The sequence below is a fragment of the Physella acuta genome, unplaced genomic scaffold (assembly GCF_028476545.2).
Source record: "Physella acuta isolate Inbredline_101_S28 unplaced genomic scaffold, ASM2847654v3 ptg000602l, whole genome shotgun sequence".
NCBI lineage: Eukaryota > Metazoa > Mollusca > Gastropoda > Physidae > Physella > Physella acuta.
The window spans coordinates 1-59980 of record NW_026732121.1 but is presented as its reverse complement, the minus strand read 5'-3'; the positions used below and the strand labels follow the sequence as shown (position 1 = coordinate 59980).

Below are 59980 nucleotides of genomic sequence, written 5' to 3'. Positions count from 1 at the left end.
TGCAACAACAACTTTAGGAAACCGACTCCAGCTTTTTTTTTTTTTTAACTTTTTAAATCAGTCACAAGATTAGCGTGGTAGGCTAGGCCGCTACAGCATAACTTGTCTAGTTCAGCCGCTAAAAGTTTAGTCTCTAGTTCAGCCAACTCGAAAGATAAAGATTTTTTAAACCATTCCAACAAGAACGATCAAACCCTCTCCGTTCAACTAGGATGCCTGTAATCGCAGCTGTCCACATGGCCCCCACTGAGGTAACATGTAGGGTGTCTCTTATCCAGGGACCCATATGTTAAATATCCACAGCGGCCCCCACTGAGGTAGCATGTAGGGTGTCTCTTATCCTGGGACCCATATGTTAAATATCCACATGGCCCCCACTGAGGTAGCATGTAGGGTGTCTCTTATCCAGGGACCCATATGTTAAATATCCACAGCGGCCCCCACTGAGGTAGCATGTAGGGTGTCTCTTATCCTGGGACCCATATGTTAAATATCCACATGGCCCCCACTGAGGTAGCATGTAGGGTGTCTCTTATCCAGGGACCCATATGTTAAATATCCACAGCGGCCCCCACTGAGGTAGCATGTAGGGTGTCTCTTATCCTGGGACCCATATGTTAAATATCCACATGGCCCCCACTGAGGTAGCATGTAGGGTGTCTCTTATCCAGGGACCCATATGTTAAATATCCACAGCGGCCCCCACTGAGGTAGCATGTAGGGTGTCTCTTATCCAGGGACCCATATGTTAAATATCCACAGCGGCCCCCACTGAGGTAGCATGTAGGGTGTCTCTTATCCTGGGACCCATATGTTAAATATCCACTGCGGCCCCCACTGAGGTAACATGTAGGGTGTCTCTTATCCAGGGACCCATATGTTAAATATCCACAGCGGCCCCCACTGAGGTAGCATGTAGGGTGTGTCTGTTATCCTGGGACCCATATGTTAAATATCCACAGCGGCCCCCACTGAGGTAGCATGTAGGGTGTGTCTGTTATCCTGGGACCCATATGTTAAATATCCACAGCGGCCCCCACTGAGGTAGCATGTAGGGTGTGTCTGTTATCCTGGGACCCATATGTTAAATATCCACATGGCCCCCACTGAGGTAGCATGTAGGGTGTGTCTCTTATCCTGGGACCCATATGTTAAATATCCACTGCGGCCCCCACTGAGGTAACATGTAGGGTGTCTGTTATCCAGGGACCCATATGTTTACACACAAGTCTATACAATAAATCAAGGAAGGCAAGTGTTTAGAAATATTTTATTTGCAGGATTGGTTTTAAAATTACATCTGTTTATACATAAATAAATAAATATTGCTTTAAAAATAGCATCACAAAATTTTCAACACACGGACGTGTACAACCAACAGTAAACAAAAGTGACACAAGTCACCTTCCACCCTGGTCACCTTGGGAAGGTGATACATTACAAAAAATGATCAACGTGAAAGACAAAGAAGGAATGTCTGCCTACAGATAAGTTTCAGATAGAATGCCTGCCTACAGATAAGTTTCAGATAGAATGCCTGACTACAGATAGGTTTTTCTTCTCAAACAATCGCCATGTGGCACTAGAAGTTTACACAGACATAGCTATCCTTAATTGTGCTTGTATAAATCATCACGTCATGACCAAATTAAGGACACACCCCTTCGTATTTACTTTTAGACCTAAGCCAAAAGAACAAGATAGGTAACTCATTAAATACTTTGGATGTACTATTTAACTCTATTACCTCCCCTTGATTACTCGCGACATACTCTTCTACTTCTAACGGTCACACTGCAGTTCACAGCTAATTAACATATTCTGTCTTTCAGTGTACTTTGATTATTACAAAAATAAATTACATACATTTTAGCATCTATGTATTTTTTTTAAAAAAGACTTTTATTATAAACCCTGCTGAAATTTAGTGAGGGTTTTTCTAAGGTTTTTTAATTATATGTTAGATATAATTTTATTTTTGGTGCATATATTAAGGGGGGAGGCTCCGAAAAAAAAACACTTTTTTAATACTCTTTAGAAAACAGTTATTTCTTTACAGCTTTATTAAGATACATCCGCATATGCATTTCCACTAAAAAAAATTTGTGGAAAAATCTTGGTAACTATGACAACGGCGGCCATCTTGAAAACTAAACCCCCTCGTAGGTTTTCCACCATCCATAAAATATTATATTTTAAGCCCAATAAATAATCTTCTTCCATATTTTGGGGCACTCAGCTAAAAATTTTAAATGCATTCCTTCAAAAAAATTTATTATGAATTTTTAAAATTTGTGGTCGTTCAAAACACTAGTTTTAATGATTTAATGCCCCAAAATTCTCCAAAATTAAGTGTTTTAAACGGACAAAAATTGGAGAAAAATGTTACAAGTTGAATACACAGAATGTGCTTGTAGAAAGTGCAAATTGTTAACATTGAATTAGTGCAATCTTTTATCATTTTATTAAATTAATTAAAATCTCTAATGTTTTAATGTTCTTGTCTGACACTAAATGATAGCACAGTCCTAAAAGCTTGAGCTAAATTTTCAATTTTTCTCAGATAATTTTTTTATTTGGTGATTGATGAAAGGAACCCTGCATGTATCCATGACCTTTGATGAAAGGAACCCTGCATGTATCCATGACCTTTGCCCTACTTGACAACTCTGACCTCTGTTGGGTCAAGAATAAAGTTTCTATTTTTATACTCCATGACGTTGTCCAGCCTGAGCAGGTGTGTGGCCAGGTAGAGCTGCTTGTAGTGGCCAGACAAGGGCTGGGTGTTGGCCATCCTGGCAAGCTGGTCGTTGTACTCAAACTGTCTGTCCCCCATCAAGTGGGCGTGGCGCTGTGGAAGGCCGGAGGTCAGGCGGAGCTGGAAGTCCTGCTCTGTGTCAGCGTTCATGTCCGCCTCGCTGGGCAGCACACACGTCCCATCAAGCACTGACCTGGAAGGTAAGGCAGTCACACAGGGTACAGTCAGCCATATGTTGTTTTACAGTCACACAGGGTACAGTCAATCATGTTGCTTTACAGTCACACAGGGTACAGTCAGCCATATGTTGCTTTACAGTCACACAGTGTACAGTCAGCCATATGTTGTTTTACAGTCACACAGTGTACAGTCAGCTATGTTGTTTTACAGTCACACAGGGTACAGTCAGCCATGTTGTTTTACAGTCACACAGGGTACAGTCAGCCATGTTGCTTTACAGTCACACAGTGTACAGTCAGCTATGTTGTTTTACAGTCACACAGTGTACAGTCAGCCATATGTTGTTTTACAGTCACACAGTGTACAGTCAGCCATATGTTGTTTTACAGTCACACAGGGTACAGTCAGCCATATGTTGTTTTACAGTCACACAGGGTAAAACAGCCATATGTTGTTTTACAGTCACACAGTGTACAGTCAGCCATATGTTGTTTTACAGTCACACAGGGTACAGTCAGTCATGTTGCTTTACAGTCACACAGGGTACAGTCAGCCATGTTGTTTTACAGTCACACAGTGTACAGTCAGCCATATGTTGTTTTACAGTCACACAGTGTACAGTCAGCCTTATGTTGTTTTACAGTCACACAGTGTACAGTCAGCCATATGTTGTTTTACAGTCACAGTGTACAGTCAGCCATATGTTGTTTTACAGTCACACAGTGTACAGTCAGCCTTATGTTGTTTTACAGTCACACAGTGTACAGTCAGCCATATGTTGTTTTACAGTCACACAGGGTACAGTCAGCCTTATGTTGTTTTACAGTCACACAGTGTACAGACAGCCTTATGTTGTTTTACAGTCACACAGGGTACAGTCAGCCATATGTTGTTTTACAGTCACACAGGGTACAGTCAGCCATGTTTTACAGTCACAGTGTACAGTCAGCCATATGTTGTTTTACAGTCACACAGGGTACAGTCAGCCATATGTTGTTTTACAGTCACACAGTGTACAGTCAGCCATGTTTTACAGTCACACAGTGTACAGTCAGCCATGTTGTTTTACAGTCACACAGTGTACAGTCAGCCATATGTTGTTTTACAGTCACACAGGGTACAGTCAGCCATATGTTGTTTTACAGTCACAGTGTACAGTCAGCTATGTTGTTTTACAGTCACAGTGTACAGTCAGCCTTGTTGTTTTACAGTCACACAGGGTACAGTCAGCCATGTTGTTTTACAGTCACACAGGGTACAGTCAGCCATGTTTTACAGTCACAGTGTACAGTCAGCCATATGTTGTTTTACAGTCACACAGGGTACAGTCAGCCATATGTTGTTTTACAGTCACACAGGGTACAGTCAGCCATGTTTTACAGTCACACAGGGTACAGTCAGCCATATGTTGTTTTACAGTCACACAGGGTACAGTCAGCCATATGTTGTTTTACAGTCACATTCACAGTCAGCCATATGTTGCTTTACAGTCACACAGGGTACAGTCAACCATATGTTGTTTTACAGTCACACAGGGTACATTCAGCCATATGTTGTTTTACAGTCACACAGTGTACAGTCAGCCATATGTTGTTTTACAGTCACACAGTGTACAGTCAGCCATATGTTGTTTTACAGTCACACAGGGTACAGTCAGCCATATGTTGTTTTACAGTCACACAGTGTACAGTCAGCCATATGTTGTTTTACAGTCACAGTGTACAGTCAGCTATGTTGTTTTACAGTCACAGTGTACAGTCAGCCTTGTTGTTTTACAGTCACACAGTGTACAGTCAGCCATATGTTGTTTTACAGTCACACAGGGTACAGTCAGCCTTGTTGTTTTACAGTCACACAGGGTACAGTCAGCCATATGTTGTTTTACAGTCACACAGTGTACAGTCAGCCATATGTTGTTTTACAGTCACACAGGGTACAGTCAGCCATATGTTGTTTTACAGTCACACAGGGTAAAACAGCCATATGTTGTTTTACAGTCACACAGGGTAAAACAGCCATATGTTGTTTTACAGTCACACAGTGTACAGTCAGCCATGTTGTTTTACAGTCACACAGGGTACAGTCAGCCATATGTTGTTTTACAGTCACACAGTGTACAGTCAGCCTTATGTTGTTTTACAGTCACACAGTGTACAGTCAGCCATGTTTTACAGTCACAGTGTACAGTCAGCCATATGTTGTTTTACAGTCACACAGGGTACAGTCAGCCTTGTTGTTTTACAGTCACACAGGGTACAGTCAGCCATATGTTGTTTTACAGTCACACAGTGTACAGTCAGCCATATGTTGTTTTACAGTCACACAGGGTACAGTCAGCCATATGTTGTTTTACAGTCACACAGTGTACAGTCAGCCATATGTTGTTTTACAGTCACACAGTGTACAGTCAGCCATATGTTGTTTTACAGTCACACAGTGTACAGTCAGCCATATGTTGTTTTACAGTCACACAGGGTACAGTCAGCCTTATGTTGTTTTACAGTCACACAGGGTACAGTCAGCCATATGTTGTTTTACAGTCACACAGGGTACAGTCAGCCATGTTTTACAGTCACAGTGTACAGTCAGCCATATGTTGTTTTACAGTCACACAGGGTACAGTCAGCCATATGTTGTTTTACAGTCACACAGGGTACAGTCAGCCATGTTGTTTTACAGTCACAGTGTACAGTCAGCCATATGTTGTTTTACAGTCACACAGGGTACAGTCAGCCATATGTTGTTTTACAGTCACACAGGGTACAGTCAGCCATGTTGTTTTACAGTCACACAGTGTACAGTCAGCCATATGTTGTTTTACAGTCACACAGTGTACAGTCAGCCATATGTTGTTTTACAGTCACACAGTGTACAGTCAGCCTTATGTTGTTTTACAGTCACACAGGGTACAGTCAGCCATGTTGTTTTACAGTCACATATTTAAAGTCAGCCATCTATTACACCACAGTGGCATGTACTGTTACCTGTATTTCTACCCAGGTGTAATAAGTCAGTGATAACCTTGAGATGGTAAAAAAAACTCTGCCTGGATGAATTACTACAAACCATTTTATTTCACCAGGAACTGTAACTATTTATTGAATATGGCTGTCATTTGCAATATAATTAACTGTCTACAATAGAGCTGTCATTATCACTAAAATTGTCTAATTTTATTGAGAATTGGATCCAGAATATTGTCACTCCTAGTAGACTCCTCCCTCCAATCAAATTCTCACCTGAAAAACCTGACTTGCACATCAAACATGGGGAAGGGTACAATCTGCTTACATATCCCAACAATCCCCAGGCTAGGGTACTTGCTGCTAATCAGGTGTTTGTACAGCGGAGTTACCCGCTCTTCATGGACAACAATCCCACAGTCTTTGTCCAGAAAGTGGTAGTCATAATGGTAGCCAGTACAGAACATCAACACATCAGCCTCTACAGAACTGCCGTCTAAAAACTCTATCATGGAGTTGTCTACCCTTTTTATGCCAGGTTTCTGATGCAGGTTGTCTGGAAGTTTGGTTGTCAGGGTTGGCTTGTTATGGCTTAAATAAACCTGGGTTGGGGGGTTGGCTTGTTATGGCTTAAATAAACCTGGGTTGTGGGGGTTGGCTTGTTATGGCTTAAATAAACCTGGGTTGGGGGGTTGGCTTGTTATGGCTTAAATAAACCTGGGTTGTGGTGGTTGGCTTGTTATGGCTTAAATAAACCTGGGTTGTGGGGGTTGGCTTGTTATGGCTTAAATAAACCTGGGTTGTGGGGGTTGGCTTGTTATGGCTTAAATAAACCTGGGTTGTGGGGGTTGGCTTGTTATGGCTTAAATAAACCTGGGTTGTGGGGGTTGGCTTGTTATGGCTTAAATTAAATTGGGTTGTCAGGGTTGGCTTGTTATGGCTTAAATAAACCTTGGTTGCTGGGGTTGGCTTGTTATGGCTTGAATTAAACTGGGTTGTGGGGGTTGGCTTGTTATGGCACTAAAGATTACAGATGTTGTTGATGATGTTGTGAATGATTGGTGATGTAAAAACCTGTTTGGCCACCGCAGACATTTCCAGAGAGATGTCAATACCAGACGAGGCCGCACCCAAGATGACCACAACTTTGCCATCACAGCCGTCTGTCCTTCTGTAGTCGTGGCTGTGTGTGACTTGACCAGGAAAACTGTTCACACCTGGTATATCTGGCACCAGGGGCTTGGCATAGTGCCTAGAATAGGGACAGTTACGATGTCATAAGGCATCAGAGGTGTTAGATTTCATAAATTAGGTCTCATAACCAGTTTTAAAACCATAACAAAGTAGGTGGAGAAACCAGGACTTACCCATAATAAAGTAGGACAAGAAAGCAGGACTTACCCATTACAGAGCTGGTCAAGAAACCAGGACTTAACCATTACAAAGTAGGTCAAGAAAGCAGGACTTACCCATTACAAAGTGGGTCAAGAAAGGACTAACCCATAACAAAGTGGGTCAAGAAAGCAGGACTTACCCATAACAAAGTAGGTCAAGAAAGCAGGACTTACCCATAACAAAGTAGGTCAAGAAAGCAGGACTTACCGACTACAAAGTAGGACAAGAAAGCAGGACTTACCCATAACAAAGTAGGTCAAGAAAGCAGGACTTACCCATAACAAAGTAGGTCAAGAAAGCAGGACTTACCCATAACAAAGTACATCAAGAAAGCAGGACTAACCCATAACAAAGTAGGTCAAGAAAGCAGGACTTACCCATTACAAAGTAGGTCAAGAAAGCAGGACTTAACCATTACAAAGTAGGACAAGAAAGCAGGACTTACCCACTACAAAGTAGGACAAGAAAGCAGGACTTACCCATAACAAAGTACATCAAGAAAGCAGGACTTACCCATTACAAAGTAGGTCAAGAAAGCAGGACTTACCCATTACAAAGTAGGTCAAGAAAGCAGGACTTACCGATTACAAAGTAGGTCAAGAAAGCAGGACTTACCCATAACAAAGTAGGTCAAGAAAGCAGGATTTACCCATTACAAAGTAGGTCAAGAAAGCAGGACTTAACCATTACAAAGTAGGACAAGAAAGCAGGACTTACCCACTACAAAGTAGGACAAGAAAGCAGGACTTACCCATAACAAAGTACATCAAGAAAGCAGGACTTACCCATTACAAAGTAGGTCAAGAAAGCAGGACTTACCGATTACAAAGTAGGTCAAGAAAGCAGGACTTACCCATAACAAAGTAGGTCAAGAAAGCAGGATTTACCCATTACAAAGTAGGTCAAGAAAGCAGGACTTACCCATAACAAAGTACATCAAGAAAGCAGGACTTACCCATTACAAAGTAGGTCAAGAAAGCAGGACTTACCGATTACAAAGTAGGTCAAGAAAGCAGGACTTACCCATAACAAAGTAGGTCAAGAAAGCAGGATTTACCCTTTACAAAGTAGGTCAAGAAAGCAGGACTTACCGATTACAAAGTAGGTCAAGAAAGCAGGACTTACCCATTAACCCATTACAGAGCAGGTCAAGAAAGCAGGACTTACCCATTACAGAGCAGGTCAAGAAAGCAGGACTTACCCATAACAAAGTAGGTCAAGAAAGCAGGACTTACCCATAACAGAGCAGGACAAGAAAGCAGGACTTACCCATAACAAAGTAGGACAAGAAAGCAGGACTTACCCATAACAGAGCAGGACAAGAAAGCAGGACTTACCCATTACAGAGCAGGTCAAGAAAGCAGGACTTACCCATAACAGAGCAGGACAAGAAAGCAGGACTTACCCATAACAAAGTAGGACAAGAAAGCAGGACTTACCCATAACAGAGCAGGACAAGAAAGCAGGACTTACCCATTACAGAGCAGCACAGCATTAAAGGTTTGCGTCTGCTCCACTCCTGGGTTGGCAACACTGCATGTGGTCACCTCCCAGTTGACCTTGAACTTACTCCCCTCGTCTGACACAGGTCTGATTTTCTTGACTTTGGTCAAAAACTAAACAATCAAGTCCAAAATCAATATATTTATTTTAACATAAAATCATTTCATGACAATCACTATGTTCACAAATTTCAATGAAGAGAAAAAAGTTTAAACTATTTTGTAGGCCTATTATATTCTACACCACTAGATAATGTATGTAACTACCTTAATGTACTTTGTAAGGTTAAAGTTGTGAGCGTAGTCCTCTAGATATTTCAGCACCACTTCGTGTTCAACAAAAGATGGCTGCTGTTTAGGGAAGGGATAGTCTGGAAAAGCCATGCATTCAACTGGCAGATTGGTCCTGAGAAAAAAATCAATATTTGATCACCTTGTCATGAGGACAATTAGTATATGCCTACAACTCTATCAAATGATCTTGCTAAAACAGCACATCCCATTAACAAAACAGCACATTCCATTAACAATTTGAATGTATTCTCAGTTGCTGATGCTCACAAAATATGATGGCAATGTATGTGTTGTTTGACCACTAGACACTTGCTGCCTGCATCATTGTATGTGATGATGGCACAGCAGCAGCGTACGTGGTCAAACAACCACACACTTGCTGCCTGCATCATTGTATGTGATGATGGCACAGCAGTGTACGTGGTCAAACAACCACACACTTGCTTTGATCAAAGTTTATTTACAGGACTAGTCACAAAGAACAAACAGCAATCACCTGTGTAAGGCTATCTGACCTACGGCTGAACTTTGACCTTACCTGAGGTGTTTATACATGCTAGAATGTACCGGGAGGCCATACTTGTCAGTGCCAATGTCTTCAGTGTAGTACCATGTCCCACCCACTCTGGGCGACTGCTCAAAACATGTGGCCGTCAAGTTCACGGATGACACACCTGGCAGTGCCAGGTGTCTCAGAGCACAAAGACCAGCTGCTCCGGCTCCAACCACAGCTACACTCACTCGTTCTTTCATCCCAGCACCGGCTACAGCTACACTAATTGTTTGATGGTGCTGGTTTGTTCTGATTCACTGGTGGTACCAGCTGTGGCCACACTTCTTGTCTGTGGCACCGGCTACAGCTACACTAATTGTTTGATGGTGCTGGGCCAGGCCTATATGTACAAAATTAATCCATAAGACAGCTGGTAGATAATACAAATAGGCTGGAAAGGCCTTAAAGTTAAAGTCAAAAGCTAGATTGCTACCCTAAAACTTGATATTATAGTAGGCTACAGCATGATTACATAGTAAATATTAGAATAGATAGAGCCTATATGCTCATGCCGATCATCTACTCTTGGGCCAAGGCTGATTTAGGTCATTTATGCTATTACGATTATAAATTAGTTAATAGGGTTATATTTATAGGCATAATAATTCATTTTAATAGACTTTTAAGACTCTAGTAAGCTTGTCTTTAACTGCAATATATAATATATATGATATTCAGGCCAATAATAGTCCTACTAGTTTTATAGGTCTTTGGCCTATATTTATCAATTTATAATTCTATTATTAAAAGTCTATAGGCCTATTGACTCTGTAGAACAATTTTCAATTACTAGTTATTACATATACATAACAACGCATGAACATAGACATAACTGTCTATAGTCTATAGACTATTACTATATTGTACAATATAAGACTTATAAGAAATATATGTACAGCACAGTTGGTAGGGCTTATTATTGTATACTAGGATCAACAGTTTAATATGATTAATAATAATTTATTAATTAGATCTTCTAGGTCTAACTTAATTTTTAAATTTAACTCTTTTAAGATTAATACTTGTTAACTGAAGCCGCCTAAGACTCAAATTAGTTAGGCCTATTTTTTAAAATGAAAAAAAAATGCCGCCTAAGTAATGTGATTATGTCATGACAGTATGTAATTTAAATGTAGCCTATTAATCTATAATCTAGATTCTATATCATGTAAACAACTGTAAGAAAATACTAAATAGTTCAGCCAACCATAGCTAGAAATTTAGATCTAGATCTAGATTCTAGATCTCCATCATGTAGAATCTCTACTGCTATGCAGTAAATCTAGATCTAGATTCTAGATCTAGATTGGTAGCTTAAACTTAAAATTTAAAATTTCTTAAATTCTTAAATTAAGCTTTAGTTTAAGCAGTTTAAGCCAAGCTAACTCACTCAAACTCCAGTCAAACACTATGAACCTGCAAATCTTGACTGACTTTTATTATTTATTTAATTAGAGTCTAGACTAGATTCTAGATCTATTTATTAATCTAGATCTATGGAGTTTTTAGTTTAGACTTTGACATCGTCACATCATCATTAATTTAAATAATTTTGATAAGAGATTCGTCCGGGCCAAGTAGCGACTGCTAGATTCTCTAGATCTAGATATCTAGAATAATGTCATCTTCTTAGTAAATAATAAATTGTTCTGTAGAAAAATCCGAATTTTTCAAATATATTATTAAACTTTTCGCAATTTACTTATTGAGTAAGCCATAGAAAAAACAGATGGTATAAACTTTTTTAGTATGAAGTAGCCTATCTATTCTTTCTTACATATATAGACTACTTAGATCTAATGACTTAGTAGTCATGGGGGTGGCCACTTGAGATGCCGACCAGAGGGGTGCCCAAGAGAAGCAGGATAAAAAAATTAGAAAGCGTACAATTTGAGCTGCATGACTCATCGTTATTGAATAGACACACTTAGTTTTACGGACATTTTGCTTCTAAAGAAGCAAAATATATCAAAATGTAGGTGAAAGTTTTAATTTCTAGTGACTGGTAACAAGCACCTCCAACATTTGTTGTGAACTAAGGATGAGCCGGTCGCTTTTTGCCAACGTATAGTATTCGTGATAACTTTTCAATACTAAGGGAAACAACACAATTAACATTTAAGGCGTAAGCAATTGAGCACGATTCTTTCCCCTATAGAAAATAAGAATATTGGGTATTATTAAATTATGGTCGGCTCAAGTGTTTTTAGTTCCATTCCCGTCAGAGAAAGCATATGATTCCCCTCCTATCATAAATATATGTGCACTATGGAATGGGGTGGTTGTGTACCTTTGCCCCACTAAGGCTCCACATGATGATGATGATGATGATGATGATGATGATGAGAAGAAGGATGGGGATGATGATGATGATGATATTATGTATAGGGAGGGAGGGGGAGGAAGATTTTATGGTGCCAGTGAAGCCCAAATATAGAGGTGAGTTATAATTCAAGTTATGCCCTTTTGGCCAAACAATTACACCTCTCCTTCACTTCACACCCCTAACCCTAACCTCTCCCTCACTTCACACCCCTAACCCTAACCTCTCCCTCACTTCACACCCCTAACCCTAACCTCTCCCTCACTTCACACCCCTAACGCAAATTTTAAGAAAATGTCCAGAGCAACTCCTCCCTCAACCCCGCCCCCCCCCCCCCCCCCCCCACCCCACCCTTCAGGTCTCCACACGTGTTCAGAAAGTGCCACCAATAAAATCACGTGACAGCCATTACAGATAACTCTTCCTGACCAGCGGGCAGGGCTGGTCATCGCGCGGTGGCGCAGCACCTTTGATGTCCTTGACCGTTACGTAGCCACCGTAGGTCGGGCTGAGCCTGCTGTGCTGTGGTCAGGTTTGGTTGCGTCATGACCTAGACGTGGCCCCAGCCAACGGGTCGGGCTACAGGCACTAGTACACATGGGAGGGAAGATACATGGGGGAGGGAGGAATACATGCATGGACGTCAACGGACAACTAAGGGTATTTTTTTTATCTCGGTGAAATTTATTGCTTTTTTCGTGAATGTGTGTACTTAAATCTTTATATTGAGAGTCTATCTAAAACAAAACTCATTCAACTTAATTTTATTAACTTACGGCTAAGCTGTAAAAATAAGAACATGGTTGCCTGTTGTGTGCCAAAGTTAAAAGACCGTGTTCAAGTTTATATCAGAGTCAGATGACCAGGAAACAAACCACGATCTCTGGCCTATGAAAACTAGTGACAATACAAGAGGGCTTAGAGGGGGGGGGGGGGGGGGGGAGAAAATCACAAGATAAAAATCGCAATCAATGAAACAAATCAAAGGAAAAACGCCACCAAATTTTAAAACATGAAAAAAATATATATTTATAAATCCGACAATCTAATACTTTGAACTGTGAGTTCACTATGCTAGCTTGTTTGTTTGCTTTTGGTGTTGTTGTTTTTATTTATTTGTTTCTTTGTGGCAAAGCCTGTAACTCAATTTTAACCCACTTTTAAGGCAGCGATTTCATTCGAACATTCCACACTATATTCTTCAATGACAATGCAATGATATCTTATTTTACAAAGATACTCCGAAAAAGATTTTCCCCCACGCGCTATCTGGCCGGCAAAAGATGCAAAACGCAATGACTTAAATATCAAATTAAATACTATTAATAGCTGCGCAATGGACTCAATTAATTCTTTTATTGCTGCGCTAGGGGGTCAATTACATTTGATCTTTATTCTTCTGACAAAACTATCTGCACCGTGTGGCCAAGCAGTTGCGCTTCAGGCGGGTCGCCAGGGGTTGAGGGTTCATGGCACATAGTATAGCTAGCAAAGAATTCTTGACTATAAGTTAAATATATATTATTTTTTAAAATCTATTTTAATAGCCTATTTAAATCTACTATTTAATTATTTATCGTGGTTAGTCCCTGTCCCATCAGAGCCCCCCCCCCCCCCGAACGAAATGGAATTGATATTGTAGAACTATGCGCATATTTTTCGGTCTAGAATTGGCCTCATTTTTAATCTAAATTAGATAGACAATTAGTCATTAAAATTTAATGTTAAAATTTCTAAAATGTTGTAACGACAGGGGAGATAAAACAAAATTAACCTCAAGTGATAACTCGATCAGAGGCGTAGCGGGGGGGGGTACATATGTCCCCGGGCGCCGACCTTAGGAGGCGCCAAAATGGGTTGGAAAAACAAATTAAAATGTCATTTTAGCTGCATTTTTGCATTTTAAATAGTTTGAGGGGGGGGGGGGGGTGCAAATCAAAAGTTTGAGGGGGGTGCAAATCGAAAATTTGCTCCCGAGCGGGGCGCCAAATTGAAAGTTTGTCCCTCGGGCGCCGGGAAGGGTCGCTACACCTCTGAACTCAATCAGCCTGTTGATGAGGCTGAACCGTTAGTGAACAGTTTGTCACGGACGGCTGGTTTTCACGGGCGTTAACAAGTGGTACATGGCCGTCCTTTAGATAGGGGTGTCGATTTCATTAAAGTCAAAGGTCGAATTACTAATAAAACAAATATTTTCTAATAGCAAGCTTTTAAATGCACTGAAAATAAGAAAATGAAACTATTTCGCTTTTTTTTTCCACCATAAAAGCTTTTGTTGCTTATGACGTCTACCCCCTCTCTTCCCCCCCCCTCTCTTCCCCCCCCCTCTCCCCCCCCCCCCCCAACGAAGTAGAATTTATATTGAAAATATATGCTTTTACCAGTGTGTTTCCGTTCCCCCCTGAAAATTTCAAGCCCCCCCCCCGCTTTAAAAAGTCTGAAAGAAACACTGATCCTGAGGTCACAGAATCATGTGGACTCTACTTCACTTGCAATTTAGACCGTTTGGTTCGAAGAAGAAACTTTACTTTTAAGGACGGAGTGGTAGAATCGTAGAGCGTACAGATGGATATTGCCCCCCCCCCCCCCCCGCCACCCGAACGAGATGGAATGTATAGAGTAAACATACATTTTTACAAGTGTCCGCCCCCCCCCCCCCCCCAAAAAAAATTTTTTGACCCCCCGAAAATATCAAGTGCCCCCCTTCCCCCCACCGGAGAAAAAAGTCTGGAAGAAACACTGATTATTTAGTTAGCACTGGATTAAGCTTGTTCCTTTTTTGTACTCTATAGACTAACATCTCTTCACTCTAAAAAAAATTGATAAAAATGGGTGCTACAGGTGTGAATAAATGGCTTACACGAAATATAATCAATTCACTTCAGTGGTTATCAGGTAAAATAACCAAGTCCAAGCCCGCCCCCCCCCCCCACCCCCACACACTACTCCCCCTCTCACATGGAGCTGCTGCTGACGACAACAGATGGCGAATAAAATTTCAATATTTCGAACAAATGATTTACCACGTCTAGATCTAGACTGACGCTTAGGATCTCTGTCCGTGATTTAATGGCAAGGTTTTTTTTACTAATACACTATAGTATTCTATATACTATATAATGTAATAGGCACAGCTTAATGTTTAGTAGAATTGTATATAGATCTAGATCTAGGTATTTTCTATAAAGGCATTATTTTATTGCTGCACCAAATATTACTAACTTAAAAACGTATCTTTATTTAATTTTAAGCATAATAATCACACACAAAAAGTGGTCCAGGATTTTCGATTAAATCTGGCACTGTCATGTAAGAAATGCCACTGTTTGACTTCTGTGTAGGTAGATCTAGAATTTAGATTCTAGATTACATCTAATCTAGAATCTAGACATTCTAGATTTAGATCTAGAATCTAGATACTGATGAGGATCATCTGGATAGTATCTAGATTATGTAATCTAGATATTATAACTTAGGTTAGGTTTGCTTCCTGGGACATAGGCCGCTGACAAGGCGTCTCTGTCCTGGGCTAGTCTCTCCAGACTCTCCAACTGTCCCCAGGTGTATCCAATCTTCTTGGTGTCTTCTTCCAGGTCACGTCTCCAGGTCTTTCTAAACTTTCTTGGTCTGCCTCTTCTCCTCCTGCCCTGTGGATTCCAGGCGAGGGCCTGTCTTGTTAATACTTGTTATGCTGGATACAGATTTCCCGGGGAGTGTGTGGCCAATCCATTTTCTCTGGAGGTTCTACTTCAGCTGGCAGTTGATTTGTCCGTTGCCCTAGAATATAGATCTAGAATATAGATCTAGAACATCATTTCTGTTGGTTTTACAGTTTTAGCCTTTAGGCCAGCAAATTTGCAGGATCTTTCTGAGGCATAAGTTAAACTTATTAAGTTTATTTCTTATTTTTATAGCAGTTATTCTCCATGTCTCAGCTCCATAGAGTAAAGCTGCAGTAAAGCAGGTTTTACTAGATCTAATCTAGTGTGTTGAAGATCCAGATTTTTATACCAAGGGCTTTGGCAAGGGTTAAATCTTGAGAATCCCAAGCATTTTTTAGTTGGTTGAAGACTGCTCTTGCCTTGCCTGTCCTTATTTTTATGTCTGCTTCTGTCCTTTTAGTTGGTTGAAGACTGCTCTTGCCTTGCCTGTCCTTATTTTTATGTCTGCTTCTGTCCCACCCTGCTTATCAACAATACTTCAAGGTAGGTGAATCTATCCACTTCTTCTAGATTCAAGGGCTTCTTCTGTCAATGTTATAGCCGCAGTTATATAGGGGTGCTGCTTGATGCATTGACTTTGAGAACTTAACTTTTCCCTCTATGGATGTTCAGGCCCAGGCATGTAAATCTAGAAAAATTAGCAACACTTACCTACACTTAGGCAACACTGTCATTGAGAAAATCTCCACAAACTGAAATGCTGCTTGCAATGTATAGCTAGTTCTAGAATCTAGTACTTTACTTTTTTTAGTGACTAGTTTAATTCTAGATCTATGATTTAAAGATTGATCTAGACTAGATTCTAGATCTATTTAGAATCTAGATCTAGTATTTAAGTATACTAGATTCTATAGGCCTACTTAGCTTTAGCGGCAGGCTTTAGTCTAACTAACTAAATAATAATAAATAAAATATTATTGGCCTAATGTAATAATAAATAAATTTTATATAGACCCACACTTTTAAAGCATGTCTTCTAATCTAGATCTAGAACTAAATCTAGATTCTAGAAGAATCTTTAAATAATCTTTTTTTTTTATTTAGTCTAGTTATTTTTTACAGATAGCCATAGTTTCTTTCCTAGGCCTAGATCTAGAATGTACCTACGTTATCTTGATCTAGTATGATTATCTATAAGTTGCCTTTAGCCTGCTAGCTGTGTTTTTTATCCTACTTCCAAAAACAAAAATGATGATGTTCATACTTACTTTTTAACTACTTTCTGCATATTAAATTTAATTAAAATCCATTTGACCTAGGCCTATATCTATTTATTATGCAGCATTTACTATTATGAGATGTGTGTATTTTTTTATGTAAATTTAACATTGGATTTGAACTATTAATAGAAACTAAATTGACTAACATAACAGCTTTCCATAAATTTACAATATCCATCTGATAAATTTATTTTTATTCAGAGGTTAAAGTCAAAGTGGCATCAGAAAAAAGATGTCATCAGTCTTTTTAGGTCTTCCAAAAGCTTCAGCCCCTAGAATAAATGGTCTAAAAAAGGCAAGACCAATAAGATCTTTATCAAAACCAGAAACTAATCCAGGTAATGACATGAACATTAATGGAATGGAACAGTCATTTTTTTCACTCATAATTATGCAAGAGAGTTTTTATAGGCCCTAAACTAGTCTAAAAATTAATTTATTTTAGTCTAGCTATGGGCTCTAATCATCATTTCAAGTTTCAACAATAAAGTCTTATTTAATATTGAACATTTGGTTCTTAAATGATTTCCAAATTAGAGTAGTGAATTAATTAATACATATTCTGTCAGCACACATTTTGTAATAATTGTCTTTAAATTAAAATGTAATATGATCTACAGTAGATTATTGTATTGTCTATACACCTGTATTGATTTTTGTTGATTGCATTGCTCATAACTTACTGATGTTATACATTTTAGGAGGTCTGACAGAAACATTTTTTCAAAGACAAACTAGTCTAGGAAGTGAGGTAAAATATTTACACTGGTTAGTCTAGGAAGTGAGGTAAAATATTTACACTGGTTAGTCTAGGAAGTGAGGTAAAATATTTACACTGGTGTCCTTAATGAATGCTGATTTTTTAATGAGCTTAGTTTTACTTCTTTTTTTCTTAATGTCCACTAGCCTACAAGCATTACTTAAGTTAAAGCGAATCCTTAAATTTGCCAAATAAAGCACATATTTCTTATTTTTTATACACAGTTTTAAAATGGTGTTTGTTTACTAGTTTTTAAAGCAGTTTTTTTTTTCTTGCCTTAACATTTTTTTTTTTTGTGAAGTTTACAGACAAAGAAGAAATGCAAGGAGAAAAGGTGGAAGACAACTGGCACAATCTAAACAATAAGATGTGTTTGAAAGGAAGATTGGACCCGTACACCCGACAAAGTTCAGCTGATTCATCAAGTTGTGGCTCATACAAAAGCAACAAGAAAGATTTGTCACCAGAGCCCTATAGTTCACCAAGTGTGCCCAAATCATTTGACAGCAGTTTCAACAACAATATAGCAAGTCTAGAGGATGAAGAGCAGTCCCAACACAGACAAGACAGATACTCTCAAGGGCATCAGCTGGTTACCCCAGTTGACAGGCAGCATAATGCTGTAAGATTATTCTTATTTTTTTAATTTTATTTTAGGCTGATGGTTCCTCAGCACAGCATTGTTCCACTTTTCAGAAATACACAAGTACAGGAACATTTCGAAATTCACAGATATATTTATTTTAATTGAGAAAGTAACTGGTTGACCATTTTCTGGCATTTTACATGTGTATCTGCTGGCAACTAAGATAGCACATTAGTGTAAATTATTAATGGAGAATTACAAAGTTCTTTGAATTATTTATTGCTTTTGATTACAAGAGCAGATAAGGGCACTAACACAAGGTTGTATTAAATTAACAAGGGGAGACAAAAATATTATACTTAATAGCTGTAGTTATGTCTCTTTGTTAAGTATGACCAATCATGCAATGTGTTTGGGCAAGCATTTGGTAAACAAGAGAATGGTTACTTTTGAGTCAAGTCTCAGTCATACCACTAGGTAAAACAAGAGAATGGTTACTTTTGAGTCAAGTCTCAGTCATACCACTAGGTAAAACAAGAGAATGGTTACTTTTGAGTCAAGTCTCAGTCATACCACTAGGTAAAACAAGAGAATGGTTACTTTTGAGTCAAGTCTCAGTCATACCACTAGGTAAAACAAGAGAATGGTTACTTTTGAGTCAAGTCTCAGTCATACCACTAGGTAAAACAAGAGAATGGTTACTTTTGAGTCAAGTCTCAGTCATACCACTAGGTAAAACAAGAGAATGGTTACTTTTGAGTCAAGTCTCAGTCATACCACTAGGTAAAACAAGAGAATGGTTACTTTTGAGTCAAGTCTCAGTCATACCACTAGGTAAAACAAGAGAATGGTTACTTTTGAGTCAAGTCTCAGTCATACAAGTATGTAAAATAACAGAATGGTTATTTTTGAGTCGTCTCAGTCATTTTACTAGGTAAAAGATCCATGTAGTGGGGTGCTTACTGTTCAGCCTGTATTGTCATTTGATGTATCAAACAAATATAAGACTCATTAATTCCCATAGTAGCTTTCAAATGTACTTTCATATTAGTTTTTTTAAATTAAATTTGATAATGAATGCACCTGTTTACATTCTTTATGTTGATTCCACATGTGATGGCAGTTGTCGGCAAATGTTAACAGCCTCAGTCAAAGGTAATTGTTTTAGCTAAATTTGAGCTAGCATATTTTTAGATTGTTTTACCAGTCTCATTCAAAGGTAATTGTTTTATCCAAAATTGATATAGCTCATTTTTATATTGTTCTCTCAGCCTCATTCAAAAGTAATTGTTTTCTGTAATTACTAATGATGTGTAGTGTCAGTCATATCTAACTTGTGATGATGTATAGTGTCAGTCATATCTAACTTGTTGTGATGATGTGTAGTGTCAGTCATATCTAACTTGTGATGATGTGTAGTGTCAGTCATATCTAACTTGTTGTGATGATGTGTAGTGTCAGTCATATCTAACTTGTTGTGATGATGTGTAGTGTCTGTCATATCTAACTTGTTGTGATGATGTGTAGTGTCAGTCATATCTAACTTGTGATGATGTGTAGTGTCAGTCATATCTAACTTGTTGTGATGATGTGTAGTGTCAGTCATATCTAACTTGTTGTGATGATGTGTAGTGTCAGTCATATCTAACTTGTTGTGATGATGTGTAGTGTCAGTCATATCTAACTTGTTGTGATGATGTGTAGTGTCAGTCATATCTAACTTGTTGTGATGATGTGTAGTGTCAGTCATATCTAACTTGTTGTGATGATGTGTAGTGTCAGTCATATGTAACTTGTTGTGATGATGTGTAGTGTCAGTCATGTCTAACTTGTTGTGATGATGTGTAGTGTCAGTCATGTCTAACTTGTTGTGATGATGTGTAGTGTCAGTCATGTCTAACTTGTTGTGATGATGTGTAGTGTCAGTCATGTCTAACTTGTTGTGATGATGTGTAGTGTCAGTCATGTCTAACTTGTTGTGATGATGTGTAGTGTCAGTCATATCTAACTTGTTGTGATGATGTGTAGTGTCAGTCATATCTAACTTGTTGTGATGATGTGTAGTGTCAGTCATGTCTAACTTGTTGTGATGATGTGTAGTGTCAGTCATGTCTAACTTGTTGTGATGATGTGTAGTGTCAGTCATATCTAACTTGTTGTGATGATGTGTAGTGTCAGTCATATCTAACTTGTTGTGATGATGTGTAGTGTCAGTCATATCTAACTTGTTGTGATGATGTGTAGTGTCAGTCATATCTAACTTGTTGTGATGATGTGTAGTGTCAGTCATATCTAATGTTGCAGCTTGTGTCAAGATAAAATCAAGTATTTGTTTACATTGGTAACACCCTTGGGAGATACAATGGTCATCAGTGGGTCCAACCTGCAGAACATTTTAGTGAGTACAGAACCTTTTCTTTGGGAGACCGCTGGACCATGGTCAGACAGCTGGACAGTGGTCAGACAGACAACTAGGCAGTGGTCAGACAGCTGGACAGTGGTCAGACAGACAACTAGGCAGTGGTCAGACAGCTGGACAGTGGTTGGACAGTGGTCAGACAGACAACTAGACAGTGGTCAGACAGCTGGACAGTGGTCAGACAGACAGCTGGACAGTGACCAGACAGACAACTAGGCAGTGGTCAGACAGCTGGACAGTGGTCAGACAGACAGCTGGACAGTGACCAGACAGACAACTAGGCAGTGGTCAGACAGCTGGACAGTGGTCAGACAGCTGGACAGTGGTCAGACAGACAACTAGGCAGTGGTCAGACAGCTGGACAGTGGTCAGACAGACAGCTGGACAGTGGAAAGACAACTGGGCAGTGGTCAGACAGCTGGACAGTGGTCATAAAGACAGCTGGACAGTGGTCAGACAGACAACTAGACAGTGGTCAGACAGCTGGACAGTGGTCAGACAGCTGGACAGTGGAAAGACAACTGGGCAGTGGTCAGACAACTAGACAGTGGTCAGACAGCTGGACAGTGGTCAGACAGCTGGACAGTGGTCATAAAGACAGCTGGACAGTGGTCAGACAGACAACTAGGCAGTGATCAGACAGCTGGACAGTGGTCAGACAGACAGCTGGACAGTGGTCAGACAGACAACTAGGCAGTGATCAGACAGCTGGACAGTGGTCAGACAGACAGCTGGACAGTGGTCATAAAGACATGATATGGTGGTCAGGTGGGTCAAATATTTGAGTAAAATGTTTTTATTAGTTATAATCTTGAAAGCCCAGCCAATTATTTTACCTACAGCTTGCCTCTAGGATTTTGTTTACTGAAATGCATGCAGTGACCATATGGACACAGAGCGTAGAAGACCAAGATAAACCTAAGGAACAGGTTGGTTTTGTTCCTGTAGTTCAACTGGAACTGTCCCATGACACCACTGGCTATATTAGACAAGTGTCCCATGACACCACTAGCTATATTAGACAACTGTCCCATGACACCACAGGCTAGACAACTGTCCCATGACACCACTGGCTATATTAGACAACTGTCTCATGACACCACAGGCTATATTAGACAACTGTCTCATGACACCACAGGCTATATTAGACAACTGTCCCATGACACCACTAGCTATATTAGACAACTGTCCCATGACACCACTGGCTAGACAACTGTCTCATGACACCACTGGCTATATAAGACAACTGTCCCATGACACCACTGGCTATATTAGACACCTGTCCCTTGACACCACAGGCTAGACAACTGTCCCATGACACCACTGGCTATATTAGACAACTGTCTCATGACACCACTGGCTATATTAGACAACAGTCCCATGACACGACTGGCTATATAAGACAACTGTCTCATGACACCACTGGCTAGACAACTGTCCCATGACACCACTGGCTATATTAGACAACTGTCCCTTGACACCACTGGCTATATTAGACAACTGTCCCATGACACCACTGGCTATATTAGACAACTGTCCCATGACACCACTGGCTATATTAGACAACTGTCCCATGACACCACTGGCTATATTAGACAACTGTCTCATGACACCACTGGCTATATTAGACAACTGTCCCATGACACCACTGGCTATATTAGACAACTGTCTCATGACACCACTGGCTATATTAGACAACTGTCCCATGACACCACTGGCTATATTAGACAACTGCCTCATGACACCACTTGCTATATTAGACAACTGTCCCATGACACCACTGGCTATAGACAACTGTCCCATGACACCACTGGCTATATTAGACAACTGTCCCATGACACCACTGGCTATAGACAACTGTCCCATGACACCACTGGCTATATTAGACAACTTTCTCATGACACCACAGGCTAGACAACTGTCCCATGACACCACTGGCTATATTAGACAACTGTCCCATGACACCACTGGCTATATAAGACAACTGTCCCATGACACCACTGGCTATATTAGACAACTGTCCCATGACACCACTGGCTATATTAGACAACTGTTTTATGACACCACTGGCTATATTAGACACCTCTGATTGAGAGTAACAAGAGTTGTGTGACATTTGTCCAGCAGGTGTCTGTGAAAGTTGAAAAAGAACCAGATGAGCAAACCAGCGCTCAAACAAGTAACTCAGCCATCATGAATCTAATTAGTGAGTAATTAAATAAAGGAGTCAGTACACTATCTTACAGTACATGTAATAACATGGTAAAACTAGCATGGGGGGGGGGGTTTAATTAGCTAGATGATGATTTTCAAGCCATTTATTTTGTGCTAACTTACATTGTCTGCTGCTGCCATCTAGTTCTACACACCAGAGACAAAATATTTTATTAGGGTTTCATCAACGCGTCAGTAAACTTGTATTTTTAGGCTTGTGACCTTGTTTCATTTAAAAATTTGAGTAAATAAAGCTGGTACTTTATTTCTTGAATCTTTAGTTGTTAGTAGGCCGCAAGTTTGTGCACACTATGAATGCCTTGAGTGTACAGTAATCACCCTCCATAAATGTGAGGTAGAATACCTCTCAGGGACTGCCCGGGTGTCATGGGGACGTTCTCAGGAGTCAGCTGTTACCCAACAGCAGGGGCACTGGGTGTGATCCCTGGTTTTAGTCATTGAATGTAGCAGCCTTGTCCCTAGTGTAGGGTGCTCTTTAAAGTTAATGTAGGCGCCATAGTGCATATAAGAGAGCCCACTGTGGTCTGTGTAACCAGATAATGTGTACTGTAGTTTGACTGTTGAATCAAGTAGACCTCTGACTCCTTGTGCATGATGCACAATCATCGTATTGCAGGTGCTAAGGTAGCTGGTGGGAAACTTTTGGCATCAAATCCCACCCTACTGACAGGGCTCAACGCCTGCAAAATTGAGATAAAAAAATTTTTTAGGTAACCTACCCTGGTATTGGTTTATTTGTGTAGTAATGCTTAAAAGGCAAAGCCACAGATAGACTTCCATTTTCATCAATATAGATTTCTTAGTTATAGTGTGATTTTTGTTACTCTCCTAGAATATGCATACACTAAAGAAGAGCTGTTGAGGATGAGCCGATCTAAACCATCTAAGTCCCCACCTCCAATGTGGAAGGTATTAACTCACATACATTCAGCATGCTGTCTACCTGCTAGTAAGGTGAGTACATCCATTCAACCTGTCAGTCAAGTTAGTTATCCCATCCATTGAGCCTGTCAGTGAAGTTAGTTATCCCATCCATTGAGGCTGTCAGTGAAGTTAGTTATCCCATCCATTGAGCCTGTCAGTCAAGTTAGTTATCCCATCCATTGAGTCTGTCAGTCAAGTTAGTTATCCCATCCATTGAGGCTGTCAGTGAAGTTAGTTATCCCATCCATTGAGGCTGTCAGTGAAGTTAGTTATCCCATCCATTGAGCCTGTCAGTCAAGTTAGTTATCCCATCCATTGAGCCTGTCAGTCAAGTTAGTTATCCCATCCATTCAGCCTGTCAGTCAAGTTAGTTATCCCATCCATTGAGCCTGTCAGTGAAGTTATCCCATCCATTGAGTCTGTAAGTGAAGTTAGTTATCCCATCCATTGAGCCTGTCAGTGAAGTTATCCCATCCATTGAGTCTGTCAGTGAAGTTAGTTATCCCATCCATTGAGCCTGTCAGTGAAGTTAGTTATCCCATCCATTGAGCCTGTCAGTGAAGTTATCCCATCCATTGAGCCTGTCAGTGAAGTTAGTTATCCCATCCATTGAGCCTGTCAGTGAAGTTATCCCATCCATTGAGTCTGTCAGTGAAGTTAGTTATCCCATCCATTGAGCCTGTCAGTGAAGTTAGTTATCCCATCCATTGAGCCTGTCAGTGAAGTTAGTTATCCCATCCATTGAGCCTGTCAGTGAAGTTAGTTATCCCATCCATTGAGCCTGTCAGTGAAGTTATCCCATCCATTGAGCCTGTCAGTGAAGTTATCCCATCCAGTTAGCCTGTCAGTGAAGTTAGTTATCCCATCCATTGAGCCTGTCAGTGAAGTTATCCCATCCAGTTAGCCTGTCAGTGAAGTTATCCCATCCAGTTAGCCTGTCAGTGAAGTTATCCCATCCATTGAGTCTGTCAGTGAAGTTAGTTATCCCATCCATTGAGCCTGTCAGTGAAGTTAGTTATCCCATCCATTCAACCAGTCAGTGAAGTTAGTTATCCCATCCATTCAACCTGTCACTGAAGTTAGTTATCCCATCCATTGAGCCTACCAGTGAAGTTAGTTATCCCATCCATTGAGCCTGTCAGTGAAGTTAGTTATCCCATCCATTGAGCCTTTCAGTGAAGTTAGTTATCCCATCCATTGAGCCTTTCAGTGAAGTTATCCCATCCATTGAGCCTGTCAGTGAAGTTATCCCATCCATTGAGCCTGTCAGTGAAGTTAGTTATCCCATCCATTGAGGCTGTCAGTGAAGTTAGTTATCCCATCCATTCAGCCTGTCAGTGAAGTTAGTAATCCCATCCATTGAGCCTGTCAGTGAAGTTATCCCATCCATTGAGCCTGTCAGTGAAGTTATCCCATCCATTGAGCCTGTCAGTGAAGTTAGTTATCACATCCATTGAGCCTGTCAGTGAAGTTAGTTATCCCATCCATTCAACCAGTCAGTGAAGTTAGTAATCCCATCCATTGAGCCTGTCAGTGAAGTTAGTTATCCCATCCATTCAGCCTGTCAGTGAAGTTAGTTATCCTATCCATTGAGCCTGTCAGTGAAGTTAGTTATCCCATCCATTGAGGCTGTCAGTGAAGTTATCCCATCTATTGAGCCTGTCAGTGAAGTTAGTTATCCCATCCATTGAGCCTGTCAGTGAAGTTAGTTATCCCATCCATTGAGCCTGTCAGTGAAGTTAGTTATCCCATCCAGTTAGCCTGTCAGTGAAGTTAGTAATCCCATCCATTGAGCCTGTCAGTGAAGTTAGTTATCCCATCCATTCAGCCTGTCAGTGAAGTTAGTTATCCCATCCATTGAGCCTGTCAGTGAAGTTAGTTATCCCATCCATTGAGGCTGTCAGTGAAGTTATCCCATCTATTGAGCCTGTCAGTGAAGTTAGTTATCCCATCCATTGAGCCTGTCAGTCAAGTTAGTTATCCCATCCATTGAGCCTGTCAGTGAAGTTAGTTATCCCATCCATTGAGCCTGTCAGTCAAGTTAGTTATCCCATCCATTGAGGCTGTCAGTGAAGTTATCCCATCTATTGAGCCTGTCAGTGAAGTTAGTTATCCCATCCATTCAACCAGTCAGTGAAGTTAGTTATCCCATCCATTCAACCTGTCACTGAAGTTAGTTATCCCATCCATTGAGCCTACCAGTGAAGTTAGTTATCCCATCCATTGAGCCTGTGAGTGAAGTTAGTTATCCCATCCATTGAGCCTGTCAGTGAAGTTATCCCATCCATTGAGTCTGTCAGTGAAGTTAGTTATCCCATCCATTGAGCCTTTCAGTGAAGTTAGTTATCCCATCCATTGAGCCTTTCAGTGAAGTTATCCCATCCATTGAGCCTGTCAGTGAAGTTATCCCATCCATTGAGCCTGTCAGTGAAGTTAGTTATCCCATCCATTGAGGCTGTCAGTGAAGTTAGTTATCCCATCTATTGAGCCTGTCAGTGAAGTTAGTTATCCCATCCATTCAGCCTGTCAGTGAAGTTAGTAATCCCATCCATTGAGCCTGTCAGTGAAGTTATCCCATCCATTGAGCCTGTCAGTGAAGTTAGTTATCCCATCCATTGAGCCTGTCAGTGAAGTTAGTTATCCTATCCATTGAGCCTGTCAGTGAAGTTAGTTATCCCATCCATTGAGGCTGTCAGTGAAGTTATCCCATCTATTGAGCCTGTCAGTGAAGTTAGTTATCCCATCCATTGAGCCTGTCAGTGAAGTTAGTTATCCCATCCATTGAGCCTGTCAGTGAAGTTAGTTATCCCATCCAGTTAGCCTGTCAGTGAAGTTAGTAATCCCATCCATTGAGCCTGTCAGTGAAGTTAGTTATCCCATCCATTCAGCCTGTCAGTGAAGTTAGTTATCCCATCCATTGAGCCTGTCAGTGAAGTTAGTTATCCCATCCATTGAGGCTGTCAGTGAAGTTATCCCATCTATTGAGCCTGTCAGTGAAGTTAGTTATCCCATCCATTGAGCCTGTCAGTCAAGTTAGTTATCCCATCCATTGAGCCTGTCAGTGAAGTTAGTTATCCCATCCATTGAGCCTGTCAGTCAAGTTAGTTATCCCATCCATTGAGCCTGTCAGTGAAGTTAGTTATCCCATCCATTGAGGCTGTCAGTGAAGTTATCCCATCTATTGAGCCTGTCAGTGAAGTTAGTTATCCCATCTATTGAGCCTGTCAGTGAAGTTAGTTATCCCATCCATTGAGCCTGTCAGTCAAGTTAGTTATCCCATCCATTGAGGCTGTCAGTGAAGTTATCCCATCCATTCAACCTGTCCGTGAAGTTATCCCATCCACTAAGAGAGTGAAATGTGCCAGCAGGTGAAAGAATACTTTCAAGTGTCCAACTTCCGTCCCCATGATGGCACCCTGGCTGTAAACGAAGCCAGACATGACAGAGTGGCAGCAGCATTGACTGATCAAGGGGAGAGAAGGCAGGAGAAAATGTCCTCAGTGCTCCATGACAGGGGGGATCAGGCTGATGGAAGGCTAGATAACTCTGTATCACCAGAGGCCAGAGACCCTGATGAAAGAAGGCCCTCACTCTCTCGATACTATTCTATAGAAGATTGAAACCTTCTAATGTCACCTACATTCCATGTTGTTTTATTTGTGATTGATCATTAATTAATCTAGTCAATTAGTAAAAAAAAAAAACTGTTTATTTCTAACCCTCCTCTTGAGACCAAAATATTGTGATAATCTGCTGACAAGTCATTAGATGCAGCTCAGACCCATGGCATTGCCTAGGTCATGACACACTGGGTATCACTTGTCTACAACAGATTCAGTTGTGTCCAAGTTTTCTTGCCATTGCTAACCTTTTTTCAGAGAATCCTCTTAATATTTTGGTTGATTTATTTTTTTTTACAAAATTTCTATTTAAAAAAAGTGTATAAGATTATGCATTAAAATTGTGTGTAGATGTGTTACTGGTAGGTGAAAGAAGTAATGCCATCCTGCACTTATTTTTCCAGGCAAGCTTTAAGATTCTTTGATTTTGTATGTGATATAAAGCAGAGCATATATTTTGTGGTTTTTGTATTTGGAGCTGTTGATTCTAAATAAAATGGTGATAATGCAATAAGCATTCCGTTAGTGTGTGTCCAGTTAGTACTGCAGTACATGGTTGATGTGTCCAGTTAGTACTTCAATAACATGGTTGAAAGGTGTAGGAAATATAACCAGTTTAGCATGTATGCTGCTAATTAACTTCATCTCATTCATCCCACTCTACCAAGACTCACCTGGGTACCCACTCTACCAACACTCACCTGTCTTTCCTGGGTACCCACTCTACCAAGACTCACCAGGGTACCCACTCTACCTAGACTCGCCTGTTTTTCCTGGGTACCCACTCTACCAAGACTCACCAGGGTACCCACTCTACCTAGACTCGCCTGTTTTTCCTGGGTACCCACTCTACCAAGACTCACCAGGGTACCCACTCTACCAAGACTCACCTGGGTACCCACTCTACCAAGACTCATCTGGGTACCCACTCTACCAAGACTCACCTGGGTACCCACTCTACCAAGACTCACCTGGGTACCCACTCTACCAAGACTCACCTGGGTACCCACTCTTCCAAGACTCACCAGGGTACCCACTCTACCTAGACTCGCCTGTTTTTCCTGGGTACCCACTCTACCAAGACTCACCTGGGTACCCACTCTACCAAGAAGCACCAGGGTACCCACTCTACAAGACTCACCTGTCTTTCCTGGGTACCCACTCTACCAAGACTCACCAGGGTACCCACTCTACCAAGACTCATGTCTTTCCTGGGTACCCATTCTACCAAGAATCACCAGGGTACCCACTCTACCAAGACTCACCAGGGTACCCACTCTACCTAGACTCACCTGTCTTTCCTGGGTACCCATTCTACCAAGACTCATCTGTCTTTCCTGGGTACCCACTCTACCAAGACTCACCAGGGTACCCACTCTACCTAGACTCACCTGTCTTTCCTGGGTACCCATTCTACCAAGACTCATGTCTTTCCTGGGTACCCACTCTACCAAGACTCACCAGGGTAACCACTCTACCTAGACTCACCTGGGTACCCACTCTACCAAGACTCACCTGTCTTTCCTGGGTACCCACTCTACCAAGACTCACCAGGGTACCCACTCTACCAAGACTCACCAGGGTACCCACTCTACCAAGACTCTGTGAGAGCTCACTATCAACAAGCCAGTCTGATCTGCTCACGATCTGTATGTAAACTTACTCATTACCTAGGCAACCTCCAGCCTTGTATGTGTACACACTCGTTCCTAGGCAACCTCCAACGTTTGATGTATACACACTCGTTACCGAGGCAACCTCCGGCGTTGGGTGTATACACACTCGTTACCGAGGCAACCTCCAACGTTGGATGTATACACACTCGTTACCGAGGCAACCTCCAACGTTGGATGTACACACACTCGTTACCTAGGCAACCTCCGGCGTTGGGTGTATACACACTCGTTACCGAGGCAACCTCCAACGTTGGATGTAGACACACTCGTTACCTAGGCAACCTCCAACTTAGATGTAAAATGTGTTGGTTTCCAAAACAAAAGGAAAACAAATGAAGCACGCCACAGTCAAACACATCCAACACTTCTATTTTGTAAGGTTTCAAGAGAGACGGAGTGCCAACCGCGGGGTATTTAGTGACTGAGTTCATTAACCTTACTGCAACACTATTAAATCGAGATTAGGTTGTTTATCTTTTTTTAAAGAAATAAAAAAAACGATGTCTCTCCCTCCCCCCCCCCCCATCCCGTTTCCAGTCCTAAATAAGAATAGAGCACGTGATGTTCTAGAGTTTCATTAGCCGCCCACCTCCTTAATGACACTTCATCGCACGGTGGCGGGGAGGGCTTTTGTCATTCGAGGTCTGCCCGTCACGTGATACCCGGGGGTCAACCCGCCTGCGGCCAACTCAGTGGTCAGCTGGCCCATCCAGGTGGTCAGCCTGTGGTACTCACTGCCAGGTTCACCCTCGGACAAAGGTCGGCGCGTCGACCCTCTGATGTCACGGTGACCCTCTGATGTCATAAGGTCGAAAATCTGAATCGGGGGGGGGGGGGAGCTGACAGGTGACCGCACGTGCCGCGTGAGTATTGTGCACGTGCCAGGTTTATTTCTGTCCTGGTCATCATCTGTCCACCCTATCAACAACAGCTCACCCAAACAGTTGGCCGGGTTATTTGTTGGACGGGGTTTTTGTACTCAATATAGCTGACCCGACACTTCGGTGCAAGCTAGCTCCATTGTGGGTTTTTTTTTTCACCTAATCCCATTGAGTTTATTCAACTTGTTTGTCTCATAGTTTACTGTTTGATTTACCTTGTTTCTTGCAATAACTTTATTTCAATTTATTCCACGAACCTTATCCAACTTGCAACTTATCCGCAAAAGCTTATGATACTTCTTTTTTGTAGTTTGTGCAGCTTGTTCCTAGAAGTTTGTGCTACTTGTTCCTTGTTTTTGCAACTTGTTCCTTGTTTTTGCAACTTGTTCCTTGTTTGTGCAACTTGTTTCTAGAAGTTTGGGCAACTCGTTCCCTGTAGTTTGTGCAACTTGTTCCACAAAGCTTGTTTTTTTTTCTCACCCTTTTATAACATATAATATAATCTTCAATCCATTCTTCGTCCTATGTCTCACCCTTATATAATCTTCAATCCATTCTTCGTCCTATGTCTCACCCTAATATAATCTTCAATCCATTATTCGTCCTATGTCTCACCCTTATAATTTTATATAATCTTCAATCCATTATTCGTCCTATGTCTCACCCTTATAATTTTATATAATATAATCTTCAATCCATTATTCGTCCAATGTCTCACCCTTATATAATCTTCAATCCATTATTCGTCCTATGTCTCACCCTTATATAATCTTCAATCCATTATTCGTCCTATGTCTCACCCTTATATAATCTTCAATCCATTATTCGTCCCATGTCTCACCCTTATATAATCTTCAATCCATTATTCGTCCAATGTCTCACCCTTATATAATCTTCAATCCATTATTCGTCCTATTCAATTGAAATACTGTGATAATGGCCGATTAAAAGGTCTGCATTTATAATTTAATTATGTGTTTGTTTATTGTTGCCTCAGCCTTATTCATTAATTAATGTGAGTGATTAATTAACCAATTTATGTAAACCAAATACAGTATTGCCCCTCATGAATGTAGCGCAGCATAATGCCAGGACAGTGGGGGGGGGGGGGGGGGGGGGTCCCATCTGCCGGGCCACAGCGAACTGTTGGAACCATCATCCAGATTGCTGATAGGGGAGGTAAACAAAGGGAGCCTAGAACAATCAGCGCATCGATTTCTTCTTGCCTCCCTTTGTCGGCCTCAATCTGCCGGCTGTGGTTAGACCAGCGGTCTAGAGCGGCGTTTGCTTGCTGCTAGTTGCTTGCATCAACATGTCTAGCATACCTGTGACATCAACATGTCTAGCTTACCTGTGACATCAACTTTAGTATCAACATGTCTAGCTTACCTGTGACATCAATTTTAGTATCAACATGTCTAGCTTACCTGTGACATCAACTTTAGTATCAACATGTCTAGCTTACCTGTGACATCAACTTTAACATCAACATTTGTATCAACGTGTCTAGCTTAGTTGTGACATCAACTTAAGCATCAACATTTGTATCAACGTGTCTAGCTTAGTTGTGACATCAACTTTAGCATCAACATTTGTATCAACGTGTCTAGCTTAACTTTAGCATCAACTTTAACATCAACTTTAGCATTAACGTGTCTAGATTAGCTGTGACATGAACATTTGAATCAACTTTAGCATCAACATTTGTATCAACGTGTCTAGCTTAGCTGTAACATCAATCTTACCATCAACTTAAGCACCTAATGATGTGCGTTGAAGTTTTGTCTTGTATTGAAGGTTTTAACTAAGGGTTTGTTGTGTTGGTTCAATGTTCAACAATAAAGTTTGAGAAAATCAGCATCCAATACTCTCCCTCCTCACCCCTTCACTCCTCACCCCCTCCCTCCTCACCCCTTCACTCCTCACCCCCTCCCTCCTCACCCCCTCCCACTGCACCCTCTTGACGAACCAGGAAGTACTCGCCCTCTCGAGTTTTGTATCTAATCTGAGATAACAGCATCCATCCTTGTCACGTGTTCATCGATGTTTTGTTTATCTTTTTAAATTGTTCAGTGCTGAATTAGATACGTCTTTTTAATATCTTCCGTCTGCTTCCTCCTGTTCTCTCTATTCGCATTTCTGTTTTACCAGTTTTTATTTCACTTGCTTCCTCTGTCTTCCATCTGTCTCTGTCTGTCTAGATCAAAACGGGCGTGCAAAATATCTGGCACTTCTAACCGATCTATTTCTCTGAAATTCGGCAAGTGAGCCAAGACCCGATGACAATGCAACATGACATTAAATTTGACTTAATTGGATGACTAATAGTATACGCTCGTTATCACGATCATTTGGTGCGCAATAGTTTTTACTCATGCAACTCTATTGTATTAAAATATTTAAAATTCTACAAAAAAAAAAAAACCTTTAAATAACAAGTATGTATGTAATAATGTACTAAAAAAAAGAGAAAATAAATTATTTTCTTTAAATATATTATAATACCTTACTATTTAAATAGTGGCAAATCTTTAGATGATCATTCCACCTCTACCTAATAACCCCCCCCACACACACACACCAACTTAAACTTAAACACACACTTCCACCTCTACCAAATACACACCTCCCACACACCCTTCTGCCTCTGCTAAATAAGATCACACTTCTAAACGCTTGATCTGAAACAGACAGGTAAAAATAAAAACAAGTTGACAGGTCCATTTTCAAATATATTTTATTTATATTCAATTGGTCCATTTTCAAATATATTTGATTTATATTCAATTGGTCCATTGTAAAGAAACTGAGATCAGAACAGATTTGAAATGGTGAGTATTGTCTAACACTCACCAACTGATCAACTATGAAAAACTATTTTGGGAGGAAAAACATTGAATGTAGGCACTAAACTTTTTAACCTGAACAAACAGATGGCATGCATCCGACAGGGTACACTTCATAGCCAAATTAAAGGCTGCTAGATCTAATATATTTAAAAAATTAGATTTTTTAATTGTTTTTCTGCTGCTGATAATTTGAGCTAGATGCGAACACGACTAGGCATATGAAATCAATGTGTTCTTAAAATAGCTAACATTAAAATTGGCCCCTGTGAATCTTCACTTGAGTTTTAAAAATTGATTCTTTTTTACGGTTGACATATCGCCACCAGTGCTGTGTTTACAGAAGTTAACATTTGCATACCCTAGACAAAACCCAGGGGAAAGATTGCAGGGAATGGCTGGAATGTGAACAATGAAACAAAAACGAGATTTGAAACAAAAACGAGATTTGAGCTATGTTACAATATTGCACGCTCCGCCACGTTAGCACGAGATTTGTTTGCCAGCAAAATTTTCTGTTCAAACAATTTCATTTTAAAATGTATTCTAGTAGAACAAATTGCTTTTTGACAAAATTCGTGGTTGCATTTTGACAACAAAATGAATACATAAGAGTTAATAATAAAAGTTGAATGAAAAGATAATACAAATTTGAATTATTAGACGCCTTGAGCTGGGGAAAGAGTATTGGTGGTGTAGGGTTACAACAATGTTGATCTTTGATTGAAGATTGTGTTGTCAAGAATGAAAGAATGATTGTGATGACGCCATGGATGATTGATGATGCAATGATTGATTGACAACATGCATGCCATAAAGATTGCTATAATACATGGAAAGAGCAAACGACACCCTGCAGAAGATGAGCATACAAGATGAGCACTAAGTATTTGACGACCGCGGGGTGGACACAACATCAAAGTAATACTGTGGGGGGGGGGAATAGTCCGGCACCGTCCAGTGATGGGGGCGGTGCTGGCGTGCCCCCCACAAGTGAAACAACAAACAGATGTGAGGGGGGGTGCGTGACCCAGGGGTAATACTCAGGTGTAAAATTGTTTCTTGCAGTGCAGACATGCAACAGTTGAAAAACTTTTAAAAAGCGATCAGAAGTCTTTAATGTCGTAAATGTCAGGAGTTTATAATTTAATGTCAGGAGATTATAATTTAATGTCAGGAGTTTATAATTCAGTGAATGTCAGGAGTTTATAATTTAATGTCAGGAGATTATAATTTAATGTCAGGAGTTTATAATTCAGTGAATGTCAGGAGTTTATAATTTAATGTCAGGAGTTTATAATTCAGTGAATGTCAGGAGATTATAATTTAATGTCAGGAGATTATAATTTAATGTCAGGAGATTATAATTTAATGTCAGGAGTTTATAATTCAGTGAATGTCAGGAGATTATAATTTAATGTCAGGAGTTTATAATTCAGTGAATGTCAGGAGTTTATAATTTATTCGAATCTGTTCCGTCACAATCAGGCTAAACATCTTCCCAACACTTTGACGGCGCGGGAAGAAGGGCAGCTATCTAGGGCATCTACTGCTGCTTTTCCCTCGGCTGGGTTTCTTGAGTTGATTCTAACTCCCAATGACGGACGGGCTTTTGATGTGCATGGTGTGAGCGTGTGTCGATTGTGTGAGCACTCGTCCCGTTATTGGGCAGGTGGCTTCTGATTGGCTGGGGACTGCCGGTGCGAGCTTCTGATTGGCTGGGGATTACGGGTGCACCTGTTAGACTTTCAACCCTACCTGGCCTTTGTCGGCTCGAGGGGGAATGGCGGCTAAAGAATGGGCAGGGCTGGGGAAGGTAGGATACGTTTGGTAATCTTACGCTGGGTGCCGTATTCCCCCCCCCCCCCCACGCTAGCGTCTAGTCGCTGGTTGTTGAATGTGCGTCTCCCCCCCCCCCCCATCCCCTGTGTTGTCCGTCGACCTGTCCTTACGTCCCGACACCGTTAGCTGGAGCAGATTGCAACCACCCCCACCCCTACACGTTCATTTACAGGATATATGGGTCAAGTCAGGGGGGATCTAAAGTGCGGGAAACTATGTTAAGCACCTGTTGGCGCGTGTCCGGGATTGACCCTGTCCAGGTGAGAGGGTCGTAAGGTCTGACCTAACTGCCCAGGTGAGAGGCTCGTAAGGTCTGACCTAACTGTCCAGGTGAGAGGCTCGTAAGGTCTGACCTAACTGTACAGGTGAGAGGGTCCTAAGGTCTGACCTAACTGTCCAGGTGATGAAATACATGAAAAAAAACTGCATTGAACTTGAAGCAAACAAACAACAAACATGCTATGTGTACAATTGTTCTTATTGACCCCTGTTGGGTTGGGTGCTAGGGGGGGGGGGGGGTTATACAGAGTTATGACAGGTAAATAATGACAGGTAGGTAAATCATGACAGGCGGGTATATAACGGTATAAAAAGGTACAACATCTAGAGTTTGGTACAAGTTCTGGCACAAAGGGAACATGTCATGTCTATCTTGCACAGGTCAAGATAGACTCGCGAGTCTATCTCGCTCAGGTCAAGATAGACTCGCGTCACCCAAAGCTTTGCTGACGCGCTTGTTCCTATGACTACAAAACTAATTCACTTTAAAACACGCTCTTTTTTTTTAAATTGTTTCCATTAAAACACTCTCAATTGTGTTTCCATTAAACAAGTCCACAGAAATGACTTCTGTTAACACAAATTTCATCTGAAAATTTTTGCCATAAAAGGGGTGACGCACGCTCAGCAAAGCTTTGATTTCAACTGAATAAAATTTTATTTATAGATTTCTCGTTATGTACAAGCAGTTCTTCTAGCAGTATCTTCAAACAATAATGTATCATTGCTAGTTCTGGAGTGAATATATTAAATCTATTTATAGTACAGCTCTGAGACAAATGCCAGAGCCAGACATGTCCATCGCATGGCTGGGGGTTGCTGCCTACACGTGTCCAAACATTTTTTAAAAACCAAAGGTCAAAATTAAAAAAAAAACATTCAACAGTTTTGAAATTATTTTGTTCTTACCACGGAAGCAGTTAAAAGTTACTAAAATAAAGCAAAAAATTTTGACACGAAAATGGTGACTAAACAATTGTAAAAGAAGTTTTCATGCTGTACAAATATTTATCATAGTCATCTATGTACACACATATTTTATCATAGTCATCTATATACACAAATGCGGTGTTTGCCTGGCAAGTTTCAAATAAAAAAATAAAAAAATGGGCGGGTTGTTTGATTATTGCACGTGTTCCCGACACTCCCCCGTGACCTAGTTTCAGATGAAAACATTGTCGACGGGGGGGAAAAATAAAAATATTTACATTAGCAGATTGTACAAAGCAAAAGTGTTTAAAAACACAAGTTGAACCAAAAATTACAATACAAATCTTCAAATTTGCTGTTGCCACTGTTAAAAAAAAGTTTAAAAAATTTAAACTAAAAAATTTAAAAAATCATACATTCTAAAACATTTCACATTTCTAAATTAACAATTTTACTTTTTTTTAACATTTAAATTTTTTACATTTTTGTTGACATTGATAAAAAGTGTAAATTTATTAGGACGGCTGCCGGTTGGTACAAAAATAGCATAGAAATTATTGCACGTGGTGGGAAAACACACTGTGTTGGGAGTCTAGAGAGCTGCTGACTCGCGGGCAAGTTGGTGTGGAGGTGGTACCACTGGTGCTAGTGTCAACAATGGTACCATGTCAACAATAAGGCGGAGAAAGGCTAACATTTAATAATTTTGGTCCCAAGACATCCAGCTAAAAAAACAATTTCGTTTCTCCGAGTGTAGTCACCAAGGCCAGAAAGAAACACACGAGAGGGTAAGCACTCCGGGTCAAAGGTCAAGGAATGAAGCTATGAAATAACAAGTGAACACGATCAAAGGCAGGTTAGACGAGGACGTGAGGGGTCAACAATAGAACGTTCTGGTGGAATGCAAGAAATTCACGTGAACAAATTAGAAAAAACAACATTCAAGGCAGGTTTAAGCGATGTACACTTATTACATCCAGGCACAATTTTCTAACCAGGTAAGGTTTTCTAACAAGGTACAATTTTGTTTTCGACCCAAATTTGTTTCTCACGCAGTGGATCCTGTATTTGATTACAAGAAATGTGTAGTTAAAACTGTGGACAACTATTTATAGTACATATGCCCCCCCCCCTCCTCCCCATACACTCCCCCATACAACATCCCCCCCCCCCCCAGGACGACGTTGAGCAGGTTTTTACGGTCTATGGTACAAATTCACAACTCGTTGAATGAAGAGCGGGGTACGGCAACCCTGCACGCAGGCCTGTACGGCAGGCACAGCAACCCTGCACGCAGGCCTGTACGGCCTACACGACCAGAAGACAAGAAAATAAAAACAACATATAACAAGTGATGTCCATCCCGACATTATTTGGCTGGGGCTAGTGGAGCGGCCCGGTGGATCTAACCATAGTGGAGCGTTCCGGTGGATTAGTTAGATGGTCCGGTGGATTAGTTAGATGGTCCGGTGGGTGAACAAAGTGGAGCGGCAGTGGAATTATAACTTTTTGTATACCCCCCCCCCCCCCTCCTGCGCATAGATTTTCAGCCCAGTTTTCACCTAGCAATTTTCTAGCAGCGCCAATTTGTGTTGAAATCAGCCGTCATACAATCTGTCTGCCTGTATTTAAACGGTAATTTCCGAGCCAAAAATAGCGCGCGCGTTGCACGCAGAAATTAGTCTTTTATTTTCTAATCTGGTCAATTTATCGATTGAACCCCCCCCCCCCCCCCACCCCCCCCCCCCCCCCCACCCCACCCGCCATTTTCCAACAGGCAGCCCCACGGTGGGGGTCCCCTTATGTGATGGCCCCACGGTCAGTTCCTGGTGTTAGGGTCTAGTATTAATTAATTAATTAAAAGAGTATCTATTTCGGAAGAATGTACGATAGCACTTGTACCTAAATGCCAGCAAATGTTTAGTTTCTAAATCGAAAATCGCATTGACGTCATTGATTTTAACCTATAATAGTTATTTTTTTTTATAATATTGGTATCGATTAAAAAATTGACTTAAAAATAGTTGAGTTCTCTGCATGACTGGGGAAGGCAGGGATCGATATATTGCTGGGCTAATCTCAGCGCTGCTCCTCAACACAAATCGGTCTTAATCATCCGGTTACGGCTATTTATAGCTTCTGTCCCGACATGTTTTTGGACGGCTTGATTTTATCCGGCGCGTCGTTTAACCGAACCACGGTAAAACTTGTCATTGTAGGCAGCTGAAACTTGCCATTGTGCGGACAGCTCGGTCTGATGTGTGTTTACAGCACGACAGATGACGCCAATCAAGCGACGCCAAGTCACGATATTGATGGGCTGCTGATCTAAATAATCGATCCTAATACGTCTTTGTGACGATCAATTGAAATAATGATCCTTTGTTGGCCGGAGTAATGTAGGTAGCTATGAGATTTACTTTTTGTGAGATTTACTTTTTGCGAGGTTTACTTTTTGTGAGATTGCTCCATTGATCTGCCCACAAAGCTGACGCCGGATGAGAAAGAGGTTCACAAAAATGCACATTGCTTGATAAGGACAACAACTGGCTATAAAAAGCACGGGTATTGTCAATAAAAAATTAAATTGATGTACAAAAGTTGGAAAAAAATTAATTCGTGTAAAAAAACGTTCATTTTTACAGCAAAATCTTTAAAAATTTCTGATATAAATTTATGTACAAAAAATTGATATGTATTTGATATAATGGCGGGTTTTTCTTTAAATAACGTAACAAATAGTAAATGCATGTACATAAGCTTAAACATTGGACATGAAACACTGGACATGAAACATGAATATTGCATCGTTTTTGTAAAACGGCGAGTAAGTAGAAACGTTTTAAAATATCATAACAAGTAAGTAGGTTAAATATAACTTTCATCAATTCTTCCCTGTCCAGACGACAGACAATTAGAAGACGAGGCATGCTGGGAACGGGTATTTACTGAGCGGCTCCTCGCCGGCTTCAATCGGCGCCATCTTTGATGAGAGGAGCCTCGAAATGGATGTGTTCTTTTAGTTTTTATAATACTGTCATGGCGCTTTTGTCAAAGCTATAAAACAAACGAGCACAGTCTGGGTAATGGAAATAAATAGTTTGGTTTTTTAACGGCTGGACTAGAACTTTCTGGATTCGTTCTGAGACGCTTCAGTCCTTGACGCAGGCTGACTCGAGGGTTCAGTCCTTGACGCACGCTGACTCGAGGTGCTTGTTGAGGTAAGACTTGAGCGCGAATGTCTTGTTGCACTTGTCACATGCGTAGTGTTTGAAGGCCGAGTGGGTCTGCATGTGCGCGCGCAGGTTCGAGCGGTCAGCAAAAGCCTTCCCACAGTGAGCACATCCGAAAGGTTTCTCCCCCGTGTGTGAGCGCATGTGTCCTTGAAGAAGCCAAGGTCGGCTGAAGGTCTTGCCGCACACGTTGCAAGAGTGCTTGAGATCGTGGGTGAGTACGTGCATGGAGAGGGCGGGCATGCTGACGTAGACCTTGTCGCAGTGCGGGCATTTCTTGGCGCTCTTGCTGTCCAGCGAGCGGTGGGTCTGCTTGTGTCGTGACAGGTTTGATGACGTGGCGTAGTCCTTGCCGCACTCACTGCACGTGTAGCGCACCTTGCCCGTGTCCTCACGCCCGTCCAGGGAGCGCTTCCTCGAGCGGCCGTCACTCACCAGAAAAGCTTCGTAGGTAAACGTGTTGACGTCACTAGACGGCGGGGGGGAGGAGGCATGGGCAGAGGGGGCTGGGGATGGGGGTGCGGGGGAGTGAGAGTAGGTGGAGACAACGACGGGCAGGGTGGGGGATGAGGATGGTAGCGATGGGCTGGGCGATGGGGGAAGATGGTTGGGGTTGATGGGCTGTAGGGACGGGATGGAGCTAAGCTCTCGCGGGCTGTAGCGCCCGTCCTCCAGAGTGCTCACGCCCCGCTCGTGCAGGTGTTGTAAGCTGTGGTAGCGGATGTCGTCGGCGTGGCTGACGTAGTAGTACCTGCTGTCGTACCTGCCTTCGTGCTGCTCGTGTGGACCCGGGTGGTCACTCGTCTGCTCGTCCTCCTCCATCGGCTGCTCCAGCTTCTGTTGGCGGGAGTCGTAGTCCGACCGGAAGTGGTCTCTGTCGTCTGGCACGTGCAGCCGCTGGTTGATGAGCTGCTGGATGAGGGGGTGGTGGATGGGGTGGTCGGCAGGTAGCACGTCCGGCCGGGGACGGGACAGATTCAGGTGGGCCGGTGTAGGCGAGTGGGCGGCCCGAGGGGTGTGGGCGGGCAGGAGGGTCAGCGCGGATGTGTGCGCCGGGGTGGGGATGGATGAGTGTGCTGGGGGTGGGGCCGGGGTGTGAGCAGGGGGTGGGGACGGCATGTGTGCTGGTTGGGCTCGGACTAGATCTAAGGGTTGAGAATCGTTGTGGGGGGTGGGGTTCTTGTACAGGTGGGCGGGGCAGGGGGAGTAGCGGTCAGTCTGTAGGTGGGCGGGGCAGGGGGAGTAGCGGTCAGTCTGTAGGTGGCGGTTAGCTGGGTGGTTGCTGTTGGTTACGATGACGCTGCGTCTAGGCATGACGTTCTCTCTGGCTGCTGACTCCGGCGTCCTGGCCACTGAGTGCTGACTCTCGGCGTCACCACACGGCTGGTGGGTCGGTGTGACGTCAAGGATGTAGCCTGTAGGGGGAAATAGGTGAGACATGTAGCCAGGTGGGGGGGGGGGAGGGACAATCATAGGGACAAATCATAGGGACAATTTCAAGGACAATCATAGGGACAATCATAGGGACAATTTCAAGGACAATCATAGGGACAATCTCAGGGACAATCTTAGGGACAATCATAGGGACAATCATAGGGACAATCATAGGGACAATCATACGGACAATCATAGGGACAATCATACGGACAATCATAGGGACAATCATAGGGACAATCATGCAATCACACACTAGTGAGAGTCACACTAGGGAAAACATGGGATAGATGTACTCGCCTCAAAGCAAGAAATCGATTCCCGAGTTCTCTCGATATTTGCCTGGGCACTAGGCATCGATCAATTAGGCTCGGCTGCTTTACGGGTGATTAATTAGGGTGAGTCATGCCATCAACAGGTAGCGCCAGACCCATGCATAACTGGATCAATGACAGACCAACAGGACGGGGACTATCACGTGACACGGTGTCGGCTGTTGGCTGGAGGAGATCGATATCACGCGGACATCACGTGATTTCTCTGACGTGCTCATAGGGCCAGTCAGCAGAGATTTGAACCTACAGCTAAACGACCCTCATCGGCATACAAAGATGGGGCGTGTGGCGACAAAACAAATGCCACATGGCATACACGGCTAGAAAAACAAATGCCACATGACATACACGGCTAGAAAAACAAATGCCACATGACATACACGGCTAGAAAAACAAATGCCACATGACATACACGGCTAGCAAAGAACGTTGTTTAACTCGTTCATCCCCATGTCCAGCACGAGTGGCTCTCCTATTTAGGCCAAGTTACATAAGCGGTTAAACATCAAACGGTTGGTCAGGTTAAACATCAAACGGTTGGTCAAGTTTAACATCAAACGGTTGGTCAGGTTAAACATCAAACGGTTGGTCAGGTTTAACATCAAACGGTTGGTCAGGTTTAACATCAAACGGTTGGTCAGGTTTAACATCAAACGGTTGGTCAGGTTTAACATCAAACGGTTGGTCAGGTTTAACAGCAGAGCCTCGCTCAACTGGGATCACCACCGTCTTGATGTTCTCTACAGAGAGTGGTGGTGTGGGGGGGGGGGGAGGGGGGAGAGAAACAACTGGATACTTGACATAATCGGTTATTGACCGGTTCAACACGTTTTTTTTTTGTCGCGACAAACTGGCCAAGTCTGGAACTGGGGAAGGGACAGAACTCCGTGCAGGTTCCACGCCAAGATCAGACTCGACTGATTTAAGGCTGGCTACTGCGTGACTGGGCCAAGATCACGTGAGTGGGCCTAGATCACGTGAGTGGGCCAAGATCACGTGACTGGGCCTAGATCACGTGAGTGGGCCTAGATCACGTGTGTGGGCCGACATCACGTGAGTGGGCCTAGATCACGTGAGTGGGCCTAGATCACGTGACTGGGCTTAGATCAATCGTCTTCTGACGACAGTGCCCCTGCTGTCGTCTGCGCACACAGTTCTATTTTTAGATCGTGATCGTCCCCAGAATAAGTTGCCCGTCCCAGATAATGGAGATGGATCGAAAGGGGGGGGGGTTGAAATAACGGCTAATTCGTTAATGAGTTTATGCCTTCATACAGCGGCCTGAGGCTTACTCGGGGCTGATTAGGGGGGGGGTGAGGCAGGGGGGACCGGAATCTTTACCGGGCAGTAGAATTAATTACTGCTCCTATAGGTTGAACTGAACCCCGACCATTCGTAGCTACACCATCAGTGGTAGCCACTACACCATCAGTGGTAGCCACTACACCATCATGTGATGGAGGGGGGGGGGGGGCGGGCTGTTTAAATTACAAGTAGAGTTATTTCAATGTTATTAAATGTGCCGGCTAAACTGCCGGCTAACGTGGAGCCTGTGTGCCGGCTAACGTATGAAACCAACTTACCGTTACTGAGGCGGACTGCTAACGGCTGGGTGAAAGGTGTGGCCGCTTTGATGCTGTCGGCTGTCTGCTGTCCCGTGTCCTTGCTGTCCCAGACAGGCTTGCTGTCCCAGACAGGTTTGCTGTCCAACACATTGCTGTCCAACACATTGCTGTCACTGACATTGCTGTTTTCGCTGCCCGCGCCAGCAAGCTCCTGCTGCAGCTTAAAGTCCGCATCGTACTTTTGTTTCAAATATTTTTTGACGAGAAAAGATCGAGGCATTGTGGCCGTGTTCAGGGTGAGTGGTTTTAAAAGAAATCCTAATGGTGGCACACGAAACTCATGATCCGGCGTCTGCAAAGAAAGAGGTTATTTATAGTAACACATTTGGGAAGTGTGTTTACTACAACAGCATACTACAACAGCATAATACAACAGCATACTACAACAGCATACTACATCTTACACCAACACCGAAAGTCTCTGAGTCCACCCAGCTCTGATGAGTACCTAACTCACGTTAGGGAAAGTAAAGGCGGCTGGTCATAGTGCTGACCACACTAGCCCTTCATACGCCTAGGTCCCTGAAACAGATGAACTCTACTTCATCTGCCCATGTGTCTTGGGCACGAACGGGAAGAGATGATACTACAGGTTACAGAACTGGAAACTTTAACTTAAAAACATAAGCTCCCCCCCCCCCCCCCCCCCCCCAGGTCACCCCCAACCCATCCCCTCAACATTACAGTAGAAGTGGGGAAATTATTTCAGTCCATGAAACTTTTGTCCTGAGCACTGTTTCTGAGTTTGTTGGTGTGGGTGTTGGAGCGATGTTTGTGTTGACGCGATGTTGTTACTGGTGTGATGTTGGTGTTGGAGTGATGTTGGTATTGGTGTGATGTTGGTGTAGGTGTTATGTTGGTGTTGGTGTGATGTTGATGTTGGAGTGATGATTGTGTTGGTGTCGGTAGATTTAATTTACGGTATAATAATCAACTTCCTAGCCAACAGTCAAGCGTTGAGTTAAACCTTTTTTTAACCAACCGCGGTTAGTCGTGTGACTGGCTAGCCAACATCACAAAGTAATTAAGCAAACCAATCAACAGATAATAATTAACCCATAAAGATCCAGCCAACCTGTATATTCTCTCTATTTGTTTCCTACCACCTGAAACAACGCTAGTCTGTAGCCCGGCTAATGCCGTCCTAGTCAGGACCGGAGTTCGTGTCCTGCCTAGCCCGGCTAATGCCGTCCTAGTCAGGACCGGAGTTCGTGTCCTGCCTAGCCCGGCTAATGCCGTCCTAGTCAGGACCGGAGTTCGTGTCCTGCCTAGCCCGGCTAATGCCGTCCTAGTCAGGACCGGGGTTCGTGTCCTGCCTAGCCCGGCTAATGCCGCCCTAGTCAGGACCGGGGTTCGTGTCCTGCCCAGAAGGTGTCAAACAAGTTTACCTAAGGCTAAGCTTGGTTTGACAAGCGTTTAACTGTGTAAAACGGTGTTAAACTGTGTAACAGTGTGTTGAACTGTTCCACTGGTGTGACTATGTATGTGATTGAGATGAGACTGGTACTTACATGGCGCAGTAGATAGCCGGAGGGTTAAAGATCCGAGGCGAGAGAAACACTAGAGCACTCACGCACACACGCGCACACCGAGTACATTTGACGGGACTCACTCGGGACTTGTAGCTTTATTGGACGGCCCAGCACGCTGGGGAGGGGTGGGACGGCGGGGGCAGGGGAGGGACGGTGCTAAATGAGGAGGGAGGGAGGTTGTCGCGTGCCGACGACAATGGGTGTAGGGTGACAGGGTGAGGGGGGGGGGGGGAGAACACACGCGCCTAGGGGTAAATCACAGGGAGAGGGGGGCTGGAGGGTGTAAGATTGGAGGAAGGGACTGCGCGTTCCTCACAACTTGTCTTCGTTGTTGCCCCCCCCCCCTCACCCCGCGACAACTACGACCACCCCCACCCTAAAACTTTATTTTAGGACTTCTATAGAAATACCCCCACCCCTTCAAACCACCCGACCCCCCCCCCCCCCCCCCCCCCCCCGGGCTACTCACTCGTGCTGTAGTTTCCCACGCGCTATTCAAAATTCGTCGCTCGTGCACTGAGAAAACCACTCGAGCGTCACCTCGCTCTCCCCCCCCCCCCCGTGTCTCCCCCACCCCACTTTGCTCGCCCTACGGCAGATGTGTGGGGGTGCATACAATTGTTACTCAGCCGAAACCCCCGCCCCATCCCGCCTTTCTGTTTCACCTCCCCGGGATTTTTTTTTTAAACTGTCTCTTTTTGGTTTGTCCTAGCCTTTGTAACACGAGCCCAACTCGCACGCGACTGGGCGGGGCTTAGCGCGACGGCACGCGCCGCTGCTGAAATTGGGTTACCCCTTCCACCAATGGGAGCTCGCGGCAACAAGAGAAAAGCTTCCCAAAGTTTGGTCCCCACAAGGGCACTAACTCTGCACCATCAACAAAGGTGGCCTAGAAAAGTAGGCTCAAGAAAAGGGGCGCTACTCAAGCCTAGAATAGCAGAGAGGGAAATATTTTTTTAGCTAGTGATAAAAAAAGTTGTCCAAATGTGTGACAAGACCTACACAGGGCAGGTTAACCGGGTTAAACCAGGTTAACCGGGTTAAACCAGGTTATCAAGTGATACATTTTTATCGAAGTATTTAATTGCAGTTAAATGTTTGGTTTAAATTAAGCAAAAATTTGAAAATGTTCATTAAATTCTAATTAATTATGCTCCGCCGTTTTAAAAAAAAATTTGAGCTTAAAATTCGTGGCGAAAACAAGCAAAAAAAAATATTTTTTAAAAAAAACAGGCGAAAGTTATTTTACCAGTGTGCAACAAATTCAAGCAAATTAACATATTTAAGTAGTTGATCATTAGGAAAAATCAGGTAGACATTGTGATGGCTAATAACCCTACAACATAGTACTGTACAAACTGGTTCAGTCATGGCACTGTATAAAGAGGCGACTGGCGGTAAAATTGTCAGCAGACGTTATACGAACGAACGATCAAACTGACGTCACAAGTGTGCAATATCCCCCCCCCCCCCTCTGAAAACAGGTGACTTAGGTTGTCGGTAGGCGCAAGATTTCGTTACAATCCTGCTAACAAAGGCGCCCCCCCCCCGACTTACAGGTGAGTGGGGCGGTGGGGGACGCAAGGTGTGGGGACATGGGACAAAGGGTGAGCGCTGATCTATCGTCTGCTCCGTGACATGCTCAAAAGACATTCGAATTTTTAGGTTTTTTTTTTAATTATGCAAAGGATTCTTTGTCTAATACGGTAACCAACACTGGGGTCGCCCCCCCCACCCCCCGCCAGACATCTGGGTACAGCCCGACCCCCCCCCCCGACCCCCACCCCTACTCACGCTCACATTTGATTTTACGTTGGACACGTCTTGAGCAACATTGTTGACACGTTGAAGTTGTTTTGATCATAATTAGCTTGGGACTAATTAATTTACTAACCTCTTGTTAACAAATGTATAGCAAAACTAGTTTTAAAATATCTAGTTAACAAATCTAGTTAACCAATCTATTTAACAAATGTAGTTAACAAATCTACTTAACAAATCTAGTTCACAAATCTAGTTAACAAATTTAGTTAACACATCTAGTTAACAAATTTAGTTAACAAATCTAGTTAACAAATCTAGTTAACAAATCTAGTTAACAAATCTAGTTAACAAATCTAGTTAACAAATCTACTTAACAAATCTAGGTAACAAATTTAGTTAACAAATCTAGTCAACAAATCTAATTAACGAATCTAATTAACAAATCTAATTAACAAATCTAGGTAACACATTTAGTTAACAAATCTAGTTAACAAATCAGTTCATCAAATCGCGTTAGCAAAACGTAACTGACATAACAGATAAAAAAAATCTCGGCTTGTTCATGTTGTTGTGGTACTGTGAGTGTTAGTGTGTATGTGTGTGTGTGTGTGAGAGAGAGAGAGAGAGAGATAAGTGTGTATGTACGTTTGTATGTGTTTTTTATGTTTGTGAAAGAGTGTGAGTGCGGTTGCGTGAGTGTGTGTATATGCGCGTGAGTGTATGTGACAATGTGTGTGTGTGTGAGTGTGTGTGTGTGTATGCGCGTGAGTGTATGTGACAGTGTATGTGACAGTGTGTGTGAGTGTGTGTATGCGCGTGAGTGTATGTGAGTATGTGTGTGTATGCGCGTGAGTGTATGTGACAGTGTGTGTGTGTGTATGCACGTGAGTGTATGTGACATTGTGTGTGTGTGAGTGTGTGTGTGTGCAGGATGAAAGAAACAAGCACAAAGATATCGACCAGGAGTGAGTCACGCCTTACCTGTGCTCAAGCGCCGTGACCGGCACCGTCCTCCAAAGCTACCTGTCTGATCCAGGCTGGCACCAACAGGTCTGCGAGGCGTGACCCTACCTGTGTGAGACACGGCATGCCCAGGTGAGGGGGGGGGGGGCTGTGCTGGAACTGCCCCAGTAATTACGATTATCGATCTTGATGAGTAACTGATTGGGTCCCTGGTCTGGACTCTGGGTTCACGCATGCGCACTCCATGCCTGTGAGCTGATGAATCAGAAGTGTGTACTCACATCAGGATAGTTAGCCTGGGTCTGACGGCCACATACTGGAACTTTGTTTCAACTTCACGTCTGCTGGTTTTTTTTCTCTTTCAAATTTCACATTTTTAAAACTTCAACCTTGAAATGTGTCCACTTTATTTCAAGAGATTTGAAGCTGTCATTTCAAAAACATTTCCTAGACCGTCATGTGGTTTACGCAGACCTTACTTTACAAAGATCCTACTTTACAAAGATCCTACTTTACAAAGATCCTACTTTACAAAGATCTTACTTTACACAGATTTTACTTTACAAAGATCCTTCTTTACAAAGATCCTACTTTACAAAGATCCTACTTTACAAAGATCTTACTTCACACAGATTTTACTTTACAAAGATCCTACTTTACAAAGATCCTACTTTACAAAGATCCTACTTTACAAAGATCTTACTTTACAAAGATCCTACTTTACAAAGATCCTACTTTACAAAGATCTTACTTTACAAAGATCCTACTTTACAAAGATCCTACTTTACAAAGATCCTACTTTACAAAGATCTTACTTTACAAAGATCCTACTTTACAACGATCTTACTTTACAAAGATCCTACTTTACAAAGATCCTACTTTACAAAGATCTTACTTTACAAAGATCCTACTTTACAAAGATCTTACTTTACAAAGATCCTACTTTACAAAGATCTTACTTTACAAAGATCTTACTTTACAAAGATCTTACTTTAGTCTGATTTAGTTTAATCTAGTATGATTTTAATCATGAAACTATCATGTCTACCTCAGACCAGCAAAAAGCCACCTTAAAAGATCATAAAAAATCATCTCCCACATTTAGGACAAGATCGATGCGGCGCCCCCTCCCCCCGGTCAGGTCGGCCCCCCCCCACCCTAGGGTGGGAAGTCCTTTGTTTGCCCCACACCCTCGGCTTCAAGAAATTCTGATCAACAGCCGTTCACTCCTCACTCGTTCACTCACTTTCTAAACTTTATCCCCCCCCCCCCTTAATCGATTTGTTTATTGTTCCAGTGTTTGATCTTACTGATGGGGGGGGGAGGGGTGATGAACCTGCCAATTGATTACCTTGCCTAGGTCACGTGATTGATCAAACCAAACATGGGATCATTAGACGGGCCATCTGGACCTCACTGTCTCACTTTTTTCTCACGGACCTAAAGTCTCACTTTTTACTCTTTTTTAACACTCGCACTCACTCACACACACTCACACATACATACTCACACACACTCACACACACTCACACACACACACATACATACACACACTCACACATACACACACACTCACACACACTCACACACACACTCACACATACATACACACATACTCATACAGTCACAAACACACTCACACACACTCACACACACTCACACATACACACTCACACATACACATACAGTCACAAACACACTCACACACACTCACACATACACATACAGTCACAAACACACTCACACACACTCACACATACACATACAGTCACAAACACACTCACACACACTCACACATACACATACAGTCACAAACACACTCACACACACTCACACATACATACACACTCACACATACATACACACTCACAGGGGAGAGATTTCTGAAAGTAACACTAGAAACAAAAAATACATAAAGGGGAGTGATCTCCCCTAAACTTTCTAGAATGTTCTTATCTTATATAACACTACGGGGGATTGCAACTCGGGATATAGTCATGACTTTTAATTAATTTTAAATTACTTAAACTTTTTAAAATAGAATCTCAATGAAAAAAAGAATTGCGCACCAAGTGAACAGCAAATAATGTGCGGAACATTAGTACTTTATAAATAGATATGCATTAGAAATCAGGAATAGCGTAAAGTACTACTTCCGGTCACCGGAAATTACTCAAAATTTGACAGAAAACAGAGAATTAGATCTTTTACTTATATGTGAAATTTCATCAGAAACAGAACTCAGGTTATAGACTTTTGAAAATCAAAAGTAGAATAAATTCCACTTCCTTTTATCGGAAATTGCTCAAACGTTGATACAGAACTACAAATTTGATATAATACTTATATATGATATTTCACCAACCTAGCCTTAACGGTACTCAAGTAATCGTGTTCTCAGACACACACAGATAGACAGACAGAATTATAAAGCTCAGTTTTTCCGACTCGATTACGCGTAAAACGCCAAAGTTAAAATAAGTCATAAGTAAATGATGAAGTACTGAGAAGTAAAACGGTAAAAACTGTTTAAATTTTCATGTGATCTAGAGCACGACTGCAATACTTCCTCTATACTCTGTATACGAGAAAGTAAAAAGACGAGATAGTAAAAATAAAAAGCACAACAAAAAAAATCACCACATACAATTTTTAAAAAAAAGCACCCTCTTTTGGAAATTTTAAATTTTAAGTGTAATGCAGTAGCGTAGCGAGGGGGGGGGGGTGGGGACATATGTTCCCGGGCGCCGACCTTAGGTTGCGCCAAAATGGGTTGGAAAAATAAATTGAAAGGTTGAGGGGGGTGCAAATCGAAAGTTTGAGGGGGGTGCAAATCGAAATCTCGAGGGGGGGTGCAAATCGAAAGTTTGAGGGGGGGGTGCAAATCGAAATCTCGAGGGGGGTGCAAATCGAAAAGTTTGTCCCCGGGCGCCGGGAAGGGTCGCTACGCCTCTGGTGTAATGTTATTAGAATTTTTAAAAATAAAACAGTCAGACAACTACTTTGTCGGCTTGTGAAGACTGGTACAGATTTACAATGGTAAAAGTTCTTTCGTTCAATGAAAATAGTTCATTTAAAATAAAACGTCAAATTGTAATTTTCTTTTAAATTTGAAAATTTGTTGTTCTTCTCAGTATGATGATGATTAACATTGGAAAGTAATGTTACGTTTATTTCAGTTTATTCCTATTGCTTATCGAAATGTGTCTGATATATTTCAGTATGTTTCCCAGTGTGTTATGCAGCCAGTATTTTGATACATTTAGTGTTTATTGTGGATAGAACGGAAAACTAGAGCAAAAATATTTGCTTGTTTATTCTGACATATTAGCGTAAAGTTTCTAAAACAGTCCACCTGAAATCGTCTGCAGTGTACAAGATGACAGAAAGGCTTGACATGTGACATCTGGACATCTGACATTTGACATGAGACATGAGGACTTCCTGCAAGTTAAAACACACGAGACAGCAGCAACTGGGGTCGGGGGGGGGGGGCAGTTTACTACGTCACAAGACAGGCAGTGACCTAAAATCTCAAGTAGTGGACTGTGAAGACCTCCCATGGAAAGATAGACACCTCCAGCAAAGACTGCACTTGTGTAGGTCTGTGGTTCATGTAAGCAGTCACTGGTAGCTTTTTCGGCAGGCTAGATTTGCCAGGTAATATTTGGCAGGTAAGGTTTAGCAGGTAATATTTGGCAGGTAAGGTTTGGCAGGTAAATGTTTTGGCAGGTAGTTTAGGCAGGCAAATTTTGGTCCACCTTGACAGCTGTTTCTTGTTTACTCGGGTGTACAGCAGAGGTCAAAGGTCGGCTGGCGTAGATCGTGAGTGAGTGACGTCATTAATTAACGCGGGGAGCGAGGGGGAGCCGGTCGAAATCGATTTTGTAGGGGGGACGGGGGGGGGGGGGGAGTGACGACAGTGGAGCTAGTGCTATTTCGGAAGTTGGTGTAAAAAGGTAAGGGTGATTAAGACGACGGTGGGTACAATGATATACAGTGTGTATTAGGTTAATGGGGGTGGGGCGAGTTTATTTTTGTGATGGTGGTTTTTTTTTACTCGTGGGCAAATTGTTGGACAAGAAAATGGACGAAATAATGGACACAACGTTGGAGAAAAAATGGACAAAATAATGGACAACAAAAATTGTTGGACATAATGTCGGATCAGAGACACTGGACGGCCTTTGGCTGCGTCTGTCCGTTTTGACTCCCATGAGAGTTGTTACATTCGCTACCCCCCCCCCCCCATCTATTCGAGTTTCCCCCCCCCCCCCCCCATCTAGTCGAGTTCCCTCCCCCTTCCATCGCATTGATTTTATTGAACTAGCAGACGATGAGTCTAGTTGGAATCCAGAAGTTGATTGTGAAATACCGCTGACCTTGTCAGACAAAGGTCACGCAGCGCGTGAATTGTGTAACGCCGAACTCTGCCTCGTGATTTGATCTGATTGCCTGATCGGTGTTCAAATAGGTGTATCGATTAGACAGGTTTATCGATTGGACAGGTTTATCGATTGGACAGGTGTATCGATTGGACAGGTGTATCGATTGGACAGGTGTATCGATTGGACAGGTGTCAACAGAGATGCTCTAACTTCCGGTGCTGTGGGTTTAGCGGATATCAGATGTCATAGTGTTGGATGTCATGTGCTAGAAGTCATATGTTAGATGTCATGTGATAAATTTCGGTGTTGAATGTTTATGTAATGTGTTCGATGTCATAGTGCTAGATATCTTGTGCTAGATGTCATTTGCTAGGTGTCATATAAATGAGATGGGTGTCATGTGCTTGATGTCATGGCGCAAGATGCCATTGCTAGATGTCATGTGATAAAATGTGATATATGTCATGTGATATATGTCATACAGTAGATGGCATGTCATGGTGTTAGATGTCATGATACAGCATGTCAAAGTTATAGATGTCATTCGCTAGATGTCATTGTGCTACAAATTTTAGTGTAGCACTTGAGATTGTGTTCAATGGTCATCACTTAAACACAAGTTGTAGTATGTTTCTGGCCAACTACATTAGTTGGGCTACATTAGTTGAGAAACTATTAATAGCATCCACTAGTTGAGCGACCATGTCGGCCATCGTCTGCTCACAACATCCAGCCTGAAGGCGCCACAATCAGCAGACGACAAGCTCGTGTAGATAAAGAGGAGACAGGCGTCACTCACGAGACAAGTCAGCGCGTGCAACATCGTTTCTTTATCCAATTGAAACTCGTGCAAAGATTTTTTATACCAACCAATGAACTGCTGAGATATCTCATCGTCTGCTTAACCACACGCTGCCGGTTTATTTTTAGCTCTCCCGTCATGCCTTCTTCTAGGGGGGGGGGGGGGAGGCTAAGAACATGCTGTGATGACGCTCGGGGGAGGGGGGGGGGAGGGAGGCTAAGAACATGCTGTGATGACGCTCGGGGGAGGGGGGTACTGCCATGGCGTAATGAAGGAGCTGTGATGCCGAAGCTTTGACGTCTGCTGAAAGCATCAGCCAGCAGAAATGAAGAAGTGGCCTCCATGACGTAGACAGACAACAGGAGCTATTTTTAGACATTCGAATCTTAAAAACAAAAAGCTGTAGGGGGGACGTGGGGCTGGGTGGGGATGAGCTATTAATAGAATGTTTGTCTGCTGTTCAGCCGTGCTGTCGCTTGTCGCATTAGATGGTAAACACTAGCAGAGATTTGAAATGATGTCATCAGCGCTCTGGTCTAATGACGTCATCAGCGCTCTGGTCTAATGATGTCATCAGCGCTCTGGTCTAATGACGTCATCAGCGCTCAGGTCTAATGATGTCATCAGCGCTCAGGTCTAATGACGTCATCAGCGCTCAGGTCTAATGATGTCATCAGCGCTCAGGTCTAATGACGTCATCAGCGCTCAGGTCTAATGATGTTATCAGCGCTCAGGTCTAATGACGCCATCAGCGCTCAGGTCTAATGATGTCATCAGCGCTCTGGTCTAATGACGTCATCAGCGCTCAGGTCTAATGACGTCATCAGCGCTCAGGTCTAATGATGTCATCAGCGCTCAGGTCTAATGACGGGCACATGACAACATCATCTCAACAAGGCAGAATTCGTCGAAGTTGGTCGAAACTCCTGTCTGTGGCAGCAGATATCAAGTCATTATCAAATTACGTCGAGGTCAAAATACTTAGGTACAGCCACTAATTAAGCCTTAATTACTGCTGTTGTGAAGCTTCTAGCCATTCTTCAAAGCAGAAATGTCCCTGGGTTTATAAACCAGTACAGACCAGAACACTGTCTACACATCTTCATCTTTTTACTTTCTCGTATAGAGAAAGTCTTGTAATCGTGCAAAAAAAGTATCAAGATTTTTACAAATTTCGATGTTTTACACCTCACTGTTACGGAAAAACATAATTTTGCAATCTTGTCCGTATGTCTGTGTGTCTGTGTGTCTGTCTGTCTGTCTGTCTGTCTGTCTGTCTGTAAACACGATAACTTGAGTACCGTTACAGCTAGGTTGATAAAATTTCATATAAAAGTATTTTATCAAAATCGTAGATCCGTATCAACTTTTGAGCGATTTCCAATAACCGGAAGTGGTACTTTTTCTACTTTGAATTTTTCAAAAGCCTATAACTTGAGTACTATTTCAGATAGATAAATGAAATTTCACATGTAGGTAAAAGATCTAATTCTCTACCTTCTGTCAAATTTTGAGTAGTTTCCGTTGACCGGAAGTACTTATTTACGCAATTTCCGATTTTTCAAAAAACGCATGTAAATTTATAAAGTACTAATAATATTGCGCACTATTATACACATCTTTATTCGGCGTTCGCTTGGTGCGCAATTCTTTTTTTATGAGATTCTATTCTATTTTTAAAAGTTTAAGTATTTAAAATGGATTAAAAATCATAACTATATCCCCAGTTACCATCCCCTGTTGTTTTATTTAAGAATATTCGAGAAAGTTTAGGGGAGATCACTCCCGGTTTATTTATTTTTAAGCCACAAATGTTATTTAGTACAAGGTTATCTAATTAATTTTTTTCCCACTTAATGCTGATAAACCCGAGCAAATATAATCAAATTAATTTAATTTAAATGGAGGTTCAGCATCAATGTCATTCTAAAATGAAAAGTTTCGCCCCAAACGTGTGGGTGACGACGTGAAGAACAAAGGTGGAAGGGGCGACAATTTGCAGCAACAATCGTAGTCTGTTCTCATCTAGGTCACGCTCCCCCCCCCCCCCCCTCCCCCCAACTGCCAGCCTGCAGCCACCAGGTGGGGTTCAAATCAGGTCACGGAGGTAATTTATTCCAGGGGGCTAATTATTGAAAGGATCGCAGGTTCGGGGATCACAAAAACTCCAGCCTTCGTGACCCCGTTTCAAAACCCTTTTGGGGGGAACAACTGGCGTACGAAGGGGGACAACTGGGGTACCAGGGGAGACAAAAGTTGTTGGCAATTAAAAGAATGTATGTTGCTGGTGTTTGAAACTAACGCGCGCGACATGGATGAGGGTCAGAGACCCAGGGAGGGGGTCGCGAGAAACCTGCCGGTTGGGGAGGTGGGGTGGGGGTGGACCTGTCACCCCGCCCGTCACACGACTGAAAACGACACCATATTTGTGTGTTCGTCTTTCACACAAAATCATTCTGACATTAAAAAGCCACTTTTTCACACTTTGATTCTGAAACTTTCTATGGCTTCAAAAACTCTTCCGTTTTGGCGTGGTCTAGTAGGTGTCAACAGAGGCCATCACGTGACTGGAGGAACTCGCCTCTAGAGTCCATTAGCGTGTGGTGGGAGTTCTGGTACAACTTCATGTTGCCGTAGTGTCAATGTAAACGTTGTTGTAGTGTCTATGTAAAAGTTGTTGTAGTGTCTATGTAAAAGTTGTTGTAGTGTCTATGTAAACGTTGTTGTAGTGTCTATGTAAACGTTGTTGTAGTGTCTATGTAAATGTTGTTGTAGTGTCTAAGTAAACGTTATTTTAGTGTCTATGTAAACGTTGTTGTAGTGTCTATGTAAATGTTGTTGTAGTGTCTATGTAAACGTTGTTGTAGTGTCTATGTAAACGTTGTTGTAGTGTCTATGTAAACGTTGTTGTAGTGTCTATGTAAACGTTGTTGTAATGTCTATGTAAACGTTGTTGTAGTGTCTATGTAAACGTTGTTGTAGTGTCTATGAAAGTTTGACATATTTCGGGTTGATTTTCTAGTTTAATACAGACCAGATATTAAAAAATGAAAGAAACTAAAAAAATGAAAACTCTAATGATCAAATGAAAATCGGGAGGTTGGTAATACCAATACATCTTAAATATTATCGTCGGTAGTCTTACAATCTCATTAGTTACGTCAAGCAATAGGAATTCATCAGAAATAGGAGTTCAACTAAATTGCTACAAATAATTGGTTAGTGTTTGTGTAGATAACGCTAAATCCATCACAAAACGTCCGGCAAACCGTGAACCCATGTCCGGCATGCCGTGAACCCATGTCCGGCATGCCGTGAACCCATGTCCGGCATGCCGTGAACCCATGTCCGGCAAGATGTGAACCCATGTCCGGCATGATGTGAACCCCTGACCGGCATGCCGTGAACCCCTGACCGGCATGCCGTGAACCCATGTCCGGCATGCCGTGAACCCATGTCCGGCATGCCGTGAACCCATGTCCGGCAAGATGTGAACCCATGTCCGGCATGATGTGAACCCCTGACCGGCATGCCGTGAACCCCTGACCGGCATGCCGTGAACCCATGTCCGGCATGCCGTGAACCCATGTCCGGCATGCCGTGAACCCATGTCCGGCATGCCGTGAACCCATGTCCGGCATGCCGTGAACCCATGTCCGGCATGCCGTGAACCCATGTCCGGCAAGATGTGAACCCATGTCCGGCATGCCGTGAACCCATGTCCGGCAAGATGTGAACCCATGTCCGGCATGCCGTGAACCCATGTCCGGCAAGATGTGAACCCATGTCCGGCATGCCGTGAACCCCTGACCGGCATGCCGTGAACCCATGTCCGGCAAGATTTGAACCCCTGTCCGGCAAGATGTGAACCCATGTCCGGCATGCCGTGAACCCCTGACCGGCATGCCGTGAACCCATGTCCGGCAAGATCAGAACCCATGTCTGGAATGCCGTGAACCCATGTCCGGCATGCCGTGAACCCCTGACCGGCATGCCGTGAACCCATGTCCGGCATGCCGTGAACCCATGTCCGGCATGCCGTGAACCCCTGACCGGCATGCCGTGAACCCATGTCCGGCATGCCGTGAACCCATGTCCGGCATGCCGTGAACCCCTGACCGGCATGCCGTGAACCCATGTCCGGCATGCCGTGAACCCATGTCCGGCAAGATGTGAACCCATGTCCGGCAAGACGTGAACCCATGTCCGGCATGAACCCACTAAGAAGTTAACTTATTGGACCTGCAGATCGGCAGGGAACAGTTCCCAATTTCTGTGACCTTGACATTTGATGCTATGGTCAGCACTAAACCCAGCCATCTTTACTCTCCCCCAACGTGTACTGGGTACCCAATAGAGCTGGGTGAACTCATAGAAGTCCTACGGGCTCGGGTTCCATTCCGAACCGGACCACGACCGGACCACGACCGGCCACGCGTCCCATACTTGGCTGGCCGGCTCATGTCCTCGTGCCGGCACTCGCCAAGGTGGAGGTCATTGACACGGAGGAAAAAAAATCAAGGGCCACGCGTCAAGGGGAGGGAACAAATCAAACGATGGTGAAAAATGGTTGCCGCCCCTGGCTATTCAAGGGGTCGCCTCAATTTTTTTCTGACTAAAGGACCGTCCATCATTCAGTGTGGTGGCTAGTCAAAATACTCTAACCGTCCAACCGTCCAGCATTTTGTGTGGTGGCTAGGGAAAGCTTTAGCCGTCCAAACCGAATTTAAATGCTAACATTTTGGGAGAATTTACAAATGAAAGTAAGCGAACATTTCAAAGAAGAGAAAACGTTTTAGACCTACTTCAGTCTTAAAGACCTAATATTTCAAGGAATTGAAAAAAAAACGTTATAGATCTACTTCAGTCTTAAAGCAACTAACCATCAAGTTCTAATAACTTAATGGCTAAGTTGGTGACCTGTCGCGATATATGTTGAGGGTGAGGGTGGGGGAGGGGTGAAAAATGTGTCGTGTGCGCGCATCTGTTTAGTTGGTGAGCACTATACGAGGGGAGGGGTGAAAAATGTGTCGTGTGCGCGCATCTGTTTAGTTGGTGAGCACTATACGAGGGGAGGGCCGGGTATGAATGACAAAGGAGGAACGCCATTTTTCGTGGGGAGGGTGGCGGGGTGGGTGGGGGATCAGCGCGTGCTACCATCTGCTCACTCACGACTGAGCACAAGGTATGTGGGGGGGGGGAATCACACAAGGTATGAGGGGGTGGGGATCACGCGTTGAATGTAGACATTGTGGAGTGGACCAGTGGAAATGTCGGCAATTTTTTCAAATTTTCAACCACAGGTGGGTGGGAGGGGGGTGGGTGGGAGGTGGGTGGGAGGGGGGTGCACACCCTCTGCAAGATTTCAAATTGCGCGAAAACTGTAGTGCAATCTTGTTGTCACTGGAGAACTTGGGAATGTCAAAAATTAAAGTTGCTACTTTGTCTTAAGTTTTATAATGTCACTAGCCATCATACCCGCATCACGTGAATCATAGGTAAAAATTTTTAAATGTTGAGAAATTTATTTTAAAATAGTTTTACTACACGTTGAACAATATTAGTGAAAAAGCAAAAAAATAACGAAATAGCTAAAAATCCGATGTCTTTTATTTCAGCATAGGCTACCAATACCAATTACAAAATTAGAATAAAATCTATACATAATTAGTCAACACAACACCATATGCAATAATGCACACACTTATTAAGTGACTTAAATGATTCTGTTAAAACTCCGGCTATTCCATAGCATTCCTGTTGTTTTTCAAACTAATTTTTATTTATTACTTTTGGCCGAGAAAATTGTATATATTTCATGTCGTACATCTTGATAAGTAGAATTTATATATCTAAATCAATTTGAATGAAATAGTTCATTTCTTCATATTCAAAAATTGGTAGATCTTATCGAAGATGATGTCGTCAGTATTGTGTATCATTTACGACATTCAATGTTTGATTCTATTTTTGTCCTACAATGAATGAAGCAATTAGTGGTGTGTACTTTCCGTAGTTTACACATGAAATACCATCACATTGTCTCTATACAACTAATCAAAGTAGGGTTTACATAAATACCATCACATTGTCTCTATACAACTTTTCAAAGTAGGGTTTACATAAATACCATCACAGTGTTTCTATACTACTAATCAAACGCAAAAAATAAATTGGAATTTCTATAACATCGATTCTCAAAATATTAAGTTTTTTTTAAAATTAATCTATTTAAAAACTTTATCACCACTTTGAACATTTATATTCCCTTTATTAAGTTCTTAACTCTGGACGCCAATTATCTCCCTTCAATAAGCTGTGCAAACATCTTAACTTTGGAAAACAAATGTTTGGTGACATGCCTGTCAGTGACAGTAATCTGGGGGGGGGGGGGGGGGGGGGGGGGGGGAAGCAAATCCAAACAGAAAAGCAGGCTGAAATCGGGAGTCAATGGCCTCAATGGCGCATAACCAGTTGACACGTATCCTTAACTGTGGTGGAGGCGTGTCGAGTCGGCAAAAGCTCATGGGTTGATAAATTCGAAAAAGGTCTCGAGTTCAAACCCTCTGCAGATAAGGCTCGATCCCTTCAACACTAAAAATTAAGAACGAAGTAGAAGAAGAACTGACGGTGAACGGAAATAAACCGGGGAGTGATCTCCCCTAAACTTTCTCGAATATTCTTATATAAAATAACAGGGATGGGAACTCGGGCTATAGACATGATTTTTAATCCATTTTAAATACTTAAGTTTAAAAATAGAATAAAATCTCGTAGACAAATAATTGCACACCAAGTGAACGCCAAATAAAAAAGCACATAATAGTGCGCAATATTATTAGTACTTTAAAATTTACACTCGTTTTTTGAGAAATCAGAAGTAGCGTAAATACTACTTTTCGGTCAACGGAAATTACTCAAAATTTACAGAAGGTAGAGAATTAGATCTTTTACTTACATGTAAATTTCATTTATCTATCTGACAATAGTACTCAAGTTATAGGCTTTTGAAAATTTCAAAGTAGGAAAAGTACCACTTCCTGTTGTCGGAAATCGCTCAAAAGTTGATACGGATCTACGATTTCGATAAAATACTTACATATGAAATTTCATCACCTGTAACGCTACTCAAGTTTCCGTTTTACACACGGACAGACAGACAGACAGACAGACACACAGACATACGGACAAGATTGCAAAATTATGTTTTTCCGTATCAGTGAGGTGTAAAACGTCGAGATTTGTAAAAATCTCGATTTTTTTTTTGTGCACGATTACAATACTTTCTCTATACGTTCGTATATACGAGAAAGTAAAAAGTCACAGAAAAAAACAAAAATAAGTAACAGGAAAAAAACAGAAGAAAAGACACAGGAAAAAAAATTAGTAGTTTTTGCTAGGAAATAAAAGCACAGAAATAAAGTCTTTAAAATATTTTACGAAATATTTTAGTTTAACTACTGAGAATTGTAAAATTTTGGGTTATTTAAGGAAGGTGAATTTTTTTTTCCTAGCATATTTAAAAACTTTCAAGACCTTTTGGCTTATAACAACAATAGGTAAAAAATTACTATTCGATAATTTACACAGCGACCTCATCTTTTGTTGTATATTTAGTTAAGTGGCGCGATAAAAAATTAATTATAAAAGAAATATTGGCATATCATTGTGCTTTGCATGTTTTTGCCGAAGGCTTTTATTTCTTGGCCTGCTCTCTTAAGTCGGCCTTGTCCGTCCGTATTTGTGTTGTTGACGTTTCGCGTCAATGACAGTCTTTGTACCGTGTCGGATTTCTGTTTTGAGTCTTTCCTTTGTTATGTAATGAGCGTGATAAATGTGGGCAGTACAGGTGGTTGACCTATTGTTACGATGTGTTGAGGACAGCATGTTACATTAATTACGTTGTTATGCCATTTCATGCTAATTTAATGTTAGTAATTTTTTTTCTAAAAATATTAAATTTCTGAATAATTTTAGGCTTAAGTTTTTATTTTTT

General features: G+C 42.2%; 4 protein-coding genes across 9 annotated transcripts; 2 read left to right on the top strand and 2 right to left on the bottom strand.

Annotated features, from left to right (window-relative positions):
* Positions 1–2382: 2382 nt before the first annotated feature.
* On the bottom strand, positions 2383–11053 carry LOC131947629 (uncharacterized). The gene is made up of 7 exons (XM_059308857.1): positions 11036–11053; positions 9631–9985; positions 9066–9204; positions 8770–8912; positions 6976–7153; positions 6178–6503; positions 2383–2951 (listed from the first exon to the last, which is right to left on the bottom strand). The coding sequence occupies exons 2-7, from the start codon at positions 9843–9845 to the stop codon at positions 2657–2659; spliced, it is 1296 nt and encodes a 431-aa protein (XP_059164840.1). The 5' UTR covers positions 9846–9985; positions 11036–11053; the 3' UTR covers positions 2383–2656.
* Positions 11054–15008: 3955 nt separating this feature from the next.
* Positions 15009–27971, top strand: LOC131947639 (uncharacterized). 6 transcript variants are annotated; one of them, XM_059308876.1, is made up of 10 exons: positions 15009–15040; positions 17112–17248; positions 17612–17661; positions 17972–18292; positions 19380–19411; positions 20561–20654; positions 21518–21604; positions 22800–22881; positions 23743–23864; positions 27203–27971. In XM_059308876.1, the coding sequence occupies exons 2-10, from the start codon at positions 17143–17145 to the stop codon at positions 27452–27454; spliced, it is 1146 nt and encodes a 381-aa protein (XP_059164859.1). In that variant the 5' UTR covers positions 15009–15040; positions 17112–17142; the 3' UTR covers positions 27455–27971. The 6 variants fall into 6 exon arrangements, with proteins under 6 accessions (XP_059164859.1, XP_059164860.1, XP_059164857.1 ...); XM_059308877.1 differs by lacking the exon at positions 15009–15040 and adding an exon at positions 15243–15277; XM_059308874.1 differs by lacking the exon at positions 15009–15040 and adding an exon at positions 15257–15305.
* A 108-nt stretch (positions 27972–28079) lies between these two features.
* On the top strand, positions 28080–29111 carry LOC131947634 (collagen alpha-2(IV) chain-like). The gene has a single exon (XM_059308867.1). The coding sequence runs from the start codon at positions 28080–28082 to the stop codon at positions 29109–29111; it is 1032 nt and encodes a 343-aa protein (XP_059164850.1).
* A 9841-nt stretch (positions 29112–38952) lies between these two features.
* Positions 38953–42827, bottom strand: LOC131947630 (zinc finger protein 777; the record flags this gene model as incomplete). Its single annotated transcript, XM_059308858.1, has 2 exons — positions 38953–40556; positions 42494–42827. Coding segments are annotated over 2 exons (1800 nt in total), but the record flags the coding sequence as incomplete, so codon positions are not given.
* Positions 42828–59980: the final 17153 nt, after the last annotated feature.

Bases quoted from the DNA above. Each gene is read 5' to 3' on its own strand.
- LOC131947629 (XM_059308857.1), bottom strand. From the start codon at position 9,845: ATGAAAGAACGAGTGAGTGTAGCTGTGGTTGGAGCCGGAGCAGCTGGT. The intron at 9,205-9,630 runs GTAAGGTCAAAG...TTTTTTTCTCAG, and splicing joins AGCATGTATAAACACCTCAG to GACCAATCTGCCAGTTGAAT. The intron at 8,913-9,065 runs GTAGTTACATAC...TTGATTGTTTAG, and splicing joins ACCTTACAAAGTACATTAAG to TTTTTGACCAAAGTCAAGAA.
- LOC131947639 (XM_059308876.1), top strand. From the start codon at position 17,143: ATGTCATCAGTCTTTTTAGGTCTTCCAAAAGCTTCAGCCCCTAGAATA. The intron at 17,249-17,611 runs GTAATGACATGA...TATACATTTTAG, and splicing joins AAAACCAGAAACTAATCCAG to GAGGTCTGACAGAAACATTT. The intron at 21,605-22,799 runs GTTGGTTTTGTT...ACATTTGTCCAG, and splicing joins AAGATAAACCTAAGGAACAG to CAGGTGTCTGTGAAAGTTGA.
- LOC131947634 (XM_059308867.1), top strand. From the start codon at position 28,080: ATGCTGCTAATTAACTTCATCTCATTCATCCCACTCTACCAAGACTCA.